This window comes from Crinia signifera, chromosome 2, assembly GCF_055691185.1.
Source record: "Crinia signifera chromosome 2, ASM5569118v1, whole genome shotgun sequence".
NCBI classification, from domain to species: domain Eukaryota; kingdom Metazoa; phylum Chordata; class Amphibia; order Anura; family Myobatrachidae; genus Crinia; species Crinia signifera.
This window is the reverse complement of record NC_139218.1, coordinates 78,117,992-78,190,080: the sequence shown is the minus strand read 5'-3', so window position 1 is coordinate 78,190,080 and position 72,089 is coordinate 78,117,992. Positions and strand designations below refer to the sequence as shown.

The 72,089-nt window shown below is 42.7% G+C and overlaps 2 protein-coding genes across 2 annotated transcripts; both read left to right on the top strand.

Moving 5' to 3' along the window:
* Positions 1-16,541: 16,541 nt before the first annotated feature.
* On the top strand, positions 16,542-49,027 carry LOC146058412 (adhesion G-protein coupled receptor G7-like). Its single transcript, XM_083170695.1, has 12 exons — positions 16,542-16,669; positions 19,082-19,198; positions 21,393-21,502; positions 23,287-23,442; positions 32,009-32,100; positions 34,101-34,237; positions 39,258-39,371; positions 41,840-41,997; positions 43,901-44,083; positions 45,563-45,672; positions 48,871-48,909; positions 48,952-49,027. The coding sequence occupies exons 2-12, from the start codon at positions 19,153-19,155 to the stop codon at positions 49,025-49,027; spliced, it is 1,221 nt and encodes a 406-aa protein (XP_083026821.1). The 5' UTR covers positions 16,542-16,669; positions 19,082-19,152.
* Positions 49,028-50,634: 1,607 nt separating this feature from the next.
* LOC146058768 (adhesion G-protein coupled receptor G7-like) lies at positions 50,635-68,584 on the top strand. The gene is made up of 5 exons (XM_083170998.1): positions 50,635-50,956; positions 53,714-53,789; positions 57,936-58,118; positions 60,222-60,381; positions 68,171-68,584. The coding sequence occupies exons 1-5, from the start codon at positions 50,710-50,712 to the stop codon at positions 68,372-68,374; spliced, it is 870 nt and encodes a 289-aa protein (XP_083027124.1). The 5' UTR covers positions 50,635-50,709; the 3' UTR covers positions 68,375-68,584.
* The last annotated feature ends 3,505 nt before the right edge of the window (positions 68,585-72,089 follow it).

Genomic DNA, 72,089 nt, shown 5'->3' with positions numbered 1-72,089 from the left:
ACACCTTGTGGCGCCTTATAAATAAACGTACTACTACTCCCCCCTGCCCGCAACCTAACCCTTACCTTCCTCCACAACCCTAACCCTGTCACACCTAGTGCATAAACTTAACTCCCCCCAACGCAAGACACCCGCGGCATACTTACCGTTGGGATACCGGCTGTTGAGATTCCGGACTGGCATATTCGCTGGTGTCTGGATTAAGGCCTTGGTGTTCAGGTTGCCAGTTGGGATTCCAGAGCTGGGATGTTGTCAGCTTTCCCACACAGCGCCATATTACATTATACACAGCCATCCCCTCCATGTTACAAACGGCACCATATTACATTATACACAGCCCCCCCAAATTACATCTAGTGTACAATACATAGCACCAAACTGCATTATACACAGCCCCTGCATATTACACCTAGTGTACATAGCACCAAACTACATTATACACTGCCATATAACACCCAGTATACACAGCCCTATAAAACAATATACACAGCAGCCCCCCCCCCCCATTACATTACACACACCCTCTCTCCCAGTACACAGCACCCACCTATATTTGTGGATCCTTCCTGGGAAGTGCATGGAGCAGGCTCCAGGCAGTGTGGTGGGGGAGGCTGTCCTCAGCAGGCAAGAGGAGCAGGAAGAGCTGGGCTGGCCAGGGCTGATGCATGGAGACCCAGTGTGGTGGGGGATGGCTGCCCTCAGCACACAGGCAGAAATGCAGGGCTGGCCAGACAGAGCTCATGCATGGAGACTAGGTGGGCGGAGTCACCCTCACTCTTGGTAGCCGGCGGCTCGCTCATTCACCACTAAGCTGACTCTGCCTCTCTGATAGCAGCATTGCCACCGCTACCCACAACCCCGCGGTGGCCGACTGTTACGTATACCTGGCAGGCCCTGCCCCCAGCTTTCCAGATGCACGCATGCGCAGTCCGTATTTTCAAGAGGAACCCAAAAAACTGGAGAACGGGGGAGCATTGCAGGGCAGCGGGAGGCTCATGTCTAATTTTCCTCAACACTGAATATCCTATAACAGTTCCTGGCACCCTTTCATCTCACCTGGAATTTTTACCACATATTTGCATATGTTGTACAGTTTTGCAGCAAGTTAATTAATCAATACTGTTCTGCAAGCTCCACATAAGACCGGAGTCCTTTTAATGAATTAGCCCAGTGCATGTTTTTCAAGTCATTCAAACATAATTGGTTTTGGCTACGAGTTGGAAACTTATTCTGGCCATACACTTGACCAACATTCATCCAACCCTCCAACTAGGACAGTGGTTGGACTGAAAATCTGATAATATATGGGAGCAAATGACCATCAGCAATTTGTTCACAAACCCAAAATGGAAAAAAGATTCAAATAGTTTAAATCGAACCGATTAAACTACAGTACCTTGTCTGATCGACAGTTTTTATCCATTTCCAGATTTTGGGAGCAAAATACTAAATTACAAATTTCCCAGATTTATATTCCATTGCACCACGGGTTGGATAAAACTTGGTCTAGTGTATGGCCAGCATTGCATTGGGCTACTTGCATGTTGTACATTGGAAAACCTCTGGATGTGAGTTTAGACATTGTGAATTTTGGTAGAAACATGCAAGATTCTATGTTATCGTACCCTATTACATGTGTGATTCCTATTATACAGTATGTGCGATTGCACTTTTCTAGAACTGATACAACAGGTGATCTTCCTTATGATATAGTAGTGTGAATGAACAGAAGAAGAATGGGATACAACTCAGACAATAAATGACAATAGAAGAAAGTTGTGTATTAGTCAAGAGTTGGGTTTTCACGCAATGTTTTTAAATTTTTGTTGGATGGGGAAGCCTCTTTGTAAAAAAGTAATTACTGTAAATTTCTGCCAGTTTAGGTAAAGGTCAAAGGTAGTTATCAGTGAAGCGGTGCATCATCAAGTTTCAGAACAGAGGTATCTGGAGTGAGTGAATAAATGATGCGGTTTCAGATTGCATTAAACTGTGTACACACGGGAAAAATTCGCTGGCAATATGGTCGCTGAGCAAAGAACAGCAGTTCATAGAGAATGTGTGGTTTATGCATGTATACCATCCCCCTTTTTTTCCATTAAAAGTTAAGCCCCATACACACCAGATGAAAAATTTAAATATATAACTTACTAATATCATTCAGTGTTTACACTCAATTCATAGTGTTCATTCTAGCACCCGCCATCTTTGAAAACCCATGCAGTTCCTCTTCCCTGCCTGGGGTGTCGCTGTCTGCTGTAGTGCTTCTAGCATACTGTGGTCTGTAGATCAGCACTGAAATGCCTGTGCTAGAAACAACACAGCAGACAGTGACACCACAGGCAGGGAACAGGAACTGCATTGGGTTTCAAGCTGGCGGGTGCTAGAATGAACACTAATTCATTTGCCCACGTCGATATGGTATACTGTATCGGCAGTGGCGACTTTAGTTATATTTAGTTGCTATATAATAAAGTAGTGATATGTTCGGACCCCAGTGTTTTGATGCTGGTTCTAATTCATTTTTTTTTTTTTTTTCATTTTTTTTAGAAAAATCATTCTCAAGTGTTTTAATCCAGATTTTGGTATGGTTTAGAAACATCAATGGGCATTGGTAAGAATTTATGAAATTAGCTAAAATCATGTAATTCCGATTTGAAATCTGGATGCCAACCCACTGGAAGATTTCTATAAGTTCCTAGGGGGTCTGGCCCAGTTTTTGGTTTAGTTTGCATCCACAAAATATTTGTAAATTTGAATTTTCGGAGAACTGCACTGCACATTTCTAATAATATACTCCCAGCCAATATTCTCTTTGATTTGAGAAATCTAGAAAAAAATCAGTTAAAGGTTCAATTTTAAAAGAACGTAAAAAACAAGGGGGTGGTTGGGCACTGTGTGGGAGTGTCCACCAAGGGGCGCTGAAATGAGCGAGGCAGCTGCACTGACGGGTTAGTTAGACCCGATCAAAGGACAAGAAAAAACAGGGTGTCAGAACTAAGTTCTGTGGCAGCGCTGGGTGAAGTGTGTTGTGATACAATTAATTAAGAGATTGGATGATCTGTACAGATAATTTTATTAAATTGGACAATCTGTCCATATAAAAAATAGATATGCAAGAATTGGCATGTATATACACTATAAAATTACAACAATGAAAGATAAAAATAAAATATATAAAAAAAATATATAAAAAACACTCTGCCTGCTGGTTTTTATGTATACATGATTGCAATCAGTATTAGGTATCTGGTATAGTTACCAATCCTGGTGTCAGGAAAATGTTCCAGATTTCTATGTTAAAAGGTTTGGTCGATGGGGCCCCAATGGGCTGAAAGGTTCAATTTTAAAAGAACGCAATGATGAAAAGTCAAATTCTTTATCTACAGAATTTTTCCCTATCAAATTATAAGTGAAACGCTGTCCTTTCCACATAACATATCTTATAGTCATCATTTCTCTATCCCAGTTTGTTGGGGTCCCCAGATACACAAGTATAGTTGTCAGAAAACTGATTAACACAAATCAGTCAGTATACTGTATGTGTTCCTACCAGGTTACTAAACTAATGATCATTAAGAGCTGGATGGTGCTATAAATGTTCAGGTAATAAAATCCCAGTAATAATGTGTTGTTAAAGCTATTGTCACTGCAATTAAAGCAATTTATTACAACAATCAATAAAATAAGGTTAAAGGTCCAGAAATTTCCAGACTTTATACTCCGGTCTGTTACTTCCTGGACATGTTTTTGTTTCAAGAAAAAAGTACAGTAGACTAGATCATTTTGCTTAGTATAAAATGTTAACATTTACAGCATCAATATTTAAGCGTGCTATATTATTATTTAGTAGAACTTCTACAACACCCCTTAAATATTTTTTATATGAACAAACTGTAACTGAATTTTATATATAGTGTTATATGGTATTGTAATTATTATTTTTAGAACTGTCATTATCAGAACTGTCGCTATTGTAGGTATTAGACCTATTGGGCCTTGAGACAGGGGTGCCAAGAGAGGGGGGGTACTAATTACCCAGGCCCAGGTCTAATGAAGGTTCCCAGTGGGGCCCCAGTTACCTGGGGACAGCAGCTCTTCTCAACCCAGCATATGCTGCTGTGTGTTGGGCTGCATTGTGGCCATGCTTAAAGTAAAATTGTATTTTGTATTTTATTCTAATGGTGCATGGCCACACCTTCTTTTCTGGGCCATGCCCATGAAAAATACCTGGGCCCAGCCAGGCTCTCCACTGCCCTGCCTGGAGATGAGTGAAACCTAATAATGCTGATTCCACTTTCTTGAGAGATCCTTTCACTGCCCTTCTGAGCATATCCACGGATGGCACATACAGTACTTAAGCTGCCCATACACGGCCCGATGCCGGGCTGTGCGTTCCTTGCTTTGAGGTGGCACCTCATCACACAGTGCAAAAAGTATGGGCTTGCCCATACTTTTTGTACTTCGTTCTCATCACATTGCATCGCATTGCATGCACAATGCATGCACATGCAATGCAATGTGATGTGATCTGTGCTATTTAAGCCCACACCGCACGCCGTATCGGGCCGTGTATGGGCAGCTTTCGTTCTAGAAAATGACTAAAACTAGGACTCTTCAGGGTAATTTACAAGGCATTTACATCTTTTTAGGGATACAGGGATACAGGTATGTGGGTTCAGCATCAAAACATGTTACACTTTAGAACATTCTATTATTCTCAACCTTTTAATTATTATTTAGAAAATTCTGCTTTTATTTATATTTCAAATAAAATATGAGAATATGTAGAGTGATTATATTTTCTAGCAAGTGGCAATAAGAAAATATGGTAGTAAAAAAAAAGCTTCATTTTTTTAGCAAAGTACAAAAATACAGGTCTATGAATATCAGTCCGAAAACTCGGATCAGATTTGATTTGAGTTGATTCACTTTATTGTTATTACCATATACTGTATACATGGCAACAAAAAATAGTTTAGCATCAACCAGATATAGCATGCAACATTAATAAAAACTTATATCCACTCCCCAATGACATTAATATATTATATCTAACATATCAGACACCAGAGTTTAATGCCATAACCGCTCTTGGGAAGAAGCTACTGTATTCCTTAGTCTGCTTGTTTTTGTCCTAATTATACAAAGTTATTTAAACCTTTAGCTGATGTAAATTTAGCAGCAGGTCTCCTATGGTGGGGTAACGCCCAACCCAAATTAGCATAGACAAACAGAAATGTAATAGGTGACCAGCGCTTCAGTAGTAGATAACAGTTCACAGTTATCTTTAGGAGAAAGTCTCCCTGAGGCCCCATACACACCAGAAAGATCAGGATCGTCTAACGATCGGCTAACGATTTAACGTGCACTTCCCTGGAGCGCTCTCCCGCGGCCTACTCACGATGTGCTAACGATCGTGTTTCTTTTGCAAACGATGTAATTATGATGTAGATACGATACGACGTCGCTCCCGACGGTCGTACGACCATCGGATGTGCGGATCGTGAGTACATCGTGTGTGCACTGGCCATGGTCGTTTATGACATGTAATTAAAGGGGCTGGGCTAGCAGAGGGGGGACAAAGACCAGTAGCCATTTTAAAGGACCTCATTTCTGCTTTGTGACTAGTGAGGCTTGGTGTATACCTGCTGAACGCTGCACATTGTTATTTTGGTCTGCTTTGTTTTTGCCTGGCATTACAAAGTGTGCTTTTATTTTTCCCATTCAGATTTTTGCATTATGGATTCTTTCCAGCAAGAATTCCTGCTTTCCTACGCTGTACTCAGGGTGAGGAGGATGAGGGCCCAGCGTAGGAAGGCTCGGTCCTGCTGGACCAAGCAGTGGCTCCTAGGCCGACAGGCGCGGTCTCATATGCCCCTGTTGATGGAGATTCGCGAGAATAATCCCCAGGATTATAGGAATTTTCTTCGCATGGACGATGAGACCTTCCAGGAGCTGCTGCGTCTTGTCACCCCCCTCATCCAGAAGCAGGATACCAAGTACCGCATGGCTATCCCTGCTGAGGACCGGCTGGTGGTGACCCTCAGGTTTCTGGCAACAGGACGATCGCTGGCGGACCTCAAGTTTGGAGCCATCATCTCCCCGCAAGCTTTGGGCCTGATTATACCGGAGACCTGTAAAGCGATTGTGAAGGTCCTGCAGCATCAGTATTGCAAGGTAAGGAAAAATGCAGCACACAATTGTAGTGAAAACATTATTTTTTTTATTAAAATAATTTAACCGTCAGATTCACAAATACTTATAAATGTATTTTTTCAAGTATAAATATAAAAAGTGCAAAAACAGTAATGCAAATACCCCCCAAAAAAACAACAATTGTAATGGCTTTGGTCTGCCATGAGGTAGAGATCAGTATGCCACATGGTGTTTGTAGCGCAGATAATGCATGTCCCCTCCACCTCACGTGGCGCATAGTGCAGATGCAATAGTCCCGGCCCCATTGATATGCACTATGCGCCACGTGGCCCTGTCCTTTGTCTGCACCACATGTACCATGTGCCATACTGCACATTGAGTACACATAATTTAAAAAAGTGCTTTGTGTTTTTTTTAAATATTGCTATAAAATGTTAATGAAGTTTGCAATGCGGTAAGGGGCGGTATGGCAGACGGCACATGTAGCGCAGACAATGAAAGCACCCTCATGCATGCATGGCACATAGTACAGAAGCATTGGTCCCGGCCCCATTGCTCTGCACTGTGCGCCACAGTATCATGAAGGTCCTTTCTTTGTCTGCGCAACATGCACCATGTGCCATACTGCCCCATGCATGGACCTATAGCAAAAACACACATAATATATAAAACCTAGGCAAAGTGCCCTAACAAGTATTAACATAAAACCAAACCAATGCCTCATTGCCTTGTGGTATGGAGCAGTATGACAGACGGTGCTTGTAGCGCAGATAATGAAAGGGCCATCAGGATTACCTGTTGCATACCGCAGATGCAATGGTCCCGGCCCCATTGTTCTGCGGTATGCAACAGGTCACCATAGCCATTATCTCCACGACAAGCACCGTGTGCCATACTACTCCATGCCAACTTTGAAATAATTGTATGGAATGTGCTTATAAATCTTGTAAAACCGGTGTTTCGTCTTGGTCCGTGCTGTCACTCAACAATGATGTATACAGGTGACTGTAGCGAGGAGGTGTAGCCGGTTGGGTACAGGATTGCGCACTCGGTGGGGTGGTTTCAGGCAATGAGGCAAGTGCTGGTGAGGGTACGGCACTACTAGTAGATGGCGTCTCCTGCCATGGGAGAAGTCCAACTAATTTGGTTTGAATTGTCAGAAGGCCAAGACGGCCCCTAAACAGGAGTTCGCTAGTGAGACGTTCGAACGCCATCTGTTGTTCCGGATTCAACTTCCGCAAGCCCTCAGCCACGTATTTGCCGAAGGTGTCATACTGGTCAGGGGGCCTACGCAGCACCTGCTCTGCTCGTATAAGTATATCATCATCCGGGTCTGGGTCAGGGACTGTCTTGGTCCTGCGTTTTTTCTTTTTTGAGAATAGTTGTGGCGGGGTGGGGGTTTCTGGCACTCCACAGATTGTTCCAGATGAGTCAATTGCTAGTGGCTCAGGGGTTGGCGATGGGGTTGGGGTAGGGGTTGAGGTGTGGCCAACCTCTTTCTCTGTGCTTGTTGTCTGTTGAAAAGAAAATAACAACAATTAGTTAACATCTCCTTTTCTTTTTTGTTCCAGTTCCCCAACACCGTGCAGGAGTGGCAGGAGTTCCTGCACCGGACCTTTTGGACGATTGAATTTTCTTGTGTTCTTTAAGGAACACGGTCCTCAAGTTCTGTATTTTTTTTCGGACCCAGTCCGCATCAGCCTCGGGATTGTAGCTCTTGCTGAATTGGGCCAGCTCCTGAAGCGCTTGAGCTCTTTTAATTTTATTGCTGTACTCCTTCGATTTAGTTTTCCAAAGGCAGTCCAGCTCCCTATATTTCTCAAGGAACGCTTCTATAAATTCGTGTTCCTTGGCAATCGCCTGGGCCATTTCTGTAAAAAATGAATAGATTTTGAAAAAACCTATGTACATACTTTTTGACAAAACAAGTTGTCTTCATATAAACAGTATATGTAAATATGTTTCAATACACTGTATATTATTATTAAGAATACATGTTTGGTTTCAAAATTATTAAACAAATTTTAATAAATATTATTATAATATTTTGTTTACAAAACTTTTTTAAATCCTGGGGGTGGGAGAACATCACCTGCAAAAGGGCAGCTGGATGGTAACATTATGCTTTGGGTAGTGGGTAGGCTGCAGGGGGGTGGGGTGGCCTGTGGTGGCATACTGTGTAGTGGGTAGGCCGCAGGGGAGCATAGTGGGCTGTGGTGGCATAATGCATCTGGGGCCTTTGCCATTGGTGGGCAGCGGGTACACGGGGGGGGGGGGTGGACTGCAGTGGCCTGATAGCAATACACATTGGTGGGCAGCGGGTACACAGGGTGGTGGGGTGGACTGCAGTGGCCTGATAGCAATACACATTGGTGGGCAGCGGGTACACGGGGGGGTAGGGTGGACTGCAGTGGCCTGATATCAAAACACATTGGTGGGCAGCGGGTACACGGGGGGGTAGGGTGGACTGCAGTGGCCTGACAAAAACATACCTGCAGTCCGGTGCACGCTGGAGCAGACGTTGTGTGATCTCTGCTGCATCCACGAGGCTCCAATATGGCTGCGGTGGGAGTGTCCTGGATCTCTGGCGTAAACAACCCGGATCGGATGGATGGTCGCGACGACGTAAGCGCACACAATGTGCTAACGATGTGCATAAAATCAGCACACAATCAGCGGTCGGATCGGCTGATTCTGCTGCAGGAGGCAAAATCTCCAATGCGACATACGACGTGCCGGGAGCGCGCATCCAATCGCAAACGACCAGGATCGTGAGTAAAATACAAACGATTGTGCACCAATTCAGGCACAACCGTCGTTACAACCGTCGAAATTTGCCCTAATTGTGCCCTAATCGTTCTGGTGTGTACCAGGCCTAAGCAGGGGCGGATTTAGGGAGGAGGGCGCCCCTAGGCACAACAATAATGTTTACTAAGTAGGACAGTTTATAGGGGCAGTATCTGCATGTCCTATCCATTTACACTCTATTTAAGATGGAATATAGTACAGTACAGTGGATATTTTGCAGTTATTGGTACATTTTGGGCTGACAGTACTATCACAGGCATCCAAGTGCCGCCCCCAAACATGTGCCGCCCCTAGGCCGGTGCCTCACGTGCCTAATGGGAAATTCGGCTCTGGGCCTAAGACTTCTCACGGAACTCCACATTAACACAGGTGGATGTCCCACTGCGTTATGTCAGATGGAAGTTAACTTACAATTGAATTCTATCAGGTGTGCACGTAATGGTTTCTTTAAAGTGGCTTAAGAGTATAGCATAACCAACTTTTTTACTGTACTTTAGAATTCTTACGCGCGTTCCCGTAAAGGTATCTTTCCCCAATATTGTAAACCAAGTGGTAAGGTAGAAAACACGATTTATTCCAACATATATACAGCAGTAAACATTTTAAAATCCATACAGCAAGAGGAGGGGTAAACAGAGCAAGCATGGCAGCTGGGACATCTTCAAGCTAACTCTCAGTCAGGCATGCTGCAGACACAGTCAGACCGAAGCAGAACATATGCGTCAGTGTCCGTCAATTGCGAGTGCCGGTCTCCTTCTCCCTCTTTTTCAGATAGCGGTCCAAGTCATTAATGCGTTCCGGATATCTGATGTATCCTTTTTCAAGATGTGCCGCTCTGTCTGCATACAGGCTATTTCAAGGGTAGCTGGGTTTATCACATGGGGTTTCACCGGCCAATTGGATTTCTCCTCTTTGGATGCGCTGTGTAATATGCTCAATACAGCTTTCTGTAGAGCTCATTAGTCTTGCTTCCAGACACATCCTAATGTTCATTTGGCCAACAATGAGACCAATCTTAGAAGCAGACTGATGGAACTAGAGGCCAAACAAAACAGTGGCAAACAAGACTTCCAACAGCTACATTTTAGAGACCAGGATGCAGCAATTCTTTTTAATGGTGATTTCTATTAGTATTCTTTCGATGGCGTATACATTCATATTCGTAAATACGAATACAAATGTGCCATGAACTGCAGTATTTTTGGCATAGTAAATGCCGAAAATACGAATGTGCATAAAATAGGTGTATTTTTTATACGAATACGCCTATTTTATGTGCATTTTTCATTAGTAATTTTCCCCCTGTATATCTATCAACCAGAACCAATATATGGTGAGGCTAAATTGAGTCATCTTGTCTCTGCCTCATCAGCAGGTAAAGCTAGGGGCTTACAAATTCAGAAATCAGTGTTAAACCCCATACACATGGTGAGATATTTTGACTAGTGGCACAAGAAATTTTGACTATGATCTAGTCAAAATTGCCTCACCTTGAACAGTCAAACTATGCTAAGCAATCTATGCTAGACAATATTGACTAAGCAGGAGAAAACGTGGGAGATTTTGGCTAACCTTTTAGGAGATTTTAACTACCTATTTGAAATTTCCTGCTAAAATCTAACAGTGTGTACACCCTTTTAGACATTGTCCAACTTTTTAAAGCAGACACTGTTTGCTGACGGATAATTTTCTGATTGTGCATTTATGGCAGATAAGGCAGATGGGTGGCTTAAATATTAACTTATGTGAAACATAGGAAGCATGTGAGTGAATCTGCAATGGTTTCCAAGATGCCATGTGTGTGGACTAGTCTTAAGATCCTAGCGTGTTTAGTTACTGCTGCTGTCGTTACTCTCCTGATAGCATTTCTGGTAAAAGGTATGTGCGGTGGTCTTTACAGTACAGATCTCATAATACTGTATAACATTGATGTAACTTCTGGTTTACAATTATCCTAGCTTTCTAGTTTGTACTACTAGAATTAGTACTAATGTACTACTTAGTGAATCTAGGTATGTGTGTGAGCAATTGTAAACATTGATACAATTTTTCAAATTATTATATATACCCTGTATGTGCTATGACAGTTACATATATATATATATATATATATATATATATATATATATATATATATATATATATTTTTGCATAGTCCACTACATAATCATGAGATTTATAAATGTAAGATTCTGTCTTTTATAATACACTGTATAATATATATATATATATATATATATATATATATATATATATATATATATATATATATATATGGAATAAAGTCTTTTGCTACCGTTTGAGAAGTCTGACAAATGCCATCTTTCGTCTGATGTGTGTGTGTGTGTGTGTGTGTATATATATACTGTATATATATATATAGTAGCGTAGTCGGGGCGGCATGTGTTAATATGTTGTGCTATAGTTTATTAATTTAGAATTTAGAAGTATTTGTACTTATTATTCAGAATATGCTGTTACTAGCTGTGGGTCCTAGCCATTGCTAAGCAACCGGGATGCTGTGACATGCCAGCCACTTCGGATTATGGTCCCGGCAGTGTTTGCAGTGGTTTCTGTTGGCAGCCGGGATGCTGCTCTATACATGGAGATGGACAGCTGCACTAAGTTTATTCAATAGGGGTTGCTCTTTGTCTGTGGGATTATGATTAGTTTGTGATGCAGTAAGTCCCACGCATTGCTGTCTTTGATGTCTTCATGCTAAAGCTTCTGTTGTTGTAGTATATGCTGTCTTCTCTGTTGCTTGTGTCAGGATTCAATGTGGTAAACACCAGGACCATTAGGTATGGGTACTGGTTTCTTTATTTCAGCATCATGCCACTCAGTACACTTAGTAGTGTATGTCATAAATCCTCCAAGTACTCCTGCCTGTCTCTCATTCCAGTGTCTCTGGGTGCTGCCATCTTGGTCAGCTGACTATGGACAGACCAATCGGACAGTGCCTCCAGTTTAGCTGACCAAGTAAACCAATGGCTTGGGGGATAAAAGGCTCCTTATGATGTTGAGAACACATCAGATGAATATTTGTCTTTAGGCATCCTGAGGCTACAGATACCAGATCTTAGTGTGTAGTTCCATATCTTGTGCATTGTGTCAGCTACTGCAGCTAGATTTATTGGTTCAGCCTAGATCCATTGTGTCAAACCATTCCACTCCAGCCCGGAACTATTGTATCAAGCTATTCATAGTGCCAAGCTACTCTGGTTGACGTCTGGATTCATTGGTCCCAGCTATACCAGTCCAGCCTGGATCTTTTGTTCCAAGATATTCTGATCCAGTCCAGCTACAATGGAGTTTATTTACTAAGATGCAAGTTCGATTTCAGATGGGATGTTGCTATGGGCAACTACTCAGAATCTACCGCGTATTATCTTCCAGAAGGTAATTGATTGAATCTGATTGGCTGCCCATTGCAACATGCCATCTGAAATAGAACTCCCATCTTAGTGTATACACCACATTGTATCAAGCTATACATTGTCTCAAATCATTCCGGTTCCTGTCCAGATCTAATGTACTAAGTTATCCAATGTACTAAGCCATTACAGTTCAAATTGGAATCCATTGTGCCAAGCTATTCCAGGTCCAGCTCAAACCTACTGTAACATTCTGTCCATTATGCCAAGCCATTCTGGTTCAAGCACAGATGCATTGTTCCAAGCTATTCCGGTCCAGCATGGATCAATTGTACCAAACTGTTCATAGTTCCAAGTCAATCCAGTTAAAACCCAGTACCATTGTGCCACGCTATTCCAGTTCAGATTGGATCCATTGTATCAAGTTTTTTTTCCGTATTTTAGTGTGGACTTATTGTTTTCACCAAGACCCTGTCTATCCAAGTCAAGTCTCTAGTATCATGTTATTACCTCCAATTTCACCTTCTAGTGATTGGTATTCTATGAGGAGGAATTACATATATCCACATAGCTTTCTGACCTTTAACCAATTATCTCTGTCAGACCCTAAATCTCTGCAACTCAAACAAAGTCCCGAAAACTTTACACCTTAAACCTGTGGTCTGATACTTGAAATTCCAAACTTTGTCCTGTTTGCCCGTCTACAAACAGTATGCTACTTGTTGTATTGCAGCCTTGAATTGGGTACCTTGGTTAACCTCTTCACTTCCCCTAGTCTCCCTATAGTTCTTAATTGTGTTTTCTGTGTCATACTGTGCCATGACTGCATGATATATCATTCACTATGACATTCAGCTGCATGCTGTCCGCTGACCATGCAGCAAAGTAGATAGGACCCTGATTGTCAGCACATGAGAGTATGCGCTAGTGTGTACATACTACCCAATATGTCACCTTTGAAAATGCTACAGTAGGTAGCAAAACGCGACAGGTTGTTTGGCCTCACTACCAGGACTGTACATTTGCTACAAGGAGCTGATTATTCCCATACCATTTTCTCATTGCAAGAATTACTGTTGACTTTTCTGGTGGCTTCCATGGCCAGTTGGCCATTACTGCTGAGAATCGCTCCCCTTGGACTTCTTCTGGGAGCCAAGACTGCTTCCAAGACCAGTTGGTCAGTATTGTTTGGCACCACCCTCTGTGGCCCTCCTTTGATGGCCATATTTGATCACAGCCATCTATGTAAAAGGACGTCCCAATTCAACACCAAGTATACCAGCATATTTCCTCCAGAGGTCTACAATCCTAAACCATAACACTAGAGAGGATTCTGGTACCCGCCCTTTGGGTGCTCCACTCACTTCCATCTCCTTCAGTGGTTTTACCAACGGATACCGTATCACTAGAGAGGACTCTGGCACCCCCTGTGGGCTTCAATTCTATTCACCTACAAGTGGAAGCAACCACCATAATCTATGGTAAGGTGCATTTACCTATCCATCCAATAACATCCTTTTTCATCTGAATGCTCCTTGAAATACAACCTGACAGTGAGGCCATATTTTAATGTTTTAATTGTGTTGCTTAATTTTTATGTGCTATATGTTTTTGCACAAGTAAAGCTTTTTCTATTTATGTAAACCCTGCCTTTGTTTTTTCATTGCAGTAATAGCACTGCTACAATTTCCATTTCTCTTGTTTACCAGTTTTGTAGGGACTGACTACCCCTACTTCCTAGCAGCTGCTTATTGAGATCCAGCTCATACCATAGGTGCCTGAATTTATTATTTATTGAATAAATATCTTGCTCTACCCAATATGTTGGTCTGATCCACTGAATAGTAAAATAGATCACTTACTGTGTACCTGGCATTATTTAATACAGCATATTAAGTACATTTTTGATACCCTTGAAGATTTTAGTGGATGCATCAAAATATTATTTGGACAAAGCGTGAACATTACTTCTGCTTGTTGCTTGAATAATCCTCTTTGAACTATAGATGTATCCACATACATCTTGGTTTTACTGCGCCATGTATGGCACAATATGGCACACCTTGGACTCTGCAAAAGTCACACTTTGTGATTTTTCTAAAACTTTGCTTCTCTAATCTATTACTTTAAACAAATTCTACTGCTGCAAAAAAAAAAATACAATCCATCTACTTTCTACATTTGGAAAAACCGCTAAGCCGTGTTTTACATGTTGTGACAAATTGAGTTAAAAAGCCAAGATGTATGTGGACACATCCCCTCGCATGTAAGCGAGGGGATGGGGGGGGGGGCGTTTACCTGTTAGCTAGGCTGCAATTACATGCAGCCTATCAAACAGGCGTACTGTAGAGTTCATTCTAGCACCCACCATATTTGAAATCCCAAGCAATTCCTCTTCCCTATCTGGGGTTTCGCTGTCTGCTGTAGAGCTTCTAGCACAGGGTGGTCTGTATATCAGCACTGATATGCAAACCAGACCTGTGCTAGAAACACCACAGTAGACAAAGACACACCAGGCAGGGAAGAGGAACTGCATGGGTTTTCAAAGATGGCAGGTGCTACAATAAACACTACCTACTGTATATACTATCATTAGTTTTTTCCTAAAATCCTTAGATATTTTGCTTTCTCCTTTCAAACTTAATAGCTTAATAGCTTTTAATCACAGCCTTTCAACCTGTCAAGTCTTTCAAATTACTCTACCTTATTTTCAACTGCTATGAAAAATAACCACACATTAAGTACAGTATACCGCTTTTCATCTTTCATCTTTTCATCTTCAGCAGGTTCTTTTTGTACTGGAGTATTCCTTTAGAATGTTACTTCTTACTTCAACCCAGAGACTGTTATAGATGTCCCACTGTCTGTTATATACACACGATAATACCGCATATACATACCAACCTTCACAAATTTAAATTTACACACATTGTAAACACAATCTTTATTCCATTGTTGCCTACCCTCCTGCATTCTGCAGGAGACTCCTTGAAATAAGAGCAATCTCCCTATTTCCCTGAAGAGTTTGGAAATCTCCCTGATTTCTCCCAAACCACCTTATGCAGCCCTTACCTTTTTTGTGGGGAAAAAAGAAATCAGAGATACTGTATATACAATAAGATTGGATTTGCACCTGGAATTTATTGTATAGCATCACACTTATTACATATGTTGTGATGAGGGAGAAGAAACTAAGGGGCAGATTTATTTAGTTCGGTGAAGTGATAAATTGTCTGGTTTTTATCACCGGCCAATCAGCTCTTAACTGTGAAGTTACAGGCTTGGTTTGAAAAATGACAGGTAGGAGCTGATTGGCCGGTGATAAAAACCAGACACTTTATCACATCGCCGAGCTTAATAAATCTACCCCTGAATATCATAGCAAATAATTGCAAACAAATAATCCAATATTGCAGGCAGCACTGTTATTATCAAAACCTCCTACATTTCCCAAAGTGTATAGTTACTATCAAAACTTGCTACATTTCCCAAAGTATATAGTTACTAATGTTATCTAGAAATATCTTGCAACAAGCATTTAAGCACATATACGACCATATATGGAACTAACCACGCCCTTTGGGTAGAGCATGATACGCCCCCTTAATGGAGCGCTGTGTAAAATTCTACTGACAACTATAATCTCCCTGAAACTAATTTTCAAAAGTAGGCAAGTATGCTTTATTCCCATATGTATTATATAAGAGCACATTCAAAACTATTGAAATTACATAAAGTATGTGAGCAAGGATGAAGCATATTTCATTGTCTTTTACAAAACCTTACTAAGCTTCCCAGTACACCAGTTAACCATTGTAAATCACCAACATGGGTATTAAGAGGGAACATAGTGTCAGACTATAAGAAAGATGATGGGGTAACAGGTTAGGGTCCAGGAGGCCCTTTGCTGTAGCCTAAATACCATCAATGGCCCAATGATCCGAGCTGTATTGTAGGAGAAGTGGAGATAGAGGCAACTTCCTGTGGCTTGTGCCATAATACCCCACAAAGCATAATAAATTAATTTGACCTTGTAGGCTGCATGCAAATCATTGGCTTTTGCTGCAACGCTACATACAAATTTAAGGAAATGGAACCAATAAATGGAACCAATGGCCTCAGCACGGCACCATCTGTGTCCCATCATTTTCTTCTAACTTACAGTAGTTAATCATATGCATCTAACATTTTTAATGTTTTAATAGAACCGGAACCTCGGCCCACATTACCACCACCAACTCCCTGTCCTTTGGATTGTAAGAATGGTGGGATTTGTACAAACAATCGTTGCATTTGTCCAGATAATTATACGGGTGAACTTTGTACAAAAGGTATGTAAAAAATTTTGGATGTAAAGAAATTTGGGGATGTTTCTTCCAATTAGTTTTTTTTTTTTTATAACAGGTAGGGTGGTATTCAATTGTTGTATCACACCCAAAGTCACAGGAGATCATAATGTGAAATTCAATTGATCCAATTTTTTGTGCATATTGTGCTCATTATAGTCCGGTTTAGACACGCATTTGTGCATTTCAGCAAACCACCCCCAGACTGAAATGCTGCTGAAAAACAATTGACTACCACCCATAGTTTCCAATCCAGACTTAACTGTCACTTTTCTAATAGTTCAGTATATAGAGAATATAAGTAAACATCTGGTTGCTATAGCAACATTCAGCAGGTATTCGAGCACCAGGAATAGATTTTTGCGACTTCTTATTTGACCATTGTCTGTTGAATAGAGAAATTTTGCTGCCATAGAGTGATGTGCTGCAAATAAATGGTAAAGGGTGTGTACATAATATTAATGTTTTTGAAACTTTTAAGAGACCATTTAGGAACATGCGCTCTTTTATTCATAGAGTTGCCTGCAAATAGGCTGCATGTTTTACATAAACCTCCATTCGCAGGCTGTGGGGGATCACGCTGGGGCATCTATTAGTTAAAATATGTGTAGCAGGTAGAAGGAGTGTGGGGTATATTTGCTAGTAACAATTGTCTTATAATTATGCAAAATATGTAGAGAACTGTCCATTTTCTCTACAAAAAATCCTCTAAACACTGCATAAAATACAATAAGTTAATAATAAGAAGAAGAATAAGAATCAAGCAAAAATTGTGGCACAATTGGGCAAAAATAAATCAGATAAAGTAAATAATAATAAACACTTCCTCAGTTCTTATAATTCCTTGAAGAAAAGTCAATGTAGAAGGCTATTTGTCCTTATATAGAACATAAATCTTGACCCGGATGGATGATATAGTTAGTGTTGGCGCTATTAAGAACTTACTTTCAGTGACATCAAAGAAATTTGGAGTCCATGATAGAGATTGATGGTTAGCATGTCCATTCTCATCTCTATCAGTGGTGCTTTGTGGCAACTCTCCTCCCTTGCTACACCCCAGGTTTATTTATCTACGATATCGAGAATTGGCAGCATCTTTCACCAAAGGGCTGGAGTCAGTCTGGTTCTCTGGCTTCCTCATCCCAGTTGTCCATTGTTCTTCTTCCATTTGCAGCGCCCCTGCAGACTGTGACAGCAGTTTTTTTCACAGTAGATCTGACAGGAGGTGAAGGAGCTACTGCAGTTCTTCTGTAGGCAGCACGGTAGTTTGTCCAGCAGAAGGACTGTGCAGCACTTCAGCCCATTAATTAGCCTTCTCAGGTTGGTAGGCAGGGACTCCTTCCCCTCACTGAGGCTCTTTGACTGGTGGTAGCAGGGGCTCTGACAGTTGGGGTAGGCCTCTGGCATTTGTTTCTTGCATTAACAGGGCAGTTGAAACAAGTATAGTGAAATATAGATGTCCAGCCTGCCCAGAAGCCCCTTGGCATTTAGCCTGAATGCCTAGAGTATGCCCAGGGTCATCTCTAGATGGCAGGTACAATTTAAGTGTTCCAGTCTTATGCTGTGAACCCAAACCAGTGCTTGCTATTTGTTTAACCACGTATTCACAGGCCAATGCACTTAAGTGTAAAATTAAAAATAAAGCACATCCCAATGGTAATTTATGGAAAGCATATTAAATCAGACAGGATATTTTGGGTGAAATTTAATAGGATGAGAAATTCAGAAAGTTTTTTTTTTTAAAGTGGCAATCATCCACACTTCAAATTGTATTTGCAGTATAAATGATTGCCGCTTTAAAAAAACCTGGAGATTTCTTACCAAATCTCTCACTTTCTGAATCTCTCATCCTATTAAATTTCCCCCATAGTTTAAGTTAAAAAAGCTTTTAAATAAACATATTACAGAGAACCATATTACAATGGATCATATGTATTAATACAAATGTAGTTTAGAGCTTCATAAGGGGGCTCAGGTCATACTATTTTTCAGAGATCTAAACTATACAAGCTCAGGATGTTTGAACAAGCTTACTGTACAGTATGTGACCTAGAGGTTAAAATATATATGTATGTACACAGGTGGTATCATTTATGTTCTTTTATTTCCATAAGTGGGTGGATAGGGGTCCAAGTGTATTGCTTTGCCCAGCGCCTACAATGCTGTTAAGATAGCCATGGGCATTGGATAATACACCTTGTCACTCATTAACTGAGGCTAATCGCAAGTCTAGTGGAGAAATGAACAAGATTGTATAGAATATTATTCTGTGGTTCAAAGTTCTCTGTATACTGTACATGAATGATTTGTAACAATAACATTACATGCAATAATAATGAATAGTGCATTTTATGATCAGGCATCACCTTACTTTATTTTAATTTTTTTCCTTTGCAGAAAACTTTTGCAAAAGTTTTCAAAATTGTACAAATGAAGGATGTGTTACCTTTGGAAACATTCTAGTAGGCATGTATGGCTTATCAAATGAAACCTGCAATGCCACTGATGTAAATGGTAAGTTCTACATACAGTATAGTGTTTTGTAAAGATTTGGCGTATATTGTATACAGGAATGGTCCCATACCATTATTTTTCAAAGGGCCCCTAGGACCCCCCCTCCTTTGCACCTTCTGTTACAATCTGCCACCTGTTACTACAGTAGTACTGACCAGGGGCATAACTAGGATATTGTGGGCATCATAGCAAACTCTTAAGAAGCCCCCCCCCCCCCACACACACACACACACACACACACACACACAGCGTCAGAGAGAGGGGGAGGATACAGCATCAGAGAAAGAAGGGGCAGAGACGGTGTCAGAGAAATAGGGGGAGGAGATTGCGCCAGAGAAATAGGGAGAGGAGACAATGCCAGAGAAAGAGGGGAAGGAGACAGTCCTAGAGAAAGAGGGGGAGGAGACGTGCCAGATAAAGAGGGGGAGGAGACGTGCCAGAGAAAAAGGGAGGAGACAGCATCAGAGAAAGAGCGGGGGAGACAGCATCCGGGACTGGGAGGAAACGGTCATAGAGGCGAAGAGATAGCATCAAAGCGAGGGGGAGGGGACAGTGTTAGAAAAAGAGAGAGGGGAGAGTTAGACAGCTTCAGACAGAGAGTGGGGGTGAGCATACCTCATTACAGCAGACAGAAGTCTGTGGGAGAACAGCCAGAGGCCTCTTATGGGGGCGGGCACATCACGGCATTAGGTCACGCCCACTAAATGTCCACGAATCACGGGACTTCTGGAAGCCGGCCAGGAGAGTGAGAGGGTGGAGGGAGCACAGCTTCATCCTCTGTGGATGCACTGCAGCTTGCGGGGGCCACCCGAAGCGTGGTGAGCGGACGCGCATTACTTCACAGATATTATTCGGCCGCTCGCCACGCTACAGGCTCGGTGGCTCACTGCGCTCGCCACACTATATAATATCAACTCCACGCCGACGTGGATAGTGGGGGTATCAAAAGGTCGGAAGACGCGTACCGCCGCCCCTCGCGGGCTCGTTGCGCTCGCCACACTTCGGGTTGGCGTTCATCGTGGGGTGGCTTTAACAATGGGGAGGGGGGTGGGGCATTTGTCATGTAAAATACCCATAAGGGTGGGTATACAATGAAAAATCGGGTCCATTGGCCCATTTAACATTGTTCCCTATGTAAAATCGGGTCCATCGCATCGGTCGCATTGCATGCCTTAACTTAAGGCACCCAATGGACGCGATTTTTTCATTGTCGGGAAAAGGCTAAAAATAGCCCTAAAATCGCATCGGTCGCGTCCATCGCATACCTTAAGTTAAGGTATGCGTTCACCTACGACGGGCGCCGTGCTAGGAAACAAGTACCAAATTTTCCTTTGCGAGTGAACCAGAATAAGGGCTTCAGCACATCTCCACCTTGTGGCTAATTCAGATTCCAGTAATCCAAACGGTGGCAGACAGTGCAGAGGCACTCGGAGAGTAGGCTGAGTGCGGGGGATGTTGGACCTAGAGCTGGGGTAGCCAACCCTAGTCCTCGAGAGCTACCAACAGTGCATGTTTTGCAGGTCTCCTCGCAGAATCACGTGAGCTAATTAGCTCCATCTGTGTATCTTTTAAAATGTGTCAGTAATTAATGAGTGCAGCTGTGCAGCAACTAGGTTGTCTGGAAAATGTGCACTGTTGGTAGCTCTCGAGGGCTAGGTTGGCTACCACTGACCTAGAGGCATCCGTTTCCCTTAATCAGGGCACCACCTGCACCTACGAGGTAGCTACATCTGTGAATGTGCATAATAAAGTGCTTGTGTACAGTATATATTTAATGTTTTATTGCTAACCTCTACTTGCCTTATCTGTGACAAATGTAATATATGTGGAGTTGTGGTAAGAGCTGAGTTTTCTGACAATTTAAAGCCGATATTGATTTTAAGCAAAATCTAGTTGTTGCATTAAATCTTGTTGCTTCATTTCTGCAATCTCTGCTATTGCTTGCAGGCCTTGACGTTGGTTCACTGTAGTAGATGCATACTGTGCACTTTTAGAGATGTGTGATGACAGTATCACTGGGAAGATAGCTATAGAGAAGAAAGCACTAGGATTATAATTCAGTAAGGTCAACTTTGAACGCATTAATTTGCCTAAATATTTACAAGGTTCCTATAAGCAAAATAATAATACTGTACATCTGTATTTTAAGATTAGTTTAAAACACTAATGTCATGTATTCTTTTAATATTTACAGCTAATACTTCAAGGGCTATTGCTCAGTGTAGAATTGTAGATGGTGTCCCAAAAGTAGGACTCATCATATATCAAGATTGTAATCAAAATCTTCAAACCCTTGCAAATAAGGTAAGTGACGTCTTATTATTACAAGTTATGCAGTACAACTTTATTTACAAATAAATAAAAGGGATTGAACATAGTGCAACACAGCATTTTGTGATGCACCCAGTGGTGCAAGTAAGGGGTTACGGAGTGGTACACCCCGCATCCTCTGCTGCGCTTCTCCCACCCCTCCGGTGGCTGCCGCCGCTGAGAGATGGAGGAGAGCGCAGAGCAGCGCCACAGGCTTCCCAACCACTCTGCCACTGAGAGACTAGAAGAGTGGAGCACAGCGCCGCAGGTTTCCCTAACCCCTCCGGCGGCTTTCAGCCTTTTCAAATTCAGAGGGGCTCCTGAGCCTATTAGGGCTTGCATAGAAGCAGCCACGGTGATTGGCTGCCTGGCCACGAGCTCCGATTGGCTAATGAAGTGGCACCATATTTGAAATGGTCGAGAGCCGCCATAAGGGTGAGACAAGCCTGTGGCGATGTTCCCCCTGGGGTCGGGGACCAGGAGCCACTGCCAGTAGCACTTGCACATGACAGTACTGCTGTGTGGGGAGAGGGGCATGACCTGGCATGGTTGGAGGGAGCCCCCTTGGGCAACGAGTATGTAATCCCCCCCCCCTCTTTGGGCAACAAACATGTAAACATTTCCCATGCCCTGGGCAATGAGCATGTAATCACTTCATGGCAGCAAGAATGGAACTCCCCATGGCAACAAGCATGTAATCCTCCCAAGCCTGAAATCCCCCTGTGCCAACAAGCACAAAACTCCTGGCATCAAGCACGTAGCTCATGGCAGCTAGCATGTAGGTAAGCTGCAATTATATTACATAATATGTAATAGGCATTATGGTGTGTGACATAATATGTAATAATAAGTAATGGGCTTTATGGTGTGGGGCATTATGTGAAGTGGGCATTACATTGTGTGACATAATGTGTAATTGGCATTACGGCATGTGGTATAATGTGTAAGATTGATTACAGTGTGTGGCATAATGTGGCCATGCCCCTCTTGTCATCTACTTCATATGACCATGCCCTCTCATGACACATGACCACACCCACTTTTGCCACACGCGCCGTAGGTGCACACTTATAATACCGCTGAGAAATCATTTCTACTTGCGCCACTGGCTGCAGCACAGTTCATTTTAATACATTCTGTAAGACTATATTTTACCTGAATGCAAGCAGCATCAGCATATACTGTATCTATAGTCACTGAGTCAGCCATCCTGTGTCACATAATCCATCCTTTTCTTCAACTAAATGAACTGTGTGGGTGTTTGAGAACTTAGATCAAGGACTCTGAGCTCTAAATAGACAGGAATGAACGATTCTCAACCCCCCCCCACCCCCCCACCTTCCCAGCCCACCACTTCCTATGTGGTAATGAAATAGTTTAGTTATGTTATTTCATACAGTTTATATAGATTAACAATCGTTATTGATCTAAATCAAAAAACACAATTTATATATAGGGATATAAAAAATAGAACAAACTGTGCGCTTTAACCAAAGGTTGAACTTGATGAACATACTGTAAGTCTTTATTCAGTCTAAATTACTATGTAACTATGGGTCTGATTCAGCAAGGATCGCTAAGCAGCAGTCGATCGCTGCTTTGCGAAAAACATTGACCGTTTGCATGCAAATAGCCATCACATGCAACTCACAAACCAGACCATTAACATCTTAAGCTTGTTGTGGTTATCTTTTGTTCATAAAAGTGTGTACAACAACATACAGTATGATTGTAGAATAACACATGTCTCTCAGTCATATGCTGCGTTCTTCATTTAGACTGATGTAGATGCTGACAATGTCAGGGAGATTGCTGCCACCACACAGATCCTCACTTCTGAGCCTGAAACTTTGCAGGCAGATGACGTTTCTAATGCTATTAGGATTATAAACAGGATCCTGACCATTCCGCAGAATGCTACTGAGGAAGAAGAAGTGAGTATTACATTTTTCAGATTAAGTTATTTACTATTGAAAAACAGATATATTTCATATCAGGGCTTCTTAGCGGGTACAGCTGCTATGGTGATGCCAAGTCACCCTCCCAAGACAACCACTCTGCTTTTCTCTGTGATCCTGTTTGGGGAATGGAAGATGTGCACTGAATTGCAAAAGATCAGGGGTTGGTCATTCAAAGAGGTGGTCCAGAATCCTGTTACCCTATAACAGTGGTTCTCAAACTGTGGGTCCTGACCCAAAAGTGGGTCCGACATTCTCATCATGGGGCCACGACTCCATGTTGCTGACCATCAGGCTGATGAGTTTTCTAATCTCAGTCAGTGATTCAAGGAGTCTGAATAATGGAGTCTTTAGATGTATCTGTTATTTTAGACTCCTCACATAACGTTGTGCCTAACGTTGTGCCTCCACAATGCTGCCTGCTGTCTGCTGACTACACATGCGATGTGATGACCTTCTGCAGTAACTTGCTGTGGTCCTGCAATTATTTTTATTGTCTGATGGGGTCCCAGAGCAAAATAGTTTGAGGACCCCTGCCTTATAACATGACTATAAGAGCCTGCCAATGCTGTATTCCCCTTTATTGATTTACATTATTCATTGGCCTGATTCTGCATTGTTCGTGTACTTGAGCAATTATTTGCAACTGTGCATGTTCAAAAAGTTCTAAAAATCCCTATGACGCATGCATTACGCTGAGTGTAGACTCAAAGATGCTGTTACGATCAAATCAGATGGTACTGTATCAGAAAGGTGGCAGAAAAGGAATAGGTGCTCCTGGGGTGCTGACTGTGGTTGGTGGCTAGTAGTATACACAACATTGGTCCATTCAGTGGGCATAAACTTAATTATTTCTTTTCTCCACATAGTACCATGCTGAATATTTTGTGGAAGTAATAAATACCTTTGTTCATTACCCATAATAAATGGGATGTCTTAACCTGTTGATTTAACGTAGTGTTTTTTAATCTCTGTGCAAAATATCCCCTAAAAATGCCAGCGTCACTAACATTTGTTATATAAATTCAAATCAAAAAAATGTTGTGCAAAAAAAATTATATTTCCTATAAAAGGTACACATTACAGGTCATTATGATGAATAAAAATGCTTGCTTGCTAATTTTTAGCTTATTTTGACAAATACCTTTGCACTCAAAGGGGGGGTATTCAATCCCGGTCGAGATCTTTATTTTGTCGAGGTTTGTTGTATTCCCGACAAGAGGACTAATCGAATCTCTATTCTATTCATTGTTTAGTTTTCTCGACTGTCTATCTAAGCCTGGGGTAGCCAACCCTAGTCCTCGAGAGCTACCAACAGTGCATGTTTTGCAGGTCTCCTCACAGAATCACAAGTCAGCTAATTAGCTCCATCTGTGTATCTTTTAAAATGTGTCAGTGATTAATGAGTGCAGCTGTGCAGCAGCTAGGTTGTCTGGAAAATGTGAACTGTTGGTAGCTTTCGAGGGCTAGGGTTGGCTACCACTGATCTAAGCTCACCTGGTTTTCTTTTCTCTTGAGTGTTGAGATGATCATTTCTTGTATTGTCGAGCTGATTTTGGACCAAACTGTCAAGCTCATTCCACGAACCGATTCAATGTGGAATACTCTACATGTTTGACTGCTTTTAGTCACTATTCCAACAATTTCAACTAGACAGTTTTCTTTGTCGTGGGCTGGCTAGTTTGACTTTTTTTCATGGGCAACACTGTTGTTTATTAGTGTTAATCATGTACCCTTGCTTCCCTAATGTTTGAAGCAGTTACTCTGGGTTTGGATCTCTGTTTGAAAATACAGGGAAACCTTTTGGAGGATATCGTATTTTTGGATCCTTACTTCTTGCTAAGTTTTCTATTTCCAGAATTACAAATCATTCATGAATCCCAAGGCCATTATGATTGTAAGTTTACTCTAACTTGCAATTATACAGTATATATAGGATGAATTAAGAAATCATCCTCTGATTTCTATATACACCCTGCTATGGTATTTTTCCCTTTGCATTCATACATATGTCCCCATGAATAGACCAATCATGTTCCAATCAAATATGTTCCTTGTATCCATGCTGGGGCAGATTTACCCATGATTCATTGTTTGTCAGATTTTGTTTACTTCTCCCAGAACTCTCACTCCTGTTTTGAGACTTTAGGGAGAGCATTTTGCAGTCTACTGATTTGGAAAAGGCTGTGCTCCTCAACTTGATTAGGGTCCTGTCCCTGGTCCCGCTCACAAAGATGCTCTGCTCCGTTGCCAAACCAAAGTCTACACTATGCGATCAGATGAAATGGCAAGACCCACATGGTGCTGGGGTTTATATATTATCTGTCGAGGCGGGAAGGCTAGATTGCCACACCTACAGCTCGCCACATTGGTCAGTGGTTGACAGGAGGCATTTCTGCAGTATTACACTTTAAATAGGTGGACCAAGGGACTGGCAAGCTGGATGTTGCCTGTTGAGCAAAACAAAAATGACTCTGCTTGACTAGTCAGACTATTTCTGCAGGGATTGAATACCCCCAAAGGGTTAATTATGTACCAAAAACTTACATGTTTTCTGTTACTAGAAACATAAGACATAAAGTAAATTGGTTTTAATTTTTAGGGGACAAAATTTTGCAGTGATTCCTTAATAAACACACAAAATACTTAATAAAAATAAACATAATAAATGAACTGCAATTTGATAAATAATTTAATACATTTAAAACTAATTATTTCTGAAATATCTGCGATGAGCAGTATACAGGAGACACCTGGTTGAACAGGCATGGAATGACCCTAGGAAGATGGTGGACCATCTGTCTTTAGTAGATAAAAGTAAAGCACTGAACACCAACCCCCAACATTACCCAGCAAACAGTGTGCCCCCTGTGCAGTATATCAAACAGGCCAACATTTCTGCACATGTGCACACGCAGGGTGCGTGCGGCCATGGCAAACAAATTGTTCACCGGTTGCACGCACCCAACATTGCGGATTGGCGGGCCCGAGGACTCGCCCTTGGGAACACCCAGCGTTTCATGGGCATTCCCATGGAAATTGCCCGATGATGTTGGCACCAGGGCGGGCAGCCCACTACCTTCAAAATGCCCACGCACATCTAAGGTTACCTCAGAGCAAACCTTAGATGTGTGTGTGCCTTCCACATCATTCGATGGTCGGCGACCATCAAATGATGTGGGTGTATCCCAGCAGCCAGTGCGTGCGATCACACACTGCGAGGGGCATTTGGGATTTGGTGGACTCGCAAGGCTGCAAATCAATCATAATACATACCTCCCAACAGTCCCGAAAACTGTGGGAATGTTCCCGGGAGTGTCCCGCGGCGAGGGGGGGGGGCTGTTGGGAGTCCCCCCTGTCGGCTGCTGAGCAGTGGGGAATAAACTCACCCGTGAGTATAGGCCACGCCCCTGAAAATAGGCCATGGCCCTCGAAAATTTCCGGCGCGCAGTCCCCTGTCCCTCCTCCGGCTCCCAAGAAGTTGGGAGGTATGATAATAGTTCTTATAGATTGTAAGCTCCACTGGGGCAGGGACTGATGTGAATGATCAAATTTACTCTGTAAATTGCTGCGGAATATGTATGCGCTATAAAAGAGACTGTAAATAAATAAATCATTATAATAAAATGCTTTGGAAGAGCTGTACAATTACAGTATATAATACAGTTTATGTAGAAAAATAACTTAGGAAACCTTTTCAGCTGCAGGAAACTTGATAACAAAGTTGTAAAAAGTATAGATTGGTGATTTGGAAGCAGAGGACAGAAAAACTACCTCTGCAGTATCTAAAACACATGTATGGATCTCACAATTGTTCAGCAATTTACTATATGTGCCATATTATAAGTGGCCACAAGATGGCAATAATGATACATACATTTCAGTCAAAGCAGACTGAAAAAACTTAACCACCTTTATCCTTATTTTGTAATACAAGTGCAGAAAGAGCCTACACTACATGGATTGAAAGTTGCCACTAGATGGCTATTTGGCACACTAGAAGGAATAAATGCCATCCTATGGGGGATATTCAATTTGCCACTGTTTATTACCTCCTAGGGCCCCCAGCCGGCACTGATCTTGTATTGTGATTTTTCAGACAAGGCTAAATTACCAATAATCAGGCATCTTTTCCCTGAACACATAGTTCTGTGACTTATCACAGATCCTGTATTTTTGCACCACAATAATGGTGCAAAAAATGGAGGCTGATTGAATAGACCAAAAAAACTGCATTAAAATGAAAAATCTTGAAAAACTATTTTTTTACACCTGGAAAATTTGCGGGTCTAATTTAATATAGTGTACTTTTGCCACATTTGCATGCCCACTGCTTATATATACAGCCCACTTTCCACATCTACATGCCCATTCCATTCTCAGTCCTGGACAGCCCAGTCTTACATAGGAACATATACTATTAGCTGCAGTAAATTACTAATGGCTCCTCTGGGAGTTATCCCAATAGGCTCGTAATCCTGAACTCGTCATGCACAAGAAGCAGAATCTCCAATAAGCAGCCCCAGGGGACTGTTTTTAAAGCTGATAACACAAGGGATGGTTGATGCTTTATCTCTATTTATAGCTTCAAAGTAGTATAGCTTATTGGTTTTAATTTTTAGGGGACAAAATTTTGCAGTGATTCCTTAATAAACACACAAAATACTTAATACTAATAAACATAATAAATGAACTGCAATTTGATAAATAATTTAATACATTTAAAACTAATTATTTCTGAAATATCTGCGATGAGCAGTATACAGGAGACACCTGGTTGAACAGGCATGGAATGACCCTAGGAAGATGGTGGACCATCTGTCTTTAGTAGATAAAAGTAAAGCACTGAACACCAACCCCCAACATTACCCAGCAAACTGTGTGCCCCCTGTGCAGTATATCAAACAGGCCAACATTTCTGCACATGTGCACACGCAGGGTGCGTGCGGCCATGGCAAACAAATTGTTCACCGGTTGCACACACCCAACATTGCGGATTGGTGGGCCCGAGGACTCGCCCTTGGGAACACCCAGCGTTTAATGGGCATTCCCATGGAAATTGCCCAATGATGTTGGCACCAGGGCGGGCAGCTCACATCACCGGATATGAGCTGCCAGCCCACTACCTTCAAAATGCCCACGCACATCTAAGGTTACCTCAGAGCAACCTTAGATGTGTGTGTGCCTTCCACATCATTCGATGGTCGGCGACCATCAGATGATGTGGGTGTATCCCAGCAGCCAGTGCGTGCGATCACACACTGCGAGGGGCATTTGGGATTTGGTGGACTCGCAAGGCTGCAAATCAACCATAATACATACCTCCCAACAGTCCCGAAAACCGTGGGAATGTCCCTGGGAGTGTCCCGTGGCGAGGGGGGGCTGTTGTCGGCTGCTGAGCAGTGGGGAATAAACTCACCCGTGAGTATAGGCCACGCCCCCGAAAATAGGCCACGCCCCCGAAAATTTCCGGTGCGCAGTCCCCTGTCCCTCCTCCGGCTCCCAAGAAGTTGGGAGGTATGATAATAGTTCTTATAGATTGTAAGCTCCACTGGGGCAGGGACTGATGTGAATGATCAAATTTACTCTGTAAATTGCTGCGGAATATGTGTGCGCTATAAAAGAGACTGTGAATAAAAACATCATTATAATAAAATGCTTTGGAAGAGCTGTACAATTACAGTATATAATACAGTTTATGTATAAATATAACTTAGGAAACCTTTTCAGCTGCAGGAAACTTGATAACAAAGTTGTAAAAAGTATAGATTGGTGATTTGGAAGCAGAGGATAGAAAAACTACCTCTGCAGTATCTAAAACACATGTATGGATCTCACAATTGTTCGGCAATTTACTATATGTGCCATATTATAAGTGGCCACAAGATGGCAATAATGATACATACATTTCAGTCAAAGCAGACTGAAAAAACTTAACCACCTTTATCCTTATTGTGTAATACAAGTGCAGAAAGAGCCTACACTACATGGATTGAAAGTTGCCACTAGATGGCTATATTGGCACACTAGAAGGAATAAATGCCATCCTATGGGGGATATTCAATTTGCCACTGTTTATTACCTCCTAGGGCCCCCCCAGCCGGCACTGATCTTGTATTGTGATTTTTCAGACAAGGCTAAATTACCAATAATCAGGCATCTTTTCCCTGAACACATAGTTCTGTGACTTATCACAGATCCTGTATTTTTGCACCACAATAATGGTGCAAACAATGGAGGCTGATTGAATAGACCAAAAAAAACTGCATTAAAATGAAAAATCTTAAAAAACTATTTTTTTACACCTGGAAAATTTGCGGGTCTAATTTAATATCCTCTTTAGTGTACTTTTGCCACATTTGCATGCCCACTGCTTATATATACAGCCCACTTTTCACATCTACATGCCCATTCCATTCTCAGTCGTGGACAGCCCAGTCTTACATAGGAACATATACTATTAGCTGCAGTAAATTACTAATGGCTCCTCTGGGAGTCATCCCAATAGCCGTGTAATCCGGAACTCGTCATGCACAAGAAGCAGAATCTCCAATAAGCAGCCCCAGGGGACTGTTTTTAAAGCTGATAACACAAGGGATGGTTGATGCTTTATCTCTATTTATAGCTTCAAAGTAGTATAGCTTATTGCCTGTATTCTTAGCAGTGGCGTGTGGTGGGGTGAGGCAGGTGAGGCACAACCTTTCCTGTCATACTAACGTATATGCCGGAGTTTTGAATTGATAAAGTATGTCAATAATACAAAGAATATATTTTAAAAAATATATATTTTTATTATTCTAATCATTTTTTATAGTCAAAACTCTATGGCAGGTGAGGCTGTGCCTCACCTGGCTACCTTTTCTGCACATCTCTTATCAAAACTTATCGAATCTCCAGCAGTGTATACTGCTGCACATGTGTATAATACTGGCATGTACCCCAGGGCTCATATATTGTGTGCAAATCTGGCTCTGGTACTTGCCAGGGACTCCTCCGCCATTTACCTCACCGCATGTCCCTGATTCTTAGGGTCCGCGCATGCACAAGACCTGTTCTGGTTATGTGCCGGGTGGCTTTTGCAATGTCACTTGCAGACCCATCTTACCAATATCACTTTACATGGAGAAATGGAGGCAACCCGAAACCATTCTTGAAAAAGAGGGGCTTCCTTCACTGTACACTGACTTAATGGACCCGGAAGTCCAGATCTGATGGCCAGTCTGAGCAAGCTTGGGCTTACCCAGAGTGAATGACCATAGTCTAATAACATCTTGCACACAGCACTCTTATCTTGAAGATGCATTTACCTCCTTCTGATGCATCTACCTCCTTCTGGTGCCTCCTGCTGCATTTGTATGGAATTGCACAGATGCTTTCCTGAAGCTGTGCAGTTCCTTACAAATCAGAATCTGGCCCTTAGTTTATTTGTTTTAAAAACCTACATAGAGGACATCTATATCATATGTTGTCTCTACCATTAGGCAGCTGCCTAGGGTGCTGGGATCTGGGGGACACCGCCAAGTCTGCAAATCAAAAATGTCTATGAGGATCCTTGTTGTACACTTAATGCAGGTGGCGGCTGTGGAACTTCTAAGACCTCACCTCCATACTTTCCCTTGAGACATAATGGCCTACTTTGCTGCCACCTCCTCCTTGTACTCTGTCATAGGTGGCAAAGAGGAGGGTGCGGAGGGCATGCCCACTGCTTATATATAAAGCTGGGAGGACCACACTATTTTTGGGAGCCTCCCTGCCATTCAGGAATGGTAGGCAGTTGGAAAGTTGGTGTTCATGGCAGTATGAGGGGGGGGGGAGGGGCAGAAGGTTGAAGTTTTGCCTAGGGTGCTGAGAAGCCTTACACCGGCCCTGTTCATAAAGCATATTAGCCAGATGTACTAAGCTTCAAAAAGTTATAAGTGAAGAGTGATAAACTACCAGCCAATCAGCTCCTGTCATTTTCCAAATACAGCCTGTAGAATGACAGTTAGGGGCTGGTTGGCTGGTAGTTTAATACTCTTCACTTTATCCCTTTTTGAAGCTTGGGTCGATGCATATCGCTGCTGTATTCGTGTGTCTGTGTCTTTTACCAAACTTCAGTCTGTGTCTTTATGCTAAGGCCACTGTAAATCCCTTCCCTGGTGTACATACATGCGTCTGAATGTTCAAGGACTGAGACACCCACTCTAGTGTATATGCTGAAATACCACCAGTCGCACCATCATAATTTGCACCAGCTCTATACAGTATGCAGTTACTCTGTCCGAGTATGGCCTACTATGTAAGTTGATTGGTGTCTTTCACTGGTACTGCGCAAGTCTCGCTTCTGCTCTGCCATCCTCCCTCCTCCTCCACCCTCACCTTTTTTGGGGGGGAAGGAGCAAAATTTATAGTTACGCAACTGCCCCTGTAACCCTCGAGTCACCAAGATACGAGAAACATCACTCCAGTACGTCAAACTCACTGAAAAATTTGAAAATGCTCATATAACTGTCTCATATAAATTGTACTATTCTTATACAAACATGAACTTTTTTTGTTCCAGGTAGTTGTGTCAGCAGTTACTACTGTCAGCCAGCTTTTGAGTGCAAACTCTACAGTATTCAGTGATGAAACTGTAGCAAAAGAAGCTGAAAGGTACTACAGTATTTGCATACAACTTATTAATATTTTGTAGATAGAGCTTGCTCTGCTAATCATATTTTATGCTTGATTCCTTATGAATAATGTCAATAGGGGAATTAATGGTCTACCTAGAACCAGACATCTTCTGGTGTAGGCAGGGCCATCTTTACAGCATTGTAGGCCTCAGGCAAAGCAATACATTGGGGCCACTCCACACCAATTTACAGGAAATGAAAATAAGTAAAAAAAAAAAAGTGTGTTATTCACAATCAGAGCTACCCGGCAGAATTCTCTACAGCCGCCCAAGAAACTCAGGAGACAGATACCCACAACCCAATCTGCCCCAGCTCGAAGGCCCCTAGAAGTGTGTGTGTGTGGGGGGGGGGGCCTTGGGCAGCTGCCATTGAGCCCATACATTAAGATGGCCCTGGGTGAAGGCCTCTCCACTTGGTCATACAACTCAGTTCGCACTGTGGTACATTCAAACATAGTGATGATCACTTTATGGTAGAACATGGAAAGTGTAGATGTTGTTTCAGTTATGCAAATAGTTTTTTGTGGAAATTTGGGACAAAAAACTTGAAAAACTGTTGTCGACCTTTTGACAGTTGACCTTCCCATTGTTGACCTTCGGACACTGTCAACCGTAGCCATGTCAACCTAAGCCCTGTTGACATTTAGTGGTCGACCTAATGTATGTCAACCTTCATTACGTCGACTCTACGACCCAAACCCCTGCTAATCTGCTTACAGTTTTGCTACTTGTATGTTCATTTTTTAAATTGAAAATGCTATGTTAAGTATAGAGCAGTGTCAAAATACACTTGGAAAACCTTAGGGCAACAAGGTGTCAAACTGTCATTAAATGTGTACAAAGCTGTAACTTAATATGCTACAATTATATGAAACATTGCATCTATCTATCTATCTATCTACCGTGTTTCCCCGATAATAAGCCCTACCCCGAAATTAAGCCCTACCCTTGATTTTGGACACTGGTCTAAAATAAGCCCTACCCCGAAAATAAGCCCTATTAAAAATTCCATAGTGAGGTCCTTTCTGAAAATTCTAGTCCATTTCCACCCCCGCTAACCCCCCCCTCAGCCCCCCTCCACCCGTTGCTTGTAAGGTACCGTTCTGGCTTCCACTCCCGGACAGCTCCCGGTCCCAGGGATGCACTGCGTGCAGCGTGTGACATCACCGTGCACATCACGCGGTTGCATCAGCCAGAGGGAGCCAGGGGAGCAGTGGCGCGCAGCCAAGAAGAAGCTCTGGTGTAGTTAACGTATAAGAATTCTTTATTGTTGGTGAGCATTACCCTACTGTATGTTATTGAAAGGAGGAATGGGGGCATGTTATCAAAAGAGGAATGGGGGCATGTTACCGTATTAAAGGAGGACTGGGGGCATGTACTGTAATTAAAGGTGGGCTGGGGGCATGTAATTAAAGGAAGACTGGGGACATGTAATTAAAGGAGGACTTAAAATAAGCCCTACCCCGAAAATAAGACCTATGGTGCTTTAAAAAAAATAAATAAAAAATAAGACAGTGTCTTATTATCGGGGAAACACAGTATCTATCTATCTATCTATCTATCTATCTATCTATCTATCTATCTATCTATCATAAGATGCCAGACACACATGTAGAACACGTTAAGCATACTAGTCATTTCTTTAATGTTCAAGTAATGTTTTAACTATTATATGTGCTGCTCTATACTTAACATACCATTTTCAATTTAAAAGATCCACATACAAGTAGCAGTGACAGGAGCTGGGTGCTCTAGCAACAACAAAATCACTAATAAATTTCAATGAAGAATTCGGAATCAGTTTTACACAACGCCGCCATAATCACCAGCTATTTACTCTTAGCTATGACTGTCCACAAATAATACAGCTTTCCCCTGGTCTGTTCATTTCCCTATACGGACACTATTTACTGTATATATGTATGACCTTTCATATGTGCATTTTTTTACGTGTTCCATATTCTTTATTTTTCTCTAGTTTGACAAGGTCCATGGAAACATTTTCTGTGAACAGCAGCAATGATGCCCTGTCGGTTGTACAGCCCAGTGTTGCAGTTGAAAAACGCCAGCTGTCTGCAAGAAATAGCAATGGAGTACAGTTCATGTCATTAAGAGGTATGGCATGGTACATTTAGCGCATTTGGTCTAATAAACAAACAGGCATACTACCCATAACTGTTTCGTAGAATATACAGCATCATGGAGACTGCAGGCATAAACAGAGGTGTGCACAAAATGTTGTTGCAGCTGCGCCTTAGTACACAGTGGCTGTGTCATGTTAAGCTGGCCATACATCTACAGATCTATTGTCAGATTGGGTTGGTTGAAACAAGAACCTGGTAGTACTGTACATGAGTGACAGTTTTTGGCAGTTTTCTAGCATTTCAAAGCAAATGGTCAACTGTCATTTGCTCTCGTCCATTACCCAAATTTTGTGCCAACCAGCCCAATCTGACAATCAATCTGTAGATGTATGGCCACCTTTACGCCTGTATTTGCGAAGCTAATCGACCATTAACCACCCACAAACCCTCCCTGACTTTGCAAATAAAGCCAAATTGCGTCCACAGTAACAAGACATTCGTGGGACATGTGCAGTCTAACTTAGATGCATGCACAATGTCAAAAAAAATCCCTAGTCTGCTACCTCGTGATTGCCTCTGTGTTTCTGTATGTGTGAAAGAGAGAGATGTAGTTTCACTCGCTGTCAGCAGATTGCAGTGTTTCTGAGACACACGGACACTAGATTTATATATATATATATATATATATATATATATATATATATATATATATATATATATATATATATATATATATAGAGAGAGAGAGAGAGAGAAGAAGAGAATGGAGGAGACGCACACAATGAGCATGTATATTCCAGCACTTTACTAAAAAAAAAAAGGCGGCTTCCACCACCAGTCAGCAACACGATGTTCCCCACGGCTTCACACACAGACCCGGCTAGATTTCCAGCGTCACTGTTAGCACGCCGTCAACGCGTTTCGTCACGTCAGGACTTCGTCAGTGACGCTGGAAATCTAGCCGGGTCTGTGTGTGAAGCCGTGGGGAACATCGTGTTGCTGTCTGGTGGTGGAAGCCGCTGAATGGTGTATCGAGAGACCCTGCACGGTAGCCGGCCACCGTCATATCGACATTGGTGATGAGATGATGTGCATCTTTTAAAACTTACATGTATGTGAGCTTATATTTTTTTTTGTAAAGTGCTGGAATATACATGCTCATTGTGTGCACCTCCTCCATTCTCTTCTATGTGAAATTTCCCTCGGTTGCTGGAGACAGTGGACCCCAGGAGAAGAGGCTGCACTACATTGTGAAAAAAAGAGGCATTTATCCTCACTACAGACCTACCTAATAGTGGATGTTGCGCATGGGAAATCTTGTTGTATGTATATATATATATATATATATATATATATATATATATATATATATATATATATATAAGGAATCTATTATGGGGCATACAAATGACACATGCTGTGTCAAAATATTGCTATGGTTATAGCTATACAATGGTTTAAAGTGCAAGGTTTGACTGCGTAGCAACTACAACTCAAATACTGTAACTGCAAGTGTCATTCTGTGGCAGCATCAGACAGATCAGTTACCAGTCTTTTGAAAACTCATCACACCTAAAGATACACATTTTTGTGACCTCAGAGCAAAGGTATTGTCATACTGTACTTGAAAAAACAGTGGTCATCCAATGATGGCCCTTCACTGACATCATGGCTTAGTTATTAATCAGATACCTCCACTACACACAATACAAGTATCACTGAAATGCTGGCCATACACTTCACCAACTTTCAATGTGTCACCTTGATAAAGCTGGCGTTAGTCCAGGGAAACGCGTTGGTGGTGCTGTCTGGTTCCAGATCGAGAGAGAGCGTTGGAGAACTTACCTGCTCATTTTTCTGACCACGTGTTCCCCAATCATTGGAAGTCTTCGGCTAAATACCTGTTGCATCGGATACAAAGTGCCACGAGGTTGAAAGTAGGCTCTCAACATCAGCCACTTCCTCAGTGGGCACACAGGACTACTAACTGCTGCACCCTCAGGACTCCATCCATTTGGGACTATCACATTGTGGACAGTGCAGGTTACACTTTCACCCTGATTTGGGGTTCACTTCCTGAAATTGATAAAGCTGCCTGAGCGCAGCGAAACGTGTCTTTAAGGAGCCCAGAGAGGAGGATCAGCAGTTGAGGACCTGTAGGGCGCTACACCGATACCATCAGCCCGCCGCCTGACTGATATTTATCTGCGGCATTCAGGTCCCCACTGCATACACAGACAGCCGGCTGGGAAGTGAGTCCAGCAGCCGCTGTCTACACCAGAAGCTTGTGGTACTTATGCCAGCTGACTGATAGTGATTTGCGGCATTCAAGCCTATACTGTGCACGCAGGCAGCCGGCTGAGAAGCAAGTGTGTCAGCCGCTGTGTGCACTGGATATCTACGCTGTCCACACCAGCACACGGAAAGGCTGGGCTGGCTACTAATTCAGTGGAGCACAGAGTCCAGAGTCGGGCCACCGGCTACTGCAGCACTCGGGCCAAAAGGGTGTTAAAATATATCAGGCACCTACTTGATACATCCATCAGGCAAATTTGCACCTGCCCGGGTGAGCGGAGGAGACAATACCAAGTACCATTAAGGAATCCCTGTGATATATCTATAAAATCTTGCTTACAACAAATCTGTGCGAGACTGTAACACCTGCCCACACCTGGCAATTTTTCCATCCAATCAGGAACTGGTAATTATCAATACCTCTCATACTAATGCAGTGAAATGGCTTTTTAGAATTGTTTTATTGAATTGTTGCATGCATGCAAATTACTGTTTTTTATTGTAATTGTATTTACTGTGTTTTTTTGTGTGTTTTTTGGTTTAATAAATTGTTTTAGCGTACAGAAGGCGCCCACTGGTCCTTTGTTCTCTTTGTCTACCTTTAGTGAGGGCGGCATCCCTCTACCAGAAGGCAGCCATCTGTACGCAGCACAGTACACCTGTCCCTAGCGCTCAAATTTTTCTCTGGTACTTTCTTACTGTGTATAGTTATGCCACTGCCCAGCACTCTTTGATTTTTTTTAATTAGAAGTGTGGTATAGCGAGAGAAGGAATCAGTAGCTGGCATGGAGACAGGGCAAGCCCAGTAGAGCTCCACAGTAGAGGGTGCTGCAGCTGATTTCAGAATTAGTGGGGTACTTGCTGACATTACCAGCAAGCACCACTAACTAAAACCCGGCATCTCCCTGTGAGCCAGGATGTCAGAGAGAGGGCGAGTGAGAGAGCTCCTGCCCAGTACCAACCATGGAGCAGCGCAGCATAATCGGATGGCTGAGAACTGCAAACCGCCGGCCCGGGGCATCGGGGCACCAGCGGGTGCCCACAGAACGTACCCTGTTGGGGGGGGGGCGTGGGCACTGGACCTAGGTACTTCTCCTCCTTCAGCCCCTTCTTCCTGTGCATCACACTTCTGAATTGTGTGTGCCCCCTCTTGCAAGTGACAGTCTACCCCCCCACGCTGTCTATTGTGTGTGCCAGCCCCCCGTGCTGTCTCCTGTGTGTGTCAGCTGTAGTCTGTCTCATAGGCAAATGCAGGGGGGTTTCTGGTAGACTGGAAACCTACCCCCCTCTTGGCAAGTGCCTGAAATTATGACAACAATAGCTGGTATATAATATAAGCAGTAGAGCTGCCACCACATTATGCAGTGTGAGGGTCAGAGAGGAGCAGCTGCACACGCCTAGTGTACCAGCTTCTTCTACCACATTTACTGTTTGTGTGGATCTGAGCCCTCAAATATTTCAATGGACCAGAGAGCAGCTGCCAGGAGGAAGAGACAGGAGCCTTACCATGAAGTGGGAGATTGTGAGATTTGTGTAGTACTGGTTCTATTATGTTTGTGTATACATTTCTTATGATATGTTTAAGAATTTCCTGACAATTTTATATTATTTAAATGTCTGAAACAGCCTATACCTGTTTCCAGGAGCCAACTCCAGTCCTCGAGAGCTACCAACAGTTAACATTTTGAATGTCTCGTCACAAAATCAAAAGTTAAGTCATTACATTACATGTGGATCTTTTGTAATTTGTCAATGAGTAAAGAGTGCACCTGCTAGGTGGTCTGAAAAACATGGAGCTGTTGGTCGCTCTCGAGGACTGGAGTTGGCTACCCTTGGCCTATACTATAGACCATCTGTACTGTTAAATATTGATACTGTATTGAATACAGTATCCATTGTATAAAAATACCAATTTTCTGGGCTGTCACCGCTCCCCCAATCTCCCGTACTTACTCCAATGTGCTGCAGAGTGGGAGATTTTGGAAACCACCTGTAAAAGTCCTGCATTTGTCACTGTGTGTGTCAGCTCCTCATTCTATCTCCTGTGTGTGTCAACCCCCACTTCCCCCGTGCTGTCTTGCCTGCCAAGTCCAACCCCACCCCCCCTCCACTGAAAAAGACTGCCTGCTTCCTCCGCCCCCAACTCTGTGTGCCTGCCTCATCCCTAGCAGTATCTCCCTGTTTCTTGCTCTCCCTTACAATATCTCCCTCCCTACCACACGATCTCTAACTCTCTCCCTGATATCCCTCTCTCCCCAACTCCTGCTTCTCCCACCTCCCAATCTCTCTGACACCCTATCTCTCTCTTTTTCCTTCTTATCCCTTTCTTTCTAGCTCTCCCATGTGCTTCTCTTTCTCTCATTCTCTCATTCCTTCTTTTTCCATAAACCTCTAGTTATTCCCCTGCACAGAATATAGGCATGTCATATATAATTTAATCAGAAGATGCTGCTTACAGTATGTGTCCTATTAGCACAACTCCATTAAATAGCATCTTCTTTGCAATCAGTGGACACATACAAATATTTGCACAAAACAATTTTCTACCTATCTACATAACGTACAGTATCTGGCATTTAGCACGATTTATTATCCAAAATAGTCTAATAAATAGTACATTGCACATTGACAAACCTGTGCTTGAAGAAGAATTGAATTGAGGCTTAAAATCCTGTAACCATAGCAATGTAATATTGATTTATTATTAAGTACATTGATACTTCATGGATTTTTTTAATGTTTTTTTCTTTACACAGGTATAAATGAAGATGACAACCTGGTCTCTTCTAGAGTCATAGTAGATACTAATACCTCAGAATTTCTACTTGACAAAAATGCAGAAGTGCAGCTTTTTATCAAACCTACGGACAGTAAGTATCAAGTTCTAGGAGAATATGACAGGGTCCACGCTTTCAGAAGCAGTGCAATTGCAGCAATCTTGGCTGCAGATTTAACAACTTGCCTGGCATGGATACATTGTTTGTGACCACACCTGGCCCCTCTGCATCCATTTGCTCTCTTACTGATCACAGCAAGACCTACCACCCATTGGAAATGTCAATTAACCCCTCTCTGCAATTTGTGATTGATTTATGAAAAACAAATTATCAGTTAAATGGTTAATGCCAAATCCAGTCTGCAGGAGAGATGAATAGCACTGCTTCTAAAAACAAAGACACTACTACGTAACTTCCCTGGGTGTGGTATAGGGGTCCGACAGTCAGGATCCCGACAGTCAATATCCCGACGTCGGGATCCCGACTGGCCGGACCCAGACAGAACGGTAAGTGCAACAAAGCCCCTTGCGGGCTCGTTGTGCCCGCCACACTTATATTTTTCTATTTTCTTTAAAATCTCCCCCCCGAAAAAAAAGAGTCTTTGTGTGATTGCCTATCTTCTTTCAACTTATAATTGACTCTCAGGGAAGCACCTCCAGGAGAGTGATAACAACATACCATATCGGGTTGACAGAATCACCAATGACATATTGTGGAAACCGTTTGATACTTATCCACTTTTTAGCTTGGACACGGCCTTCCCATTTCCCCATTGTAACTCTCTTGTAGGGTGTCAACAGGCTTTAACTCTGACTATTTACATGAACCGCACTCTTACTTCTCCCTGCTTTAACTCCACAGCAGAAAGACAAGGAAATGGGGTTGATCAAATACAGTTGTTTCAAGAAGCTGTGGCTTCTTTGCGGGCATAGTCTTGCCTGACAAATGAAAGTGACACTTCCTGGTTTCAGGGTATGACATGTGAATTTACAGCAGGCAAGTGAATCATTTTTTTATAAAGAGGCTAAATTATTTAATCCAGCATGACTTTGAAAAGAAAAAAAAAGTACAGAAGACAAAGCACTAAATCTATATATCTAAACTTACGTATTGGCCATAACGTAGAACTCCCATCTATGGACTACAGTTATATTAAAACAGAAACCTATCAAGAAAACCTGTACAATTTTGGTGTAAGAGGGTTAAAAATAGACACTACCCACTTCCATCTTCAGAGTGTTGACTTTTTTACAGGCAGTCCTGCCATGCAGTTCAGCTGACTTTGTGAGGAGAGACATGCATTTGGGCACAGGTTCTCAAACTTTTCCCTCAGGAGCCAACACCGTTTTCCAGGACACCAGGGAATTTTTAAATATGACAGTTGGTGATACACAGTGCTCCTGTTAAGTGTCCTGGAAAACATGAACTGTGTGGAGTTCTGAGGATACACACACCCAGTGACGTATTTATAATGGGTGCACTATGTGCGGAGCGGTGCGCACGGGCCCCTCTCTAATACTTACTCCCCAGATTCCTGCAATAAAGGGAGCAGCGTTGCGCCATTTTTCCTGAGGTCTGGTCATGCGCAATATAGTCTGACAGCTCTAGTGCTCAGACACTATTGTGTTGGGCGGCCAAAGGACCCAAATGGAGGAGGCTGCACGCTGGCCCCCTCCTCTCTTAACCCTTTGAGTGCCAAGTGAGTTTGTCCTAGGAACGTGTAGTGTTCTTTTTCTTTCTCAAACTGGCAAAAGGAACATAAAAACAAAAGAACAAATGTAATATAATACCATAACACAGGGATAACAATAAAGGCATACAGTATACTGTAGGTTCCCAAGTATTTTCCTAGTGTTGCACCTATTACATTATTTGGGTTATACCCAGGATTTTTGGAGGAAAACCGCTAGAAATTTTAGGTTTTGGTGGGGAAATGTGTGTGAGTATGGCCTAGGAAACTAAAGGTGCCCATACACGGGACATTTTTCCAGTGCAATGCTCGCTCCCAAGTACATCACTTCACACAGCATAAAAAGTATGTTCAGCCCATACTTTTTGTACTAGATTGCATCTAGAACAAAAAGCACACTGTTGTAGCACATCACATGCTTTTTGTACTAGATGCAATGCGATCTATTGCAAAAAAGTGGGTGATTCAGCATGCAAAGCACATTTGGTTTGCTAATGGGCAAAACCATGTGCACTGCAGGTGGGGCTGATGTAACAGGTGCAGAGAGAGTTACATTTGGGTGAGTTATTTTGTTTCTTTGCAGGGTAAATACTGGCTGCTTTATTTTTACACTGCAATATAGGTATCTGAAGTACACACCCCACACAAATGTAAATCTCTCTGCACATGTTACATCAGCCCCACCTGCAGTGCACATGGTTTTGTCCATTTAGCAAACCAAATGTGATTAGCAAACCAACCTGAATCACCCCCAAAGTACAGCGCTCATTGCTCCATGTATGGGCACCTTAACTCATCTTCCATGATTGTCTGAGACATATGTGATTGCTAATACTATAATGTATTCATAAACGTAACTCTTTTTTTACAGACTCTGATGTAAATGCAACAGTGGGCTTCGTGCTGTACCAGAATGATTATTTATTTCAGTCAGTTTATAAAAGAAAACTAAAACATAGAAGAAGAATAATCTCTGCCAGTATTTCGGAAGGAATATACACTAATGTGGAGTTTAGCTTCAATCAACAGGTTTGTCATTATAGTTACAGTCATCCTATATATATAGCCCATGATGCCAAGAGGGGGCAGCAGGTACAAAGTATTTTGGCAAAGGCAGCTTATTGGGCACAGACTTTCTAGACAAGGACAATGCCAACAATGGGACACCACGACCACATGACATGGCCATGCCCACTTCCTAGCACCTATGAGCTACGGACCTCTTGGCGCTTATGTCAATGGCTGAATTTAGGGGCTGGATGTAATGCCGCCTGTGTTCAGCAGCAGTGCGAGATTCTGACCAAACTTAAGCTGTGCACACACGCTTCGATTTTTGCCTATTTTCGATTCGATTTTGCTTATAGAAGCAAAATCGAATCCACATCAAATGGTTTTTAGGACACTTTCGATCTGCATTCGATTCGATGCGCGCTCCCATTTTCTCAAAATCGAACACAAAAATCTACTGTGCAGCCAAGGAAATATCGAATTCGATCCAGTAAATCGAATGTGTACAATGTACCATGAGTGTAAATCGAATTCGATATCGAATGCAAAAGTACAGATCTAATGCCAAATCTAATAGATAATCAAATCTAACATCATATCTAAAGCAAAACGAAGTGTGTGTACATAGCTTTATTTACAAGGCAAAACCATGACTTGTAAGTGATTGCCCCTTTAAAACAAATGTCCCAGTCCCGTGGGTTTCCTCACTGCCGCCGAACTTGGGCAGCATTACGTCCTGCTAATGATGTCTGTATAAAGCATGCTACAGTAGTTCTGTAATGGGCAACCAATTACTCCTTTTTTATGACATTTACCAAACATGCTTAATGTGTCCCCACCATGGGGGTTATGTAATAATCATGTGAGATGTAGGCTCTGGCAAGATTCTATTGACTCTGCTTGTAAAAATTTTAAGCCGCAATCATTTAAAAGGCAACATTAGATTGATGAATCTTGCCAGATCCCACATTTTGCAGAATCGCCTACTATGACCATATCACATCACAGTGGCCCGACCCAGTGGTATTGAGAGGGGGGGAGTGTGTACTATTTACCTGGGACCGGGTCTTCTGGATGGGCCTGGGTCCCGCTCCCTCCTTACTTGTTGCAGAGAACCGGGAAATGGGGGGTGGGAGGACAGGCTGCCGCTGCAGTTCAGCCTCTCCTCTCTCTTCCTTTCTTTTTTTTTCACGGAGTTTGTGGCCCCGCCCCTCCCAGAGGCCCTGCCCAGTGGCCATGCCGCTCCATTTTTGACGGGCCAAGCTGACCTGTCAGTGCCCCTGGTCCCACCCATTTCTGAACATTTGCATTGAGTTGCAGAGGCAGTTTACAGTTGCTCTAATATAATCCTGGTGTCTTGTCCTCCTTGCTTTTGGACCCATGGACTTTCCCATGATCTCGTAGGGGAGATGCATAATATGGTGGATGTAAATCTGAATATGGTGTACAGTATGTACATCTGAATTGCAGATAAAAGCCTTGGGTGCAGGGAGTTTGGATTTGCAAGGCAACAATGATTTCACCAATGCTGCCATTTTTGTAATAGGTTAAAGGGCAAAGCAAAGGAAAAGCAAAACAAGCGATTTTCAAACTGTAAAGAGCAGTTAGGTTGGCATGTTTGTGTAAACCGTAACCTAACTACACCAAAAAAAAATCCATTTATTTTAGTGGTAATTTTTAACATACAGTACTGCATACTTCTGAAAACCATGGACCACGTAGAATTGGCACTTTTGCCAATGCCAATTTGCCCCCTCCAAAAAAGTGAAATGGAATGGGCAAAAATGTACTCAAATATGCCTGTGATTAACTACTGATTAGCAAATAATTGCAGATTTTTTGTCTGGCCAGGATTGAATACCCCAAAGTTTTGTTTTTTCTTAATAAAAATTATAATCTATTTCCTTTGGTCTTATTATTGTAGTTTGATACATATTATAGCCTGATTGAGTACGCGTGTGTTTTCTGGGACTATGGGCGCCATGAGTGGAATACAACAGGCTGCAAGAAAATGTCACCTGAGATTGAATCAAATGAGACTACATCAATGGAGATCACATCACTACAGTGTACCTGCGATCATACAACTAACTTTGCTGTTTTAATGGTATGATTTGTTGTCTTCTTACCTAATGAACCTACGAAATTACAGCCTGACTAAGGGGGTTATTCAGACCTGTTCGCAGTTGTGCAAAACTGTTCACTGAAGAAAGTAGTACACAACGTTGTAGGAAATGTTCAGTTTCTTGGCAATTTCTTGCATTGAATAGCCTTCATGTCGAAGACCAAAAATAGTTCAAGTTTCACATGAAAGCTCTTTTTCTGGTCACTTTGAGAGTGTAATCAAACCCACAAACTAGCTCAAAGGAAGGTCAGTTTTTTTAGATTCTCGAAGGAGCAAACCCGTTTCAGCTGTGCTAACATATTTGCACAAGAGTTTTCAATGGTTTTCTAATCATCCATTAGTCTTCTAATGCATTAGCAAACACAATTTAGCATTAGAACACTAGAGCAGAGGTTCCCAAACGTGGTCCTCAAGGCACCCCAACGGTCCAGGTTTTAGGTATATCCATAGCTCAGCACAGATGGTTAAATCAGACTGACTGAGTTCCTAATTAAATCACCTGTGGCCAGGCATGGATATACTTAATACCTGGACCGTTGGGGTGCCTGGAGGACCGCGTTTGGGAACCTCTGCACTAAAGTGATGGTTGCTAGAAAAGGGCCTCTATACAGGGTATTGTTGCCAATATTGTGTGTTTTGTTCTAACAGGGATCCTAGTGAATAAGGTTGCCAAGGATTATGTATTAGAAAGGGTATTGATTGTGTGTGTGCATATATATATATATATATCGATAGATATAGATATATCTGTATATATAGATATGTCTATACAGGTTGAGTATCCCGTATCCAAAATGCTCGGGACCAGGAGAATTTTGGATAACGGATTATTCCGTATTTCGGAATATTTTAATATTTCAATGATGTATTTTGAAGTATCTTGCATTTATGCTGTATAAACACATAATATACACACATATATATTTTATTACCACATAAAATACACACAAACATATTTTAATTGTTCAAAAAACAAGGTTTCAAAACTTGAAACAAAATGTGTGTACTATCTCAGCACTGAATTTGAATGCCAAGCAATCATTGTCTTGCACATATATAGTGCCAGTTACATATCATGTCCCCAGTGATGCTGTTACATATGTCCCCAGTGAGTTTTTAGCAAAAAAAAATTTTTTTTTCACTTTCTGGAATGTCCGTATTTTGGAATAATTCGGATAACGGATATTCGGATACGGGATACTCGACCTGTATAGATATATTCCTTTGTATGTATGTTTGTGATAAATTGTGCAAACCTTTTAGGTAGGTGAGGAAAAATACAATAGGTCAAATATATTTAGCATGTCACTGTCTACCCATGGCCATAATCGTGGCTTTATAGAGTCCGGAAGTTTCTAGATATGGTGTGTGGAGTTTGGTGCTGTGCAAATAATGACTGTTGTTATTCACATTCCAGGAGAAGCTATAATACAAAACCATTCTCTGTTTTCCTACTCTTAGAAATTCAAAGAAAACATTAAGTATGCACCCTTGGACACTGTAACCACCGTTGGCTGTGCTCTGTCCATGACTGGATTAAGCATTACAATAATTTTTTTGCTGTATAGCAGGTAAGACAGACAAATAGTAATACTTAACTAAAGTGAAGTTTTGAATTGCACATTCAATTTACCACCACATCTTTACTGTATATGTACTATAATAAAATGGAATATAAGTGAATATTGTAGTTACACTATATCATAATAACCTTAACGTTCTATTTAATTTTTTTTGTCTTATAAACTTCTTTTGACCCTTTCTCTAATTCCTCCTGTTTCTCTCAAAGCTCTTTGAAAGGATTGTGTAAAGTAGCCTTACCACATTTCTATCCACCAACTGCCTCTTGACACTCTTAAATATGGCTCCACACTCCACTAAACTGCCTTACAATGTTCACCAGCGACTGTCTCACCAAGGGCCGGTGCAAGGCATCGCAGCGCCTCAGGCGCGGGGAGTGCCCCGCGAACATCCGCTCCACGGGGTAGGGGGAGAGTTGCTGCCACTGCCGAGTCGCTCTGGGGGGAGGGGGTATGGTCATCCCACCATTCATCTGCTTTATGGGGGGGAGAGTTGTGGCCACCGCCGAGTCGCTCCATGGTGTGGGGGATTTGCGACTAGTCCCACCGCTCACCTGCTCTATGTAGGGGGGAGAGTTGCGGCTGCCACTGAGTTGCTCCACTGGAAGGGGGGTGGGCACCACTCACCTGGCTCCAAAGGGGGCGGGCATCTGGCGCTGACCTGCTCCCAAGTGCCGCCCTCCAGTGGCCAGCACCCCCAGGCAAATGCCTAAAGCAGCCTAGTGGTGGCACCGGCCCCGGTCTAACCACTAAATCTAAGGGTCACTAGTCTTTCCTCATTCTTCATGATCTGAAGGTCCCCTTGTCTGAGACAAAATGAAAACATTTACAGTACCTTACCTTCTAGGCAAGCACCTCTTAGATATAGCAATGTGATGTATGCTCTCATAGTATTCATGGTATCCAGGGACGTGCGGTGAATTAAATGGCTGAGGAGTCCCTGGCAAGTACCAGAACCAATTTGCACACAATACAGTATATGAGCCATGGGGTACATGCCAGGTGAGGCACTGCCTCACCTGCCATAGACTTTTTAATATAAAAATCATTAGAATAATAAAAAAATAAGACTTTTTTTTATATATCCTTTGTATTTTTGACGTACTTTATAAATTTAAAACAACGGCATATACGTTAGTATGATAGGAAATGCTGTGCCTCAACTGCCTCACCCCACCGCATACCACTGATGCTATCATACCAAACTAGGTGAACAATAGGCATATCCAATAAGCTGTATTATATAGGGTACATAGAGCATATATAGAGTGGTATAACATCAGTAAACATAATGGGAAAACATGAATATATTACAATACAGTACATACATACTGTCAGTAATCACGGTGTGAGGCCAGGACTGCGTCAGCATCTCTTACCCAGAGATTGTTTCCGATCGTGGGTTACAGTTCATAGCACATTTCTGGGTGGGCCTTATGTTCTACCCTTTGGATGAAATTAAAATTCTCTGCAGTTCTGAAGCATTTCTCCCAAGTTTGGAGGAATGTTCCTGTGTCTCTGAAAAAAGCCTCTTTCCGTTATAAATTCTTTGCTGACCGACAAAGGCGCTCCGTCCCGTCTCAATCCAAGACACAAAGTGTAGTTGTTTTCCTCGCAACCTATGTTTACTTGTCCTGTCCATGACGTTTGCTCCCATATTCATTGGACCTTTTTCTGTGAAACAAATAATAATTCCAGTAGTTTATAAACTATAATTACCAAATAATCTGAGAATTCCCAATTCGTTCAATATTTCCTTACTACGGCTATTGGTTTTTAAGCATTTCTAAACCTCATCTCCTGTGCTTCCCAGAGTCCACACTCATTGTGGAGTAGAATTCAAGGTTACGTGTCCTCCGACCTTTTTATACCCCCACTATCCATGTTGGCATGGAGTTGATTTTAGATAGTGTGGCGAGCGTAGCGAGCCCGAAGCGTGGCGAGCACAGCGGAATACATGTAAAGTAATACGTGTCCCCTCGCGGGGCTCTCTGCGCTCGCCACGCTTCGGGCTTGGTGGCTCACTGCGCTCGCCACACTATCTAAAATCAACTCCACGCCGACGTGGATAGTGGGGGTATGAAAAGGTCGGAGGACGCGTACCGCTGCGCTCGCCACGCCTGGGGTTGGCATTGATAGTGGGGGGTGGCGTTGACAATGGGGGTGCATTTAACATTGTAAGCACCCACCAGGGTGCTTGTACAATTAAAAAATGAATCGCATCCCATGCCGCTATTTTGCATGCGATGCGATAATATGCACTTCGATCAAAATCGGGGGCGCCGTGCTAGGAAACAAGTACCGTTCCTTCTTATGGTGAGACATATTGGATGATATCCCCTCAGATAACTTCCTCATGGGACTCCTCAACCACAGACATATCAATCTCCCCTGGAACTTAATGTACAATTATCCAGAAGTTTAGAGTTATCCAAATCTTGGAATTGGGACATTTTGTGTCAAGTCTCAGTCAGTCTCCAAAGTGGGCAACCCACAATCGCCTCCAGAAGCCTAAAAGAAACCTCTAGTAAGGAATGGTCAGACAAATGTTTGGGCTGTTAGAGGTATGAAATGCAGTCACAACATAGAAACACAAAATAGGGCAGCACAACATAGAAACACATGTAATGTATATAAAAATAAACATCATGGGGGTTGTAATACAAAGGTACTGCCTCGTACTTTGGGGTTGAGTGACAAACTCACGTAAACCTTTTCACCATGTTGACCTTTTGCCCATGTAGACATTATGCATGTGTCCACCTAGACTCATACCCCAGACATGCACTGTACTTCCATGGCCAAAACATCAGGAGCAAAAAGTCAATTTACTAGATAAGCCAGGATATTTAAGATTCTGACAAACCAATCTCCCCCCCCCCCCCCCCCCATTAAACATACTCCCATAACCAAATGACAAATGACATAAATGTAAAAATTGCTAAAGACTCAGAACATCTGCCATACTTTCTACTGTCTTCTCTTATTCTTTCCTGGAAACCCTTCATTTGTTGGATGCTTCCAGCCTGGTCAAGATGGTTGATAGGTTCTATCCACCGCAGTATTAAAGGGCACTACTGTTTTTTGTGTAAACAATACATGCAAACTCTGGGAGAATTGATGACCATTCAATTAACTGTATATATCTTGTAGCTACTAACTTTTTTTTAACATTATTTTCAAACCTAGATTCCGCCCCACTCGTCCCGAGTATGCAGCCCTAGCAAGGTATGTGCATAATGCTATGGTGATGCAAGTTTCTGATTGTAGGTTTGCAGACAAAAGATACATGTGTTTGCAGGATGAAATACTGCCTGCTAGTCCTGCTTTCCAAACCATGGGCTAATTTGGCACTGGGCCTGGTCTTAGCCACACTGTGCATGCCATCTGACCAGTCAAGTGAAACCATCCATCTGTCGGAATTCAGCTTTCAACCCAGTATAAGCAAGGTCAAAGAAGGGGTACTGTGCTGAAATAGGGAAAAGTTTTCCTTTATTGGAACAGAAATTTGAAAAGTTATGCTCAATTCTATAGAAATACTAGAGAATAGAATGTTTTGTTTAGCTGCAAAGTTCCTATCACGTTGCACACTGTGTGAATCATGTAGAGTTGTCTGCAAGTCCAGCAAAGAAGTGCAAAATGCTATTAGCTTTTTGTACTGTGCATGTGCAGTGAATTATGTTTCAGTCTGTATAGCTATTGAGACATACAGTACAGTATATCCCACTTAAAGAGAAGGAAGTACACGTCGAGTCTCCCTTATCCATGTATCCCAAAAACTGAAATATTCAGAAAACCGTGGTTTTCAGCATATTTAGTTTTTCCCCCCGCCCTTTTATCATACTTACCTCATCCCCGATGTCCACGGTGGCCTCTAGGATCCTCTTTAGCAGCAACTCCAGTCCCAGGGGTGCATTGCTTTAGTGTGTGGGCGCGCCTGTGATGTCAATTGGTGTGCACTCGCACAATGTACCCCTGAGAACGGAGATGCCACGGAAGAGAATCCTGAAGACCGCCGGGGGACACTGTGAATATTGGGGGACCATAGGGGCACTACCAGGGGACCAGGTAAGTATGGAGAAAATATATATTTCAAAATTCTAAAAGGTCCTGAGCATTTCGGATAAGGGATACTCAAACTGTATTTTATTAACTCACTTTACTTTGTATGTGGGGGAGAAAAGCTGCATATACAGTATACCACTTAGGAGGTGAACCTGTTGCCACTGTTCCCATCCCTCACCCCCATAGCGGGAGCTTGTGTATGGCAGAGCCCCACTCTGCTGCTAGTTGTATGTATCGCAGTAAGACATGTAATGTCTTAATATAATGTATGTAATGTCCCCCACCCCCTCATCCCTGCTTGGTTCTGCACTGTGATCCACAAAAAATTCTTAGTGTGCACAAGCACACATGGCCAATAAAGTTGATTCTAACTAAAGAGCACACACCTGTATCTGCAAATATATATCGGCTATCGGCTGTGCTGCACAGCTGATGTAGTATGTCTGTGACCAATGTCGGTCACAGACTTTGGGTATATACTGCCGCTGACCACTTTGAGATACTGGGCGGTATTCAATCCAGGTCAGCAGAAACTCGAGAGCCAGAATTCAATGTTCCGGCTCTCGAGTGTCGTAATGTGGGCATGTCAGCGAAAATGGCTGCGGATTGTCAAAAAACGCCCTTGAATACGACAATTGGCAGCATTGGATTGGCAGCGGCTGCTATATCCCCTGTCAGAAATAATGGCCGGCATTGACTACCCACCCACTGTATCTTGGGTGTTCAATGAAGCGACTGATATATCACCTACAGTGTACCCAACATTACAAAGGCATTTCTTATATCACCCTTCTAATTTACAGAATGGTATGCATTATTCCACATTCTATGTTAATAGATTACAAAACAATAGGAACTTACATGTGACTTGTATCTATTTTCAGGAACAAAAAACATATTTCGTGGATTCTGATCAGTCTCTGCACATCTTTGCTGGTCTTCTACATAATCTTTATTACTGCAATGGAAATCTCACACATGGATCAAGACAATATGGCCAGCAATGACACAGAAAATAAACTGATTATTACTGATCTGGAGATAAGTATTGATGGCATGTGTACCGCCCTGGCGGCATTACAGCACTACTTTCTCCTTACAACATTCGTATTGACAACAATGTTGGGAGCCGAGTTTTGGATCCGTTTCATTTGCTTCTCTCCATCCTTGCCAGAACACTTCATGAAGAGCGCACTCTTCATTGGATGGGGTAAATCAATATTATAAGCTTGTACTTTGAACTTGGCAAAGCTTTCTCAAGAAAATCTGTTTTCAAATAAATCTCATGCAAAACAGTCACTGGGATTTTTTTTTAATTTTGTCCCCTTTAAACTGAAAATGTAAAAATGTAAAAAAAAGGTCAAGAAGCCAATCATGAGCGATTGTCTGCCACTAGTTCATTTCATCTCTAGCAATTGCTATGCTTCCCCATTATACCTGCTGTGCTGTACTACATACACTTTATAGTGCAAGGTGGGAGAATCTATCTGCCAGCTATAGATGTCCGCAATAACAAATGCAGATTCTTTTTTCAAAAAATGCAACCAGAACTTGACTACAGGTTAGATCAGTTACCATAGGACTAAGAGATATCACCTATTTAATACCTTTATAAGGCCCTCACACCTACAGTACCTTCGCACAAGCAAAGTCCAGTAAACAATTTATGGTATTCTCTAAAAATATAGTATTCATTTATACTGTAAGTTTATTTTATATTTTTATTTATAATATTTATAAATAAGCAAATTTATCACAATCTGCATCAGATAAATTCAACCAAAATCACATTGTGATAATTAAGTACAGAGCAGGGATGATTCAATGATCAATTATCACATGCAGACATAGAGCTTTCATAGTTGTATGGTATAGTATTGACACAGCTGCAGAGAAGCTGCTGTGCAATACTCTACAAGTAATATGCTAATGACACTGGAGGCATCTGAAGAAACAAAAATGCGATCTGCCAGCATCACCTGACTGATACGACCAATGATGCAGCAATGATGGATCACTATCATGACCATTGGTCACAATAGATTCAGTTGAATCTTTCTTCGAAAGGAATAAGGATCTCCTCTGTGTCACACTTTTTTTCCATTCGGTGTAGCCATCGGCCTACTTTCTTACCTGGCCCTTGCTCAGTCTCCAAGACAGATCTTCTGGAATTCAGTGAAGCTTCCATCATACTTCCTATCTTCCATGTGCAGCATTCCAGCCAGAGCTTGCTGCTGGGTGCAGTCATAACAGTCTGAATCATGTGACTGCTCAACCATTGGGAGGCCAGATTGCTGACACATGCAACCAATCCCTGCTTTCTAAGGGGTAAATAACGAAGATCACTGCACCTAAATCCGGCCAGGCCAATATTGTCCACAACCTATACCTGCATTATTCTATGAACACTCCTGTGGATGCTAATCCTATTCAGCATTGTTAGTGCAGATGACCATCTCACTGCATTCCCTTATCAATTCCAGTCCGTTATTCTGTTCCATCGGTTCCACTGCGATATCCTGTACCATTGGTCCCAGTCTGATATTCTTTACCATCGGTTCCAGTCTGATATCCTGTATCATTGGTTCCAATCTGATATCACACGTGTAACCAACTCCAGTCCTCGAGAGCTACCAAATGTTCACGTTTACAGCTCACCTCGCAGGTACACAGGTGTACTCATTACTGACTGACATTTTAAAAGATCCACAGGTGGAGCTAAATACTTCACTTGTGATTCTGTGAGGAGACCTGGAAAACGTTAACTGTTGGTAGCTCTCGAGGACTGGGGTTGGCTACCTCTGGTCTAGCATATGATCCAGTCTGATATCCAGTACCATTCAGGTTCCTGCTATTCAATTTATCCATGACCTACTCATATCCATGAGTACCGAGAGATCCAGTCAGAGGCCTGTGACCTGCATGTCGAGGGTCCCCAATGGTGTGTTAGACGCAGAGCCTCTGCCCAGGGTTACCACTAATTCCATGTAACTAGCCAGTATCCTTAACATATTCCATGAGCATGATATACATTAGGCCGCCAACTTCCAGACACCACCTACATAGCTCACTCTAGCCACATACTCAAACCAGATCCACATAAAGTGCCAATCTGGGATACATTTACTAAAAGGGGGGTTCTATTGTAAATGGGTCATTACCCATAGCAACCAATCAGATTATATCTATTATCTTCTCTAAGGTCCTAAATAAATAAATACAAACTGATTTATTGGTTGCTATTGGCAACATCCCACCTACAATAGAACTCCCATATTTACCCCTCTACCTCCAAATACACACACCCTGACCATGCCTACAAAAAGGGGGCGATGTGTGCTTAGTTTGTAAAAGGTCCCCTTTACACCCCATCCCCCAATGGCATTTCAATCATGCTGCATCTTAGGGGCACAGTGTGCAATGCCGCAAAGCCCCTTCTGCACATTCCCAGTCCACCCAAAATCATAGTTGTACACAAACCATCAGGTTTGCATAAAACTATGAATAAGGTTCCTAAACCACAATACTGTACATGTGTTTCCAGGGATGTGTCCAAGTTTGACAATTCTGTACACATGTCCTTACTGTACTCAGTTCTCGGTCCTTTTTCTATTAGTCTTTTACCTGTTTCCTTCTTCATCCTTTTTACTTTCCTTCTATTGGCACATTAATGACCATCTCAATTGCTTTTTCCTATGGATGTTGGATACATTAAATTGGCAGCCTACTAAAATAGTTGGCTGCAGCACCAAGGAAAGAAAATGGCTCATTCATAGACATCCACGCAAGCTGTAGTTGTGTTGAATTCAATTGTGATTATACCCTTTAATTTACAGTTATATTTTGTTAATGAAACAGTATATAATTACAATTTTTCTTGGTCGTAAATTGATGATTAATGATAAATACATTTTCATTGCCAATTAGACACTGAATATATTTTCCTTTTCCTGTGCTTTGCAATTAGGACTTCCAGCATTGATTGTCCTGATTACCATTGCAGCAACATACCCAGGAACAAATAATTATAACCGAAAAGAATTGTAAGTAATATAAGAAAATGTATACATTTTTTCCTATATTTATGTATCATTAAGTCTAGCAAGATTATCCAACATTTTATTATTTAGTAACCACTAGTAAACTGAAAGTAAATGTTGCTCATTTGTCTGCATGTAAACATGGTCCGAATGTAGACATTCAGAATGTTGACAGAACATTTTGGTGTTAGGATTAGGTTGTAATTAAGTTTAGGACAAGCTGTGATTAAGCTTAGAGATTTGGTAGATGAACTGGGTCTCCCTGTGCACCCCCTATGCAGCCCAGGAATTATTCTGGGTGTTTTCCAGGACACCCGAGTGAAAGACTAGTAAGGGAGAAATGAAAAATTCCTTGGGCGCAAAGGGTGAACTAACAAGGTGGGTATTCATTGATAAAATGATAAAAACATCACAATAAAAACATCAATGAAGAAAAAAGACAAATAACATATATTTCCCTCTCACCCAGTGTAGGTGATGGAGCCACAGATGGTATGAGCAGAGTGTCCAAAAAAAGATCCACCCTGCAGGCTCCACAAGCTTGACACTGGGCTGGGTCCTTAGGTATAATAGCAATCCTGATCCAACGCGTTTCGAGTCTCTTGGACTCTTTATCAATCACCACAAACATGAGAAATGAGAACCTGCCTAGCCTGGCTTAAATCCTTGTCACTTGCACCATACATTATATGGTCAGGAAGTTAGTTTTTTTTTTCTATTTCTGTTTGGTGTGATAGCAGACCATCCAAAGAAACAAAATAGCCAAGACTGCAGCATCAGTTCCAAATCATGCGCAATGATCAAAGATGTGTGCTGCAGTGGCCCAAAAGAAGGAAGGCAGAATCCTCCAGTAAACCCATTTATAGAAAATATGTATGAGTCTATTTGTGTACATACTGTAAAACCACAAGCATGTGCTGCCACCGCAGATAATTAAGAGGTGGGGATTCTTTGAGATAAGGCATATGCAGATTTTGACATTTAAATTGTCTGAGTGACCTCAAACAATATCTCAAAATATTTATATCCTAAATCTTAACTGTGATGAAGACTGCTAAACAGAATTCCTCATGGGGGGGGGGGGGGGGGGTAATGGGGGGAGATGAGAATGCACTAACAGCTCATCCACCGTGGGCAACTCCACGGTGCCCGGCATGGCTGCTTCACTCAAACATACTTAACTATAGGATCCTATTCTCCAGTAGAATCCATAAGTGTACCTGTGAAAGAAAATTATACTCACCAACCAATCCAGTGTAGATCGCATCCTCTTCAGTGCTTACTGCCCGGGGCACTGGAGACAGCCCCAGGCTTCAGCCCAGGGAAGTGGTGACCTGAGGGGTACCACTTTATTGTGGTGGTCCCCATTCATCCAGGGTCCTGGCCCAGGCTGACCTGGGTGACCTGTAAATGCTTTGGCCAGGGGGAACTCATATAAAAAGTCTCCCCCGGCTGTAGATTTGGCCTGCTGGCTGTTTGGGCCCAGTGCTGGTTTTCAAAATAGGGTGACCCCTACTCTGTTTCATCCCCCCCCCCCCGTAACTTGGGAACTGGAACCAGCCCATGAGACTGGTGCTGCTTATAGAAATATGGGGGACCCCAATTTTGACACCACCCCTCCATATTTCTGCAACCAGGTCCTGCTCAATAGCCCTGGGCTGGTTACAACTGGGTGGGAGGACCCCACGCCATATTTTTTTATTTATTTATATGTATATTTTTTTTTTTACACTGCCCAGCAGTACACGGGGCTGACAGATCCATATGATGCTGATGCTCATACGTATTTGGCTGCTGTATTTCCAGCACCCAAATATGAACGGCTATGACAAATACGACAAAACGGAAATATGAATCTGGAGAATATGGCAGCTTCGTAACGTTGCTGTATTCTTCATTCGTATTTTTGGGCCATGTACGGCCAATCCCGTTTGTGCTTGTCTGTAGGGGGATGGGCCATATACAGCTGACCTTTGTAAATTTTCCCCTATCTATCATTCACAAGTGGAAGAAGTGTCAGATACAGCTGGCCAGAATAGGAAGGAGGAGGTGGTATTATACTGAGTTGATATGTTTTTTAATCAAAATCTTCTGTAAACATGTATCACATTCAATTGCAGGCGGAGAGGATGCATTATTTAGCAAAATTAAAAAAGCCATAGGGGAAATTGCCCATTTTTCTGTGGAATTCTTTTTTTACAAATTGCAGAAATGATAATCCTCTTTTTCATATGAAAACACCTAAAATAGGTAATAAAACTGCTTAATAAATAGACTCCATGGTCATATTTTCATAATTATGGGGGATATGGAAATGACAGAACAGGGAATTGTGGTGCATCAGAGAAATGGTTATAAAATATAACTTTTATTTTTTTATATAATAAAAAGCTGCAAAATATAAAAAAAAGATAAATCAGAAAGTGTGAATTAAAAAAGAGAAGCTAGTGTAGGAGTACCAATACACTCAAATAAACTTTCTGTCTTAAAGTCTAATGTTTGTGCATGTGCAGCCTCTTATTCTCAACATACAAGGTTTGATCGAATTCCTGACATCTCAGGAACTAGTACAGAGTGCCACTGGGGACTGGTGTGTCAATAATTCATCATAGTCTAAGGTCACTATGGGTTAATAGGAAGATAGTATATTCTTATAAGGGTCATAACAGGTTAAACAGGGCACTGATTGCCTGGATCACATTTATTGGATTGTATCTATAAATTCAGATACAATGTGGGAAATTGACTTCTTATTTACTTAGCACCTTCTAGAAGATAATGGATAGTATCTGATTGGTTGCCCATAGCAACATCCCATCTGAAACAGAAATCCAATCTTAGTAAATGTCCCCCTATGATGCTACAATACTATGTAGTCACACTAGGTTGAGTATCCCCTTAGCTGGAAAACTGTTATCCAAATTTTTCCGAAAACCATAGTTTCCAGAATATACTTTTTGTTGTTGTTGTTGCTAAAAGCACTACTGTAATTCTGTAACTGGCACTATTCAATTCAATTCAAAGGACATGATATATTAAACATGTGCAAGAAAATGATCGCTTAGCCTGAGAAAGTACACAAACTTTGTTTCATGATTTAAACTCTTCTGTGATATTTAATAGGATGAGATATTCAGAAAGTGAGAGATTTGAAAAGAAATCTCCAGTTTTTTTAAAGCAACAATCATTTACACTGCAAAATCAAACTGGTTTTGCAGTGTAAATGATTGCCGCTTTAAAAAAAATGGAGATTTCTTTCGAGATCTCTGACTTTCTGAACCTCTCATCCTATTAAATTTCCCCCGCTTGTTCCATGCACAAATGATGTGTTTGATGTGTTTTTATACAACATAAATGCATTTTATGCTCACACATGGGTCTTGTCCTTAAGATACCTCATTGAAATATAAAAATATTCTAAAATACAGAATAATCCGTTATCTTAAATTCTTTTGGTCCTGAGCACTAATTCACTGTTGCCTACCCTCCCAGATTAGCTGGAAGGGTCCTGGAAATCGATTCCCCATCCGGGCCCCCCAGAAAGGTGGGCAAACCTCACGGATTCCAAGGTGCCCATTTACCCAGGGTCCGGTATTTAAATACCGCAACCTGTTTTTTAAATACCGCTATTAACAGTTTTTTGGGAGGGGCAGGGCTAAAATGACACAATTGTAGCGCCGCCCCCTCTTCGGAGACCCTCAAATCTCGGTATTTGAAGGGCTGGGGGCGGGGCTTGACAATGTCAATATCAGGCCCTGCCCTCTGCAGCTCTGCTAACAGTCTACTCTCCGGCCTTCTCCCGGAGAGGAGACTTTACAAGTAGACAACCCTGCACTAATTTCAGATTTGGTCTAACAGTACATGCTATTTTTTGTGATATTTTAGCACTTGCAGTGTCAAGTTAAATAAAAAGTTACTGCAGTTTTTGCATTATACCAAATGTATATAATAAAATTGTATTTTAACAATTTTATCCTTTTGTATTAGATTTTACCAAAAAACAAATAGCGATCACATTCTAATCTGATTTTCACTTAGCCTATAAAACTGCTAGCTTTGCAAAATAGCAAAATCAGACTCACCAAAGAGCAGGGGAACCTAATACTGAATGGGTGTTTTTATCATTTACAGTATGTTGTTTCCCTACAGTTGTTGGCTTGTTGCTGAAAATGAAAAGAAGCAGTTTGATCCTTTGAAACCGATGCTACTGTCTTTTCTCTTGCCGGTGGGAATACTCCTTCTAGCAAATATTTTCATAGTTTTTGCAGTTGCAGTGTGTGCAATTTTCAATTTTCAGTTTTCAGTTGGCAAAACAATTCCTGATGTAAAAAGGTAAACCACACAGTACTTAGCTACCTTTACTTATCATCAAGGTCAGGCCCTTGCTACAAATTGTAGAATTTCATTGTATCACACAGTGGGGATGGAGCTCAATGATGCCAACTTCACAAAGGAAATATGTAGGATTAGGGAGGCTGGGCTACTTATACTCAATTCTGTAAAAGATACATATTGTGAATCTTAGCATATTTTGCGCATAATACAGAGATTTTAGTATATCTTGTAACATTTTCGTAATGTACGTAACTTTTTTTTTATTTGCACCATCATGTTGCTAGTTCCCTCTTACATTCCTAGTCCAGCTTGGCGACACCCTATTTAGAGAAAACAAATATTTTTTGCTCCAGAAATACTAACATGTCATTGCCCCATAGCTTGCAGCAATTCAAAGGGGTGGGGAATTTGAGAAAGAGTGTGGCTTAAAATGTATGCATTCCCGTATGGATAAGGGCTAAGGGGGTGGCTTGGTGGATAATTGGTGGGGTTTTATATTTCACTTTCAAAATATGCACCAACAGGCTCAGCTCCATCAGTTTTTCTGAGGGCCCTGGGACACCTCTGCTGATGACCTGATTCCTCCCTGTTTGCCCAGCTAAATAATAAGTGAACCATTATCTCGGCTCTATTCCTAGGGTTTCCACCTCATTCATCATCGATTCCTGGAGACTTCCCCCTCCCCATACTATTGAGCGCACCTCGCGCTCCCGGGAAAGTGGGCATGGCCTTGTAAAATGGGTGTAAAATGGGTCGAGATGATGCAGGGAGTCGGAGCAAAACTGACCATAGCGGTGGGCGAACGGCGGCGGTGGGCCTGCAAGAAAAAGACTCACGAGATGATGACATCATTATCTTGCGAGCATCAGGCTGCAGAGGCAAGCGCAGCGGCGGACGGGGGACGCGGTACTAGCCACTGGGGAGAGGATGGAGTCCTGGAGGCTTTTTTCAGGCTGACAGTACCATCACAGGCTGACAGTACCATCACAAGCATCCAAGTGCCGCCCCTAGGCCTAATGAGAAGTTCGGCTCCGCATGGTATGCTGTGTATATCTGTACAAATGTATCTTATGCAGGATGATTGGCACTCTGCGGCCATTTGGGGGCGGTAACCCAGGATGTTGGGAGGAAGGGACGCTTATGACTCCTTCTCTGTTTCTATTCACAGAAAGAGTAGTAGATAAGTGGAATAGCCTACCATCAGAGGTGGTAGACGCAAATACAGTAGTACAATTTAAACATGCTTGGGATAGGCATATTGATATCCTTACAAAAAAATAAGGATCAAATATGGTTTGAGGTAACATGTTTAAAAAAGGGGCAGCCTAGATGGGCCAAGTGGTTCTTATCTGCCGTCAAATTCTATGTTTCTATGTTTCTCCCGACGGCCTTTGCAGCGTTGAGTAAGTCTAGACTTGCTTGGCGCTTGCAAACAGGGGAATCCATTCAATGATGTGTGATTTCAAATGGATTTCCCCCTGTGTGCAGTGTGTACAGCAGCGAATGTATTCGCAGCCATGCACATCGGCGGGTGGCCAAGCAAGCAGGTGTGAATTGGGCCCTATGTCACTGTAATTTGCACAGTGTACGGTATACCAGTTGTCAGGTCTCACTTACGCATCATGAGCACTCGATGGGGGAGCCTGCAAGATGTATATTTCAATTAGATTCAGGTTATTCACTAACAGTCAAGTTTAAGTAGCATTGTCAATGTCACAGTGTCTGCATTCTAGGGTACAGATAATGGGGGAATTTTAATAGGATGAGAGAATCAGAAAGAGAGATTTGGTAAGAAATAATTTACACAGCAAAACCAGTTTGATTTTGCAGTGTAAATGATTGTTGCTTTAAAAAAACTGGAGATTTCTCACCAAATCTCTCACTTTCTGAATCTCTCATCCTATTACATTTCACCCAATGTGTCTTGATATTCCTATTGTCAACAAAACGTATGGGCACGATTCAGTGTACACACTAGGCGATATTGTGAAGAAAGGTCTTTCTGAGCGGTTTTGTTCACTTTTGAGTAATACACAATTTTGGTAATAAACCTTTATATTATTGTAAATTGTTTATTGTATACTTGTGTATTCTATCCAGCACTAGAAGAAATTCAACCTTAAAGAACATGCTGAGCACATTCTCAGTTGCAGCTTTGCTTGGAATTACTTGGATATTTGGCTATTTGACTCTCATAGAAACGGATGACACATCTCACATCATTTTCAGCTTCATATTCTGCATATGTAGCTCAACTCAGGTAATTAAAGCGGCCTCAAATAACATAGAAACAAATCAATATCAATTATAAATATGTTTTTCAAGTGGTGTATTTATTGGTTGGCTCAGATGTTTATATAGTACTTGTCGCTTTGTTCATTTATCTATCTATAAAATATGCAATGCAGCTGTGTGCATACATAATACATTACATCCATAATTCAGCATTGGTTATTTTAATTTTTGCAAATGTCAAAATTGCTCTCCTTATTTTGTTTATGTTTGACACGTAACTTTCCAATGATTCGATGTACAGTATCTCTGTAGCAGGGGCGGGCTGGGCCGGGGGGCAGAGTGCCATATGCCCCCCGGGCCGCTTACCCACCCACTGGCTGCGGGCCGTGCTGCGGCTGGATCAGCTTCTCCAGCCCTCCTGCACTGGCCGCGGCTTCCAGAACACGGCCGCGGCTACAGGAAAATGGCCGCCGGCCCCCTGCACTGAGGACATGTTCTCAGTGCAGGAGGCCGGCGGCCATTTTCCTGTAGCCGCGGCCGTGTTCTGGAAGCCGCGGCCAGCGCAGGAGGGCTGGAGAAGCTGATCCAGCCGCAGCACGGCCCGCAGCTAGCGAGTGGGTAAGCGCTCTCCCCCCCCCCCCCTCCCTCACCCCAGCATATGTGTTTCTGTCACTGTGGGGGGCATATCTGGCACTGTGTGGGGGCATATCTGGCACTGTGTGGGGGCATATCTGGCACTGTGTGGGGGCATATCTGTCACTGTGTGGGGGCATATCTGGCACTGTGTGGGGGCATATCTGGCACTGTGTGGGGCATATCTGGCACTGTGGGGGCATATATGTATTTGGCACTGTGGGGGCATATGTGGATCTGGCACAGTGGGGCATATGTGTATTTGGCACTGTGGGGGCATATGTGTATCTGGCACTGTGGGGGCATATGTGTATTTGGCACTGTGGGGGCATATGTGTATCTGGCACTGTGGGGCATATGTGTATTTGGCACTGTGGGGGCATATCTGGCACTGTGGGGGCATATGTGTATCTGGCACTGTGGGGGCATATGTGTATCTGGCACTGTGGGGACATATGTGTATCTGGCACTGTGGGGGCATATGTGTCTGGCACTGTGGGGGCATATGTGTATTTGGCACTGTGGGGGCATATGTGTATTTGGCACTGTGGGGGCATATGTGTCTCTGGCACTGTGGGGGCATATGTGTCTCTGGCACTGTGGGGGCATATCTGGCACTGTGGGGGCATATGTGTCTTTGGCACTGTGGGGGAATATGTGTCTCTGGCACTGAGGGGGCATATGTGTCTCTGGCACTGTGGGGGCATATGTGTCTCTGGCACTGTGGGGGCATATGTGTCTCTGGCACTGTGGGGGCATATGTGTCTTTGGCACTGTGGGGGAATATGTGTCTCTGGCACTGTGGGGGCATATGTGTCTCTGGCACTGTGGGGGCATATGTGTCTCTGGCACTCTGGGGGCATATCTGGCACTGTGGAGGAATATGCGTATTTGGCACTGTGGCAGAATATCTGGCACTGTGGCGGCATTTGTGTCTGGCACTGTGGGGGCATATGTGTATTTGGTACTGTGGCGGAATATCTTGCACTGTGGGGGCATATCTGGCACTGTGGACATCACATTGTGCGGTGTAATGGGCATCATGGTATGGGGCGTAATGGACATTACGGTGTGGGGAGCATTGGGTAATTGCCATCACAGTATGGGGTGTAATGGGCATCAAGGTGTGCAGCATAATGTGTAATTAGCATCACAGTGTGCGGTGTATTGAGTAATTAGCATCGCAGTGTTTGGGCGTAATGTGTAACTGGCATCATGGTGTTCAGCATAATGTGTAATTGGCATTACGGCATGTGGCTTTATGTGTAATGGGTATTACAAGGTTCGCTAAAATGTGCAATCTGCAGGTACACAATACAATCATGGTACAGGCAACGCCCCTTATGATAGGCCACGCCCCTAATTTTTCGGCGCGCCTACGGCGCGCAAAAGCATTCCTTCCGACGGTGACTTGGCTGATTATGGGCCAGTGCTCTGGACTTGCCCCCTAGGCTAAAAGTTGCCAGCCAGCCCCTGCTCTGTAGGTACTGTACACATTCCAGGCATACAGTATGTCACAAGCTGTTTGCTTACTAGTATTATCTCATGATAATGTGCATGCTCTGGGTGCGCGTGGCCACGGCAAACAGAGTGTTCCTCGGGCGCATGCACCCAGGACTGCGGGCGGGGATGGGGGGGGGGGGTTGCATTGGGCAGGGGGAATTGCCCATTGGAACGCCCAGCCATTCATGGGTGTTCCCATGCTGATGCCTCTGTGACGTGGGTGCGAGGGTGGGGCAGCTGACATCACTGGATTTCAGCTGCCCGCCCAGTTCCTCTTGAGTGTGCACGCAAATCTAAGTGACCTGAGAGACACTTAACATCAAATGACGTCAGTGTCGTCCCATAGGCTGCAAATTGATGTTTATGTTAAGCAAAAAGAGCCGCTTGTAGGAGCAAGCTCTGTGCTGAAGACAAGGTGAGAGTGGGCTGGAGGGGCTCAGAGGTGGGGAAGCTGCTGGAGGGACACAGGGCATGGAGCTGCTGAGGGACATGAACAGTGAACTGCTGGAGTGACAGAGACAGATGTGTATAAGCAGCACGGCTGTGAACATTATGTGTATAATGGGCACTACTGTATAATTTAATATGAATCAAGGGCACTACATGCGGTGTAATATCTATATGATTGTGCTACTGGATGTTGAAATTTAATTGGAGTTACAATTGTGTGACCACGCCCCTTTCTTGTGGGACCCCTATCCCTTTATGGGAGGTAGGGCACAAATACATGTAATTTCTATATTGTACAAACAGTGCCTTACTAGTTCCCCCTACTACCCCCCCCCCCCCCACACACACACACACACACACACACACACACACACACACATTAATCTCAGCTTGGCATAAAGAGTTGAATGGAGAACTAACACCTGAGCAGTGGTCTCGTATCTTCCAATACACTTATGCCAGTTCTACCTCACTACAAGTATTTGAAACATAATACAAACTTGTCTCGAGACGGTACCGCTGCCCTGACCGTGTCCATCAAATGTTCCCCATCTACTGAGACATTTTATGAATGCTGCTAGAGCTACAGTACTATTCCATGTTTTTGGAGAACTATTGTACAGCCACCTATCTCTAAATGGCTACAGAGAATTGATTTCTACATGTTAATGGAGGATTTAACCTTCTCCTTTAAGAAATCTCCCTCTTAATTTACTACCACCTGGTTTTATTGGCTCCAATTTAAGGAGACAACGGAATATCAGAACCACGTGATACCCTCCTCAACTTCGGTGGCTTAGACCGGAACGGCTACAGGATCCTGTTTCCCTTTCTTACATCTTTGGTTTTTTTACCCAACTCCCCTCTTTTCTCTTCTCTAGTCCTATCTCACATTGCAAAAATAATAACATAATTACGATATGTTTTTTATGTTGCATAGATTTGACATATGCAAATTTCATTTTTTCAACTTTGTTTATTTCCACATTTGATACGTTATTTATTCATCGATGTACTTGCTTAAGTGGTACTATTCGTGTATTGTGTGACAGGATTCCCAACTGTACAATGTCCCTTTTACCTCTTGAAATTCCATAATTTGGGGATGTTTCCCTGTATGTTTTGGCTGTCCTGGTTATCAGTGGGTGGATGCGAAATTAAACAAAAACTAGGATAACTTACTAACCGCCATTAACAACTTTTTTACATACTCAGTACTGGGACACCAGCTGAGTTTATGTTTAAGGATCTCATATTTAACCAGGCTGAATCGGTGCAATTTTTTTTATATATCCCCCATATAATTATCTATATTTATTTATGTTATTAATTCTTATTATATGTTCATGTTTTTTATTTGCATTTGTGTGATTTATATAAAGTGATTTAACTAATTAGCGTGTCCTGTATTATTGCGACCAGCGTGAGTTTTTGTTTAATTGGCATCCACCCACCTGTGCAGTGTTCTCCCCTGCCATTCCATATTGTTCTGTTAGAGCCTAGCAAGCTCTTTACATTTGCAGCAGCTGGGTGGATATTTATAATTTTAATACTTATTTTTTTCTATTATATTTGAACAGCGCCAGGGTTTCTAAGAGTGTGGTTGCACCCAGTGGATCTTACCACTCTCTACCCCTTACAATGTCATGGTTATCAGTCATAACTAGAGGCGTTAGAATTAAGGGGGTTATTCATATTCATTCGGCCCTCTGTGCATTCGCATGGAGGACCGATGTTGTGCATCTGCACATGTGCAAGCAAAGGGTGCATGAACCTACTGCTAACATTCTGTTCGCTGGGTGCAAGCACTGTACACAGCAATTGGTGGGCGTAAAAGGTTGGGGGGGCGTATGGGAGCACCTAGCATTTCATGGGCGTTCCCATGAGTACGCTGGGTGTTCTCATGGTAGTGAGGCGGTGACACGGGTGCTTGGGGCAGGCAGCTGACATCACCGGATGTCAGCTGCCCGCCCATATCCGTCCCAGCACGCATATGCAAGTGACTTTAAAGTTTATGCTTATGCCATGGGGTTACATGCTCAGTGCCATGGGGTAACATGCTCAGTGCCAGGGGTTTCTTGCTTGATGCCAGAGGTTTTATGCATAGTGCCAGGGGGTTACATGCTCAGTGCCAGGGGTTTCTTCCCAGGGGTCACATGCTCAGTGCCAGGGGTTTCATGCTCAGTGCTCAAGCTCGAGCCCACTGCCTGCACTAGTGAGGACCCCAGCAGAAATATTAAACATCTCCAAAGTGTATAAATCCCCCATGGTCACAGCGGACTTTGTAGTGCTAGTGCCTGGGGTGGCAGAGGATAACAGCCCCGCACACTTTTTGGTGCTTTGCTGACAGCCAGCGGGAGACTGGCTGCTTTCTTCGGTGTCCATCCACACGGTGGAGGGACACTCTGCCATTGTGTGCTGAGTGATGTCAGGAGAGAGATCTAGCGGGGAGACACACGGAGACCCGGCGGGGGGAGGGGGTGACTATAGCACATACATCATCACCCTCCGTCTCAGCCAGCAATAGACACAGAAGCCGCATACGTCATCATCCACCATTTCAGCCAGCCGCTGGGGGGTAAGGTAAATACAATTACACCATGTGAGGCAGACTCCTTTAGCGATGCACTGCAGGCAGGGACAGACAGGGGCAAAGTGAGCATACAGAGGCGGAACCGTTTCGCCTCCAAAATGGAACTGATGGAACGCAGTTCCGCCCCGTTCCGGCTCAGTTTAACCCCTGGACGTGGGTGTTCCCCGCAGCATACAAATGGATGTTTATGATAAACATCCATTCGCAGCCTGTGCGGGCGAACCCACACTGCGGGGGGGGGGGGCATCCGGACATTCGCCGGGTGGGATTTGGTGTACTCGCAAGGATTGCGAATCCACCAGAATAACCCCTGAAAATGTACAGTGTGAGTCCAGCGATTCCCAAACTTTTTGGAATCACTGCACCCTGGAGAAGTGATTTTAAACCTTTTTACCTTACAGCACACTAAAAAATATTTTAAAATTGCCAAGACACACCATGAGACTCCCACAGGGCAAAGCACATGGGAAACGGTCATCTGTCAGTCCAGACTTAGGTCGACCCTGGAAGGTCAACTGTCCCCAAGGTCGACAGGGTTAAAGATCGACATGGCTCAAGGTCGACATGGGCCAAGGTCGACATGGTTTAAGGTCAACAGTCATTAGGTCAACATGAGTTTTTCACTGGTTTTTGAGCCGACATGTGTCGACAGGCGGTATTTCATGCCCTACCATCCACTAGGACGTGGTGGGAGAATAAAATAGTGTGCCCGAAGCATGGCGAGCGAAGCGAGCGATGCGAGGGGCTGCGGTTCGACTCCAACTGTGTCCATGTCGACTGTGTCGACATTCGGGTAAAAAAACAGTGAGAAACTCATGTCGACCTAATGACTGTCAACCTAAAACCATGTCGACCTTGGCTCATGTTGACCTTTAACCCTGTCGACCTTGGGGACAGTCGACCTTCCGGGTTCGACCTAATGACTGTAGACCTAAGTCTGTTCTGACAGATGTACCGCATCCAAGCACATTGTCCCCCCACAGGAAAAAAAAACAATATAATAAACAATCACACTGGTCCCCACAGGTAACAAAAATAAAATACATTGGCCCTTTACATGAAAAGACGTGACCGGTAAATAACAGTTGAACTGGTGGTGGCTGTAAACTGGTTTGGGCATCTCTAGATCTGGAGGCATACTTGAGAACAGCTCAAGGCACACTAGTGAGCCATGGTACAGTGGTTGAAGAAGACTGCCCTAGAGCATCAAAATATTTTCAAGGCACCCCTAGGCAAAATTTTCCTATTGAGAAATTCAGAAAAAATATTAAATAAGTAAATTGTAAATATATATCACAGTTATGTGGTTAGGGACAGGATTTGCTTCCTTTTGTCCACATATGTTATGATTGGCAGCCACCAGCACTGGTTTTGGCTGTTACATTGTTACATTGCCCATAAATAATATGAATTGTTCCTGGTCCACCAAGCCAAGGCACCGAAGGGTTCCTAGGCACACAGTTTGGGAACCACTGTATTGTATTGATAGAATACAAAATTATATATATAAATAGGTTGGGGTTAATTAAAAGTAAAAATATCATATTCGGCAACACATGCTCGGTTACAATCACATGGTATTATTCATAAAAAATCTAATGAGAAGTTTTGAAAGAGGATTCGCAGGGACAGAGCTTTCTCCACCCGGCATGCTATAATCGATACATCATTGCAATGTATTCAATTATTGAAATGTGAATTGTGGAAAAGTTATATCCCAGCCACATATCAGATTGGGATGAATATAAAACTCTTTAAATTTATAATAAACTGTAATGAAGACAGCTATACAGATACTGTAACATCATTAAATAGCAAATGTCCATTGCTCTGTACTTGTATAGAAAGTAACGTATATTGTCTACCGGAAAATCTGTGATAGAGTAGCCCCCAATTCCATGCTGTACATGTTCATGACACCCCAAGTTGGTACCAGAGTGGGCCCACAATTAGAGATGCAATTGTGCTGTGTCCATATTTGAATTGCCTGGTCAAATTCGTGCTCAGCTACAGTGCACAGTGCAAAAATTGTGTTTTCTCTCCACAAAACGGAGTTAAGTGCATTTGTGAATAAGCCTGTATATGATAAAAGTATCAAGTAAAACTTATAGTGGGTACACACGGTGCGATTTTGCTTGCGATTCGATTGATTGGGATCGAATCAAATGGTACGCAAAATGCATTCGATATGACTATATAGTACAGATCTGTATTTTTCTATTTGATTTACACTGCATGGGAGCCCACATTTGGATAGAATCTGCATCAAATGTAGAAAAACCATTCAATGCCCATTCGATTTCTAGTCGATTTTGCTTCTATAAGCAAAATCAAATAGAAAAAAGGGTGAAATGTTATAGGATGAGATATTCAGAAAGTGAGAGATTTGGTAAATAATCTCCAGTTTTTTTAAAGCGGCAATCATTTACACTTCCAAATCAAACTGGTTTGCGGTGTAAATGATTGCCTCTTTAAAAAAACCTGGAGATTTCTTACCAAATCTCTCACTTATTGAATTCTCATCATATTAAATTTCACACATAGTGTATATCTCGCTGTCTGTACCCTCTAACTTCTATTACACTCAAAGATTTAAACGGCAACAAATGTTCATTTGGACTATTTTCATACACAGGGTCTTCAAATCTTCCTATTCTACACCCTAAAAGATCCCATATTTCAGGAGAAGATCGTTGGTGTAATTCGGTTGTTTAATTCATGCAAGATGTATTTGCATTCACAGAAGTACTGGGTCAACAGAATGCCACAATCAAAAGTTAAGAGACATCAAGAAAAATTCAGGCATTTTTCAGACTCTGAGGAATTCATTTCTGTATAATAGCAAGTCTAAAAATAAAAAGCAAGAAGAATATTGTAATGTAGCAAACCATTAGAGAGATTTCATTTGTTGGAATACGCTAAAACACCAGCTCTCAAAATCGGTCCTCAGGACCCCACAGAGCGCATGTTTTACAGGTCTCCTCACAGAATTTCAAGTCAAATAATTAGCTCCATCTGTGGATCTTTTAATATGTGTCAATGTAATGTATTCAATGCCGGTGCGAGCGGCCGGCGAGGGGGTTAAACTGCGAGGATCGCAGAAAACCAGTGATCCTCGCAGTTTAACCCCCGCCCCGGCCGCTCGCACTATGCAACGTTCCGGGGGAATCCTCGCAGTCACAGAACTGCGAGGATTCCCCTAAACTGCGAGAGCCGCGGCTAGTGCAGCAAACTCGCTGTAATTAGCCTCGATTCTCGCAGCTTTTGGAGGCACATTCGCAAATTCCCCCTCGCTCAAAAAACGGAGCGAGGGGGAATTTGCATATGAGGGGGGGTCAGTTGAATACTGACAGGGTGAGCGGTGACTGCGAGCAAAAAGTCCTGCTCGCAGTCACCGCTCGCCCACGCCATTGAATATATGCCAATGAGTAATGAATGCACCTGTGCAACTGCTGAGTGACCTGAAAACCGTAAACTGTGTGGTGTCCTGAGGACCTAGTTTGAGAACCCCTGCACTAAAAAATACCAATCATCGGTCAAGTTTTTTCATCCACTCATTTGTACATTTTCTTGTTCACTCAGTTGACGTTTCGGCTTCTCTAATGATTAACAACTAATGCATATATTATTTTAAATATGTACAGAGAGTTAAATAATGATGTGAAACATTTTTTTTTTTCATTTACAACAGCATAGGCACCATCTTTCAAATGTATTGTACAGATGTGCAGGGCCAGATATAAGGTCTGTGAAGGCCCTGGACATCTCCACAACAAACTTGTGGGGTTATCAAAATAAAGTATCATTAATCAACCAGCATTGTGATTGTGTTCAATTCTTTAAGAAATAAAATATTGCAGATCACACTTTACAAAATGTACCCCAATATTCCAAATATCTTCTATTATATAAAGAATTACACAATAAATTGTCACACTGTCACCTCACCTGCAGCACAGCAGCCAGACATAGAGCTATGAATGTTTGTATACTATATAGTATATATAATATATTTATTAATAATAATAACAGAAGTTTGTTTTAACAAAAAAAACATTTGTAGATAGGTACAACAGTGGTTTGAGACTCCAGGCACCTGAATGCTGCAGCTGCTGCCGGCATCACAGGGGTAGTGGTAGGGCGGTCTGGTGCTACACAGCTCAAAATCAGCCAGTCACACACTGCCCACACCGCTGAGGAAGGAGCTGAGACTAAGTGAAATGGTGCCGCCTCCCTCACAGCTCCTGGACATCACAGAAAACCCTGCAGCCGCGGCGATGACTGGAATATCGCAAGAGGCTGACAGTGACTTCAGCAACACCTTGGTGATGGTGCTAGCAGCAGCAGCTGTGTATTGGGGAAATTTAATTACCTGCAGCATGCGTGGGGGAGAGTGTGGGGGCCCCAGGACGACCGCCCGTGTCACCCCTCTCTGGATCCGGCCAAGCAGATGTGTCCCTAGTCAAAACACTTTAGCTACGTAGTCCCTCATTTAGCACCCAGGGACTCGGTGGGGAAATGTATGTCGAGCTTAGATCACCCTTACAAAGCTAGGCTCAGCATACATTTCCCCACAAGTCCCTGGAGCTGAATTAGCAACTGTGTAGCATAGGGTACTTGTTTCCTAGCACGGCGCCCAAATTTATTACGTACGCAAGTGTACTGAAATCGCATCGCATCAAGTATAGTAGTAGCATGCGATGCGATGCGATGCAATGCGATTTCAGTAAATTAAATAATAGTTAATACATGTCGTCATTACGGTGTCAGCTGTATGATATTGCAGGTGTGAATGTGTTCCTAAATCACCACCACTATCCACGGCCCCCCGAAGCGTGGCGAGCTACGGTGTAACGCATCCTCCGACCTTTTCATACCCCCACTATCCACGTCGGCGTGGGGTTGATTTTTATATAGTGTGGCGAGCCACCGACCCCGAAGCGTGGCGAACGGACGCAGATTACTTTACATGTGTTCCGCGTCCCTCCGCGGGGCTTGCTGCGCTTGCCACACTTCGGGCTCAGTCAACTCCAAGCCGACATGGATAGTGGGGGTATGAAAAGGTCGGCGGACGTGGGGCGCGCTCACCACGCTTCGGGGTGGCATTGATACTGGGGTTGATGCTAAGCAATGGCATAGGTGCAGTTGCTTACAATTGTAAGCACCCATCTATGCACACATCACATGTCATACCATCACATCTAATTGTAAGCACCCATCACATCTTGTGGCATGGGTGCTTGTACAATGAAATATCAAACCGCATCAATATTTAATTGTGTGTAATTTAATGCTTTTGCCATAGTACACTGTAGTGAGTCATAGCAGGACATTTCTCATGGCACAACAATGAAGCCAGGATGGCAAGCCAACAGGATTAAGAAGGGTGGCTACATCTGTACCAGCTCTTATTAGTGCTGACAATAAAGTATGTTGGCTTAGCTACTACAATAAAGCATCAGTGATTAGTAACAGCAGTTTCAGGATGATAGAGCAATCCTTGTCCCATGCTGAAATATTGTCAGATGAGAACTACAATTTACAGCACTACCAGAGCTTGGTCTAGATCTGACATTTGTAAATTTGCTCAGAATAATGTTCCTTCTCTCTATGTAACTTATTCATCCATTCGCAGCCTATGGGGTGACACCTACATCATTCGATGGTCACCGGTGTATTAGGCTTGGGTGTGTCCTGGAGGGGAACATAGTGGGCAGCCCCTGGCACCCGTGTCATCCATCCATTAGCATAAGAATGCGTTCCCATGGGCGTGACTACCCTCCGCCTCCCCACTCCCCCCCGCCCACCCGGTGAACACTCTGTTCGCCGTGGCCACTCGCACCCGGCGCATGCACATGTGCAGAAATGCGCATGTGCGTGCGCAGTAAAGAAACATTGCGCACCCGTGCGAACTTCACCAGAATAAGGTCCTATACTGTATGTGTGACTCATATAAAGGTTAGATGGAAACCTGCAAATCTAATGTACTATAAAATAATATCATCTTCTATCTGTTTTTCTAACAGAATATTTGTTTCATACAATAGAGCAGAAAGCATTGTGTGCCTGTGTCATGATCTGCCCAAGGTTTGTGTTGTGTGCGTGTACAATTTAGGTCAGCCTGTAACCTTCATGCTTGCATGAGCTTATCCCAGTAAGAAAACCAGCCTCGCAGGTACTCGGTACATAATGACATCTGGCAGTCGCTCTGGGTGTGGTAACTTCGCTACCATTCAGAACTGTGATGCCCGAAAGCTTTCACTGAAAATATGAGACAATGTAGCATACTAAATAGACAGGAGTTGGTAAATAAAGGGATTACTCTAATAATGTTTAATGGCACAGCAGGTGTAATATAGATTTTCTCTACAGATTAGTGGTTCATTTTTTTATTTTATTTTTATATTTGGTGACCGATTAGATTCATTCCATACTGTATTTACTGAATACTGAAGTCCAGGAACAGAGTATTTTCTCCCTCATGGAGAGGGTCAGGTAGGCAAGTATGGACATTATTGTGATGTTGTTGCCCTCTTTAATCCATATTGTCCTGT

Bases quoted from the DNA above. Each gene is read 5' to 3' on its own strand.
- LOC146058768 (XM_083170998.1), top strand. From the start codon at position 50,710: ATGGAAATCTCACACATGGATCAAGACAATATGGCCAGCAATGACACA. The intron at 53,790-57,935 runs GTAAGTAATATA...GTTTCCCTACAG, and splicing joins AATTATAACCGAAAAGAATT to TTGTTGGCTTGTTGCTGAAA. The intron at 58,119-60,221 runs GTAAACCACACA...TATTCTATCCAG, and splicing joins ACAATTCCTGATGTAAAAAG to CACTAGAAGAAATTCAACCT.
- LOC146058412 (XM_083170695.1), top strand. From the start codon at position 19,153: ATGTATGGCTTATCAAATGAAACCTGCAATGCCACTGATGTAAATG. The intron at 32,101-34,100 runs GTACTACAGTAT...ATTTTTCTCTAG, and splicing joins GTAGCAAAAGAAGCTGAAAG to TTTGACAAGGTCCATGGAAA. The intron at 34,238-39,257 runs GTATGGCATGGT...TTCTTTACACAG, and splicing joins ACAGTTCATGTCATTAAGAG to GTATAAATGAAGATGACAAC.